The sequence below is a fragment of the Megalopta genalis genome, unplaced genomic scaffold (assembly GCF_051020955.1).
Source record: "Megalopta genalis isolate 19385.01 unplaced genomic scaffold, iyMegGena1_principal scaffold0046, whole genome shotgun sequence".
Lineage (NCBI taxonomy): Eukaryota > Metazoa > Arthropoda > Insecta > Hymenoptera > Halictidae > Megalopta > Megalopta genalis.
This window is the reverse complement of record NW_027476115.1, coordinates 664,905-736,993: the sequence shown is the minus strand read 5'-3', so window position 1 is coordinate 736,993 and position 72,089 is coordinate 664,905. Positions and strand designations below refer to the sequence as shown.

At 38.2% G+C, this 72,089-nt stretch overlaps 4 pseudogenes; 1 reads left to right on the top strand and 3 right to left on the bottom strand.

Moving 5' to 3' along the window:
- Window positions 1-24,324: 24,324 nt before the first annotated feature.
- Window positions 24,325-25,060, bottom strand: LOC143261263 (uridine 5'-monophosphate synthase pseudogene; annotated as a pseudogene).
- Window positions 25,061-39,369: 14,309 nt separating this feature from the next.
- Window positions 39,370-40,646, bottom strand: LOC143261262 (uridine 5'-monophosphate synthase pseudogene; annotated as a pseudogene).
- Window positions 40,647-45,665: 5,019 nt separating this feature from the next.
- Window positions 45,666-62,153, top strand: LOC143261261 (uridine 5'-monophosphate synthase-like; annotated as a pseudogene).
- On the bottom strand, window positions 59,720-60,879 carry LOC143261254 (uridine 5'-monophosphate synthase pseudogene; annotated as a pseudogene).
- Window positions 62,154-72,089: the final 9,936 nt, after the last annotated feature.

The window sequence follows — 72,089 nt, the reverse complement described above, 5'->3', positions numbered from 1 at the left end:
GTTTTAGCGGGTCAAACCTCGCAAACCAGCAGATTTCCTCCACGATAAAAAAAAAAAAGATAAGCTTATGTTATTGGATGAAGTTCTTAGCGAGCTGTGCTCTCATGGAAGTTTAAATAATGCAATAAAGTTTTTTGAAAAGAGAGTAGAAGACATAGATCTACAAAAGCAATAATTTCAAATAAGAATTTTTGAATAATCCATCTCCATCAGCAGCGTCGATCACGCAGTTGATCTACGCATACGAGTCCGCTATAAGAACTGCTGGTCAAAATGGAGCAACTTATTAAGGAGCAAGAGCTCACCATCGGGGGACTTTGCCGGATCATGCCCAATTTCAAGCGCCCGGGAAAGGCAAAATTCACGGAAGCCGCCGCCGAAGAGCCCCTTCGCCGCCTGCGGACCGAGTGGGACGCGTGCCGACGTCTCCACCGCCAGTTGGAGCTGAAGGCCACTGCCGAAGACCGGGAAACCCGCGAGTACTTCAAGCAGGGGTATTTCGAGCGGGCCGAAGCAGAGTTCGAGCAGGCGAGTGATTTTTTCGTTGAACTGATCGCTTCATTTAGGAGTGGGGCGTCTGCGCTGGCTGACGCGAGCCAGACAAGGGAGTTCGAGTCCTGTAGCGCGCCCGTGGCGCAGCTACCGCGACTCTCATTGCCAAGGTTCGCCGGCAGTTTGAGTCGCTGGTCGTGAAGAACCGGACTCGTCACGACGTCCAGCGACTACAGTACCTCAAGGGTGCTTTAGAGGGAAAAGCAGCGTCCGAGATTGCTCACTACTCCGTGACAGCGTCGAACTTTGGCATCGCGTGGGCGGCCTTGGTCAGGAGGTATGACCGGAAGCGACTGGTCGTCAGTGCGCTCCTGCCGAGCTTCCTGACCCTTGCGCCGCTCACCCGCGATCGCGACGGCAGCGGTCTCGCCTTGCTGCGTCGTCGCACTAACGAGGCGATGGCACAGCTGCGAAATTTGGGGCGGCCGGTGGACCACTGGGACGACCTGCTGGTCCACCTAACGGTGGAAAAACTCGACCCGAAGTCGAGAGAGGCGTTGATCCACGAAATCCGCGCCGCCGTTGATCCACCCACGTACGCCAGTCTCGACGAGTTCCTGGAGCATCGGGCCGGGTCCTTCGCGGAGCTTAGGATGGCTCCGGAGCCCACGGCTACCTCCGCGGAGCGTAGGCCGGCCCGACCTCCACCACCGGTACGCTCCCACGCGATGGCGACGACGACGGCGAGCCGTTGCCGGAAGTGCGGCGACAACCACCCGCTGTTCCGGTGCCCTGCGTTCAGGGGCATGGCGCTCAACCTGCGCCAGGATTTCGTTAGGGCGCGCGGTTGCTGCTTCAACTGCCTCCGTTCGGGACACCCCGCGACATCGTGTCCCTCCGCGTCGCGCTGCTCTGATTGTAACGGCTCGCACCACACCCTGATTCACCAGGATTCCGGGGTTGGTGGCGGGCCAGAGTCAACCGCGGTAGAACCCGGGCGGGAGGCAGCGACGAATATCTCCGCATCGTCCGTGGTCCATAACTGCGTCGCACGCTGGAGCGGGAGCTAGGCCGTGCTGCTCGCGACCGCTCTAGTATGGGTAGAGACACGCGACGGGGGGGTAAGGCCGGTGAGAGCCTTGTTGGACCAGGGATCGGAGGCGACCTTCGTCTCCGAATCCATCGTCCAGGCCCTCCGCATTCCTAAGCGGCCCGCGGCTATCCCCGTGACGGGTGCGGGGGACGCGCCGGTGGGTCGCGTGACTTCGCGGGTCTATCTGGTCTTACGGTTGACCGGGCGCGGGAACGCTCCTATGCCGCTTTCCGCGTTCGTCCTCCGGAGACTTACCGGGTACGCGCCCAGGACGACCGTCGACATTCGCGTTTACCCGCATCTGCAGGACCTCGTTTTAGCGGACCCTGATCCGACTTTAGATCTCCCAGTAGATCTCTTAATCGGTGCCGATCGTTACAGTGATGTGATCAGTCCCGTCCTGCGCCGCGGAACACCCGGCCAGCCAATCGCACAGGATACCGTGTTCGGTTGGGTCGTCTCGGGCACCGCGTCACCACCCGCGAACGATCCCGATTTCTCCGTGACGTCCCTGCACTGTCGCACGAAGGAAAGGTTGCAGCAGCAATTGCGTTGTTCTGGGAGCCCGAGGAGGCGAGTCCCAAATCTGTTCTCTCCCCTGACGAGTCGAGGTGCGGCGAACATTCCGTCAACACCGTCTCACGGCGGGCGGACGGGCAGTGCGTGGTTCGGTTACCCCCTGCGTACCGAACCAACCCTCGCTCTCGGCTCGTCAAAGGGCCGTGCCCTAGCCATGCTCCACGGAGTCGAGCGGCGACTCAAGGGCGACAGTAACCTAAGAAAAAATACTGTTGCAGGAGCTATGGTTGAGGGGTGCGGATTGGGACGCTCCGCTCCCGGCCGAGCTCGACCAGACGTGTCGCGAACTCGTCGCCGAGTTACCGCTCTTAAGCGCCGCGCGTGTGCCACGCTGGTTTGGCATCTTTCAATCCCCGCGCAGGGGGGAGCAATACTCGGGAACTCAGGTGACCCTCGTCGCCTCGCGAGCCAACGTCGCTGCGGTCAACATGCCACAGATTTCTCGCGGCCCTTCGTCGAGGGAAGAGTGGTCCCTCGGATTGTAGGATACCGTCGATGCGGCGGGAGAGGATCTTGTGGCTTCATTGGATGCAGGGTGGCGCCTTCGCATCGGAGATACGCGTCGTCCGAAAATCCCAATTCGTCGGGCGATCGTCGCACTTGCGGCGGTTGAGCCCATTTCTTGACGAGGCAGGATTGCTCAGCGTGGGGGGGACGTCTAGACAACTCGTCCCGCGCGTACGACGAGAAACACCCCATCCTCCTCCCGAAGCACCCAGTGGTGGATTTGCTGGTGGAGGCTGTGCACCTCACGGCCCTCCACAGTGGACCCCAGCTCACCTTGAGCGTGCTGAGGAGGGCGTATTGGCTTCGGAGGGTCCGAGACACGGTCAGAAGAGTGACCTGGAGATGCGTAGCTTGCGCAAGGCATCGCGCATCTCCAGCGTCCCAACTCATGGGCACGTTGCCCTTATCACGGGTAAACCCTTCGCGGCCCTTCTTGCACGTGGGCGTCGACTATGCGGGCCCCCTCTGGACCCGCATGGGGAAGGGCCGGGGTTATCGGGCCTAGAAGTCATACATCGGGGTGTTCGTGTGCTTCGCGACCCGCGCGATCCACCTCGAGCTGGTGAGCGACTGCACCACGGCGGGCTTCTTGTCTGCACTGCGGAGGTTCGTCTCCCGTCGGGGTAGGCCCTCTGCTATTTATTCCGATATAAATATTAAAAAATTCTTATTTGAAATTATTGCTTTTGTAGATCTATGTCTTCTACTCTCTTTTCAAAAAACTTTATTGCATTATTTAAACTTCCATGAGAGCACAGCTCGCTAAGAACTTCATCCAATAACATAAGCTTATCTTTTTTTTTTTTTTTATCGTGGGGGAAATCTGCTGGTTTGCGAGGTTTGACCCGCTAAAACCCTCACGGCGGCCTAGGGCACTGGCGATTACTGGGGGAGCCACGGGATCTCTTAACGAACACAACCGCGGCTCCCCCTCGCCTGGCCGGCCACCAGGATGGAATGGCGGTGGCCGGCCGCGTCCCGGGGGAGATTTATCCTCCCCCATGAATAATCTTGGTTCGGCGGTGCGGGGGACCGCTCCCCGCACCGCTTCGTCACGACGGCCGCTTTTCAACGAGGGTGCCCAGGGCCCCCCCACTCCCGGTATAGGGAGGACATCTTCGGTTGGCGGGCGGCGGGCAATTAAACCAGCATAATCTGGTACACCCGCCGCCCGCCTATTCTCAGCTGCTCGGGGGGGGGGCTCTAGGCGTGGACGCACACGCCGCACCCCCCGCTCACGGCGACCCCGCTCGGCAGCCACCTTCTGCAACATTACCTGTTCGCAGAAGACGATGGCTGCCGCCCATTTTCTCGGGCTCTCCAGCATGGCCCCAACTAAGCTGGAGAGAGCGAGGTCGCGACCAACTTCCCTTCTTAGGACTCGGCGCAGCACTGAAAAGGCGGGGCATACCTCCAGTGTATGCTGCGCCGAGTCCTCCTCCGCGCCACAGTGGTGGCACACCGTCGTTGCTTCCCGACCGATGCGACACAGGTAGACACCGAAGCAGCCATGCCCGGTGAATACCTGCGTCGCACGGTAGGAGAGCCTGCCAAACCGCCTCTCCCGCCACGAGGTGAAGTGCGGCAGGAGAGCCCCAGGGACGCGCTCGCCGGCATGGGAACAAAGCTCCGCATGCCATCTGGCGAGCGCAAGTCTCCGGGCCTGGAGCTCGAAGCACTGGACCGCCTCCTGCTCCGGCGGGTCCCCCCGAGCCCGGCCAGCAATGCATATGCGCCTATAAACATAGGCGCGCATCGCCGCCTGCAGCTCGAAGGGAATTTCTCCCGCCAGAGCAAGCGCCGCCACGGTAGACGCGGTGCGGTAACCTCTTATGAGGCGAAGGGCCATTTGCCTCTGAAGCCGGCGCAACAACAAAGTGATGCGCCGGCTTGCCCTCGCGGACGGCGCCCAGATCGGGGCGCCGTATGAGGCCATGGACCGCACCACGCCCAGGTATAGGCGACGCACCACATTATCCGGTCCCCCGAGATTGGGCAACAGGCGGCCGAGCGAGGCCGCCGCCCTCTCAACTCGGGGGACGAGGCGGCCGAAATGCGCTCCGAACCTCCAGTGGCTGTCGAGGATCAGTCCGAGATACTTGATCTCAGACTTCACCTCGACGCAGGCTTCTCCAACCAGGATCCACGATCCGGCCGGTGACCGAGACCGAGGCCGTCCAAACCAGACGGCCTCGGCCTTCTCCGGGGCCATCTTCAGCCCCAGATCGTGGACCCTCGCGACGACGGCTGCCACCGCAACCTCCGCTCGTCGGATGGTCCTCTCGAAGGTGTCCCCGACGGTGACCACCAACGTGTCGTCTGCATAGCAGACCAGGGTGGCACCGTCGGGCTGGGAGGCCTTCTCCAGGACCGCGTTATACCCCAGGTCCCACAGGAGTGGTCCTAGCACGGACCCCTGTAGGACCCCGCAGTCCACCTCCCCCCGAATCATCCCGTGCCGGCCCGGGTATTCTACCCACCTGTCCCGCAGGTAGGCCCCGATCACCCGCCTCAGATAGGGAGGCACCTGGTGCTCAACCAGGGCCTCCCTAATGGCGGACCATAACATAAGCTTATCTGCAAATGTCAACATATTTTCTTTTCCTTGAACTTTAAGCCTATCAACATTTTTCACGCAATACTCATTTATAATGTTAAATATTTCACATACATCGACGCAGCCTTTTACGATAAAAGATATCGAAGTAGTACGTAATGTCTAAGATTATACGTACTTTTAAAGAATGAATGTATTTACGTGTGAGAATAATAAAACGTGAATCATGAAGAATATTAATGGAATCTAATGTATTAACTGTAAATACTAAGCTATCAAAGATATTACGAGGAAGATTAAGAATATCGTGATCGATACTTTGTGTTATACAAGTATTGGCAATATGTTCGACATATTCTTCAGTTACATCAAATTTTATGATTGGGGAGATTTCATAGGCATCATCTTTAATGTATTTTTCACATTCATTAAAAATTTTATGAGAAAACATAGAATTATATTTTTCTTCAAATTTTTGAATAATGTAAACATGACTAGCATCAAGCAGTTCACTACCAAGCACGTCGATTAAGGAACAAGCTTTTTCATCTTGTGTTCATTGAAAAATGATCATTTTCTCGTAGAATACTCATTTTTATCCCATCCATCACTTTGAAATATAAAAATAAATTCTTTTTTCAATACTTCACTTTTCAAATTTATAAATTCTTTTGATTTACTCTGAATTTCTTCATCTTTTATATGTTTACTTATTATAAGACATATTTTGATATCAAGTTTAACTATAATGGTAAATTCATCTTTCTTAAAAGCTCGAGCTGGTTCCGTTTTTAGTGATTTTCTTATAAATTGAATATTTGTTGTCACATATTGCCGAATAATTCAAATCATCAACAATATTGCTAATCAGGAATTCCTTTGATTCAATAAAATCACTTTTTATATTCGAATATGCGAAAATAAATCTTTTAACCACCTTTAAAACTTTCCTGTTGACCGTATCATCACCTTTTAAATTAAATATCAATAATTTTTTAGGCCTTCCTAGCTTATCCTCTTTAGTGTCATCTAATCCCAAGAATATCCTTCTTGATTCTTTTCATAACTGAAATATATTATATCTTATACTTCTTATCTTTGAAACTATCTCTTCTGTCAGTATATTTATCCTATAGTCATCGAAAGATAAGGAGATATTTTTTGATCCTGTAGAGTTTAAATCACAATTACAAATTGATTCATTCTTATTATTATATCCGTTTTGTATATTTCTCATATAATTTAAATTGTTTTCCTCTTCATTTTTTTCATTATTCTGATGTTAAAAGTCCTCAAACATACCTAATTTAGAATCCACATCTTCAAAATAACCATGTTATTAATTAATAACATCACACAAATATTTATCAAAGTCTTCTAACTTATTGAGAATTTCTACATATCTAAAATATTTTTTATTTTCGATCACATCATGACAAATATATAAACCAAGAAGTCTAAAAATCTCTTCTGTAACTTTCCTTACAGATTCAGAAAGCTCGTCGTTTAAGAAATATTTAACACCTGTGATAATGTCAAACTCGTTACTTTCTATAGAATCAAAAATGTCGCGTGCAAAACTACACGCTTCAATATACATTTTATTAGTTACATGTTCCAGATATTTTTCATACAATCCCACAATATTTGCTAGAATTCCACATATTTCATTTTCACGTCGTAGATATGCAGTAGATTCATAATTCTCGCTTAATTCTTTATCATTAACAGTTATATTGGTTAGTATATCTAATGTGGTATTTATATTATCAATATTTTCTAAGCACTTCACCGTATAGTTATAACTCTCCATGTGAGATATCACAGAATCACTAAATCCTTTATATCTTATCTCGATTATTTTATCTATAACTTTTTGTACTTTGTGATAAGTATTTCTGTAATTAGATCGCTTGTAATTACTTTTCTTATTCTCTAAAGACTGATTTAATGGATTGATATCGTCAGTTTGTAATGTTTCCCAATCTATTCTAAGCTCTTTAACAAGCAGATTGGCATCATCCATGGGGTTATAAAATCAGCGATTTAAAATTCAGGCTGTTTATGTGGAATGCAGAAAAAAAATATTTAAAATCCAACTAATAATGACAACACTAGAAAAGATTCTAGAAAAAATAAAAATTCAATATGCATTCTTGTGAAAAGGGCAATTAATGAATTATTTTACAAATATCCTTAACTTTTAAAGAGATATAACTATGTTTAAATATGATTAAAGTGTTACTTTATAACCAAAAATATTTAAATAATCTTCATAAATTTAAAATATTCATTTTTATAGATCAAGTAAAATTTATATACTAAAATAAGATGTTTCTTTAAGGAAAATAGGTAAGCAATGATTGGTATCTTTATAACAACTCTTAAAAAACAAAAATACATATAAATTTATAGAAATATGTTTTCCAATCTTATTTTATTAAATCTAACCGCAGATAAAAATATATGATCCAAAAATTTATCATCTTTAGAATGATTATAAATGGGTACGTATAAACAGAAAAAAGATAAATTTTTTATATATTATTTAAAATTTACTCTTTTCTGTATTTCTTCAATAAATAAATAGTGGTTTTTAAAAAAAATAATATTTGTATATGAAAAAATATGGTACAAAACGTTAGCAATATTCTATACTAAAATATATTTTCTATTTTTTATTTTATTATATATATATAGATCAAAGTATTTTATTAATTTTTATTAATAGAAAAGTCATTAATTTCCACATCTGAAATTTCCTCTTCAAAAAAGATTAAATATTCATATTCTGTTTCTGACGTGTTTGTATTTTGATCATTCTCGGTATTAGAATTATTTAACTTATCTACTGAATCACACAGAAGTTATTTCATCTGTCTAGTCACTAAAAAAATGTTTTATTATCAAGGCATTAATATAGTCTTAAAAATATTCACGTGGTTCATTACCTCCTTCACTCGTATCATAAAGATGTTGATCATTTTGAATCCAACTGCTTTCATTTGACTTATTTAATTCGTTGGGTATTGTTTTAGTAAAGATAAATTTCATATAAAATAAAAATACGATCAAGCAAAATTTTCTATACATATTTTTGAAGGGATTTTTCGATAGATTTATGTATATTTTTTGTTGAAATTTTATAAAACGTTTTTTTTCATAATTTAAAGAAGCGCAAACTTTTTTTAAGATTTTAAAATTTAAACATACAAACACAGTGAAAACAGTTTTTTTAATACTTTATATATTATATGTGATTTTGTGTGTGATTGATGTGTATATTTTAGACATTTATTTACTGTACTTTTTATTTATTTTTTTTTATTAACACGTTGAAGACGGCTAATTTTTTATATATAGAATTTTTAATTAGCTGTGGCCACCGATGGTAGACGCCGTCCTTAACGTGTTAAACTATCTCGCTTTTATTTATTTCATAAAATTGTTTTAGCGTTAATTTTGTAAATAATCTATTTTAAATCATTATTTAAATTTTTTTCAAAATCGGTTTAAAATAAGAATTAGTTTAATATGAATCATTTAGATTTTGTTGTATTATTATTTAAAATTTATATAGTTATACAAATGCCTGCTATCCAACTGATACGTACATTACAGGAATATTGATTATTGACCTCGGATATGTGTAGAACCTAAAATACTGAGTTGAACCCTAAAAGTCTCGTTTTATACATTCATAGGAAATCCACCCTTAAAATGTTATATTGACATTACTTTAGGTGACGAAAAGGTTATAACAATGTAACTATATACAGTTGCCATTTGAATGATGATTGACACTGTGGTATCAACCACATTTTGATCTTAAATACAACTTATTCTTGATGATGAAAGACGTAACCAATCATATTTTTGTTTGTTCATTTTATATTTTACTTATGATATTATTCCGATGGTTGCCAAGGTGTGTGTGTGTGCGTGCGTGTGCGTGCGCGCGCGCGCGTGTGTGTGTGTGTGTGTGCGCGCGCGCGCGCGTGTGTGTGTTAAAAATAAATACATAAGCTAAAACTTGGGCAAGAGATATACAAATACAGATATAACAGATAAGGTCAGGCAGGATGAATATAAATAAAGACTTTAATTATAAAAAATAATTGAACAATTGATTATTTATTGACGCTCCAGGAGAAGCGAGTCAAGAGTGTAGATCCGTATTGGAGATCTACTACAAACATGGCAGCCTCCCTGAGGGTTACGCCAGACACTTATCCATATAAATTAATTTAAAAAACATACAAAAATATGTTTTTAGCTTAATCAGAGCAAATTTGTGTGTGTGTGTGTGTGTGTGTGTGTGTGTGTGTGTGTGTGTGTGTGTGGACTGATTTAATATAATATAATATTATTTTATGATCCCTTAACCAATCATGAATGAAACTTGGTGTATAAAAATATTGTCATGTTTTTTATTTTCCTTATAGTTTTATTTATGAGATTATTTGTAAATACGTGGTATAAATGTCGTCAATGGTTTATTGTCGGTTAAATCGTATTTGTATTCTCACAATTATAATTTAAAAGTAGGTAACAGAAAAAACATGTTTAAACTTATCTAAAATTATATTTTATACAAACGAAAAATTGAAATTTTATATAAAGTAATTTAAAATCTATTAAATAGATTAATACTCAAGTTAAAACAAAAAAAAATAGATGAACATTACAAATTAAGAATATTAAATCAATTTTTAGCATCTGAAGTTTCATCGTTATTAGGATCACATAATTTTTAAACCCATTTCCTGAATCAGGGGTTAAATATACTTTATTATAGCCATCAGAATGATCAATCGTTAAATTAGAAACATCATCTACAAAATATGACCCGCTTTTACCATTTTCATCTTCAACAATAAGTACATATTTTTGATTTGAATAGGTTTTAGGAAATTTAGTTTTTCCTTCTGATTTTATCTTAGCACATTGAGATTTCAAATAAAATAAAAATAAGATCAAGGTATAAATTCTTTTCATAATCATAAGGAAGGTATTTTAAAAACTTTATATATTTTTTTACTTAAATTTTATAAAAAAACAATTTCTAATTAAAAAGAAAAAAGAGAAAAATTTTTATAATTTCAAATCTAGAAATGTTTAATTAATGTTAGAATTGGCTGTTTTTATTGTTATTAGTCTCGTGTTTAAAATAGAACTATATAGTATATAGTTTTTATATATTTTTAAAATTGACTGCATTTCTCATGTTTATATTCTGATTATATTTGTTGCGCACGGCACAAATTACCACAATATTCAATATTTTATTCAAACCTTGTTAGCTCATAAATTACTTTTCTCTTTAAAAATTTAAACTTCACAGAAAAATAAAAAATGTAAATAAAAATGTATATATGCTGAAGATCAATTAAATCTATCTATAAAATACAATATGCACAATATAAACAATCTTCTATCTATTTTGATTTTATCAATATTAAACGAAAATCTTAAATGATATGAAACAAAGAGATAGAATCAATTGTGAAACATACACTATAAACCACCTTGACAAAAAATAATACATGCTGCCTCATTTTCATCCTGTTATATTACGCTTCTTAAAACATTAATAGGAAGTGGTGTATTATCATTTCTATTTTTATTTAAGACGTATGGAATAGCAACAGCAACAATCTTAACTATAGTATCAGGAACATTTGCAGTTATTGGATTGGTATTGTATGTATTGTGTGCTCATGAAATTGGACGAAGTGCAACATTATCAGAATTAGCATTAGTAAGAATGCCATATACAAAGATTATGGTGGATTTCTCTGTATTTCTCAAATGTTTTGGTGTAGCTCTTTCATATCTCATAATAGCTCGAAAACTTCTTCCACCTTTTATATAGAAACAGTTTTTGGTCGTGCACATATTGTAAATCCAAACATTCTTCTCGTTCTATTTCTTGCATTCGTGGGTCCGTTCTGTTATTTTCAGAAATTAGACAAGCTTAAATATACATCTTTTTGTGGTATTTTGGCAATATTTTTTGTAATAATAGCCACAATTTATAGGTATTACTATACCAAGTAAATTATATACACCTGTAGTCTACTTTATTACACCAATATCAACTGATTACTTAGGTGGATTTGGAAAATTTGTATTTTCATTTACGTGCCATCAAAACATTTTTGCAGTATACAGTGAAATGGTCAATAATTCTGTGAAGCGAACAAATCGATTGATTCTTGCAGTAGCAACCTCAGCCCTTGTTATGTATATCACATTTGGATTATTCAACTATTTATTATATGGAGTCGCAGCAAATATAAACATAATAAGAAATTACCCCAATGATGTTCTTGCATCAATGGTTCGTGGCCTCTACATTGTTGTGTTATGGGAGTTTCTTATTCACTACAAGTAAATCCTTGTAGAGCGCCTACTTCGTAAAAATGATATCATATGACAAACAGCGAGGAAAGGCTGTCGTTAATATTTGTGTAACAACTCTTATAATTGTATTGACATATTGTATTGCAGTGTCCGGAATGAATCTTGGTATTGTTTACACCATTGTTGGTGCTATAGCATCAACATTTATTTGTTTGATATTTCCTTCTCTTTTTTATTTCAATATGGACATAAATAGATCTGTTATGTTGGACAGTTTCTATCGTATTTTTCCTTTTTATTTGGAGTTTTTGTATTTTTGGTTACTATATTGAATGTTTCTAGAAAGTATCTGTAGAATATTCTTATATCAAGAAACATGACTGTTGAATTACGGTTTTAAGAAGAAATAATATATACAACTGGATTTATTTAAGATATAAGATTGCACAACGGGCTATATTTCATGAAACGTGCATTTATATTTACAGAGATTTTCAATCGAGCAGTCGAAATAACATTTGTATATATATATAGCTTTTTATAAACAAGTTATATATAATTTATCAGGATATGGCGTTTTAATAAAAAGCAAAAATGATGAACAAATGGATAATAAAAAGAAAAGTTTTGTTTTCTACCCGTACTGAATATAAATTGTAAGAAGAAACACTTCGAACGACCCGCGGGCTCCTAGCTCGTCGCCCAATATCCTGGCTCCCAGCGCGCCACCTATATCCCGTTTTCCGCTTCCGCCCTTTGTTCGTTTCAGGTATCGCACCCTTTGCTTCACGACGTGCCTCTCCCTAGTCTACACGTGCTTCTTCTCCATCACGGACAGTACAACCACGCTCGCTGTTACCAAGGATCAGATCTTACATAATCTCTGCCAACAGGTTATGGGCCCAAATTGACCGAATATCGAGTGGAAATAACATTCGGAATTGTATTATGCCGGAAATTAATTGAGAGTAAATTCACGCGGCTCGATCGTTAGAGAACAAAAATGTACGCGTCCAGCATGTCGAGAATTGAAACCCTCAACAAAGAAAATTATGACACGTGGAAGATGCAAATGGAAGCGTTTCTGGTCAGAAACGACGCGTGGTCATACGTGAGTGGTGAATTTATACAACCGACTGCCGAGTCAACCGACGCGGAACGAGTCGCGAAGAGCGCGTGGATAACGAACGATAAAAAAGCCAAATCCGATATTATCTTGTCGATCAGCCCTTCTGAGCTGAAACAGGTAAAAGGGTGCACGACATCTCGAGAAGTCTGGCTGAAATTAGAGGGCATATATCAATCGAAGGGGCCAGCGAGAAAAGCGACGCTCTTAAAACAATTGACCCTCCAGCGCATGGAAGATGGCGGAAACGTGCGCGAACACGTGAATAGGTTCTTCGACGCGGTCGACATACTAAGTGAAATGGAGGTCGATATTAACCCGGACTTGCTCGCGATTATGCTTTTATACAGCTTACCACCGAGTTTCGAGAATTTTAGATGCGCGATCGAATCCCGCGACGAATTGCCGACTCCCGATGTTCTTCGCATAAAAATAATAGAAGAGAGCGACGCTCGAAAAGGTGACGTGCTAAACGGTGCACAAAACGCCATGTGGGCTAGCAGGGGTGTAAAATATCGCTCGAATTTCAAAAAGACAAAGGAATTGCCGAAATCAGAGGAAAAATTCAAATTCCAATGCCACCGATGTGGGAAATTCGGACACAAGGCTGCTGATTGCTGAAGTAAGGACAAGCAAACTCCTCATGACGCGAAGAACGCTGAAGAAAACGTAAGTCTACGAGCATCGGAGGAGTCGGCCATGGGCGACGCGGCCATGTTAGCGAGAAGACGACACAACGAACACGCCGAGCGGAAGTGGTGCTTGGACAGCGGCGCCACCTCGCATTTCTGTAAGCAACTTGACGATTTCTCAAAAATACTAAGCATGGAAAACCGTAAGTTGAATTTAGCTAATCACGATTCCACTGAGATTAAGGCCAGAGGAACCGTTACGTTTTCAACCGACGTCGCCGGCAAACGGAACAAGATTCAATTAAACGACACATTGCATGTACCCGACTTACGTTCGAATTAACTGTCTGTGAGCAAAATTACCGAGAATAATCACGATGTAATTTTTAAGAAAAATGAAGCGCTCATAACGGATTGCAACGGAAACATCAAGATGCGGGCCGAGAAAATCAACGGTCTCTACTTTGTACAACAGCACGAGGATCAAGAGTGTAGAGTCTCAACGGAATCATCGCAGAAGTCGTCGAATACCGTTACGACCTGGCATCGTCGACTCGGACATCTGAATTTCGGGGACCTCGTCAAAGCCAAAAACAGCGGAACCTTCAAAGGACTCGATTTCGAGCAAACCGACGCTAAACTCGAGTGCGACGTCTGTGTACGGGGTAAGATGACTAGAACACCGTTCCCGAAGAACTCGGGTAGGAAAACTGGCCTGCTCGACATCATACATTCTGACGTTTGCGGGCCTATGCGAGTGGAGTCACTCAACAAGGCCAGGTACTTCGTGACATTCATCGACGACTCCACAAGGTGGTGCGAGGTATATTTCTTAAGATCAAAAAACGAGGTTTTCGAAAAGTTCAAAGAATTCCATAGGAAGATCGAGAATCACAAGGATAAAAGGATTAAGTATCTGCAGTCGGACAATGGAAAGGAATACCTCAACAATGAATTCGACACTTATATGAGGAAACATGGAATAACCAGGAGACTCACAATCGCTCACAATCCGGAGCAGAATGGGACTGCAGAGAGAAAAAATCACACTTTACTTGACATGGCTCGGTGCCTTCTTATACAGTCTGGACTTCCCTCCAACTTTTGGGCCGAAGCAATATCAACTGCAAACTACATCCGCAACCGATGTCCTACGAGGAGCCTCAACGGAAAATCGCTATATGAAGCGTGGACTGGAAATGTACCGGATGTGAGCGGCTTCAAAGAGTTCGGCTGCCGGGTTTGCTTCCTGAACTCAAAACCCAAAAAGGGAAAGCTTGATGAATGGAGCAAAAAGGGAATCTTCCTCGGTTATTCGGACCACTCCAAGGCCTATAGAGTGTGGGTACCCGACGAGAAGAAGGTCGTCATCGCTCGAGACGTCGTCTTTAACGATACGCTCGGAGAATCCCGCCGTCGACGACGCCGGAACTCCGCCTGTGGAAGATCGACAAGAAAGCGAGGACGAAGAGGAAGATGAGGGGAACTTACAACCGACCGACTTGATGCGAGCACGAGGAAGGCCCAGGCTGATACGTACTGGATTGAGGGGGAGACCTCGAAAGGAGTATCGGACTGTCGACCCCAACGCCGGATATGCCAGTGAGGAATTCGCCTTCGCTACGGAGATTCCCATAAGCGAGGCCGTAAGCGGACCGGAGTCCGACGAATGGCTCGATGCCATGGCCGCCGAACTGAAGTCGATAATAAAGAATAAAACCTGGGAAATCGTGAATCGGCCCGCTAACGTACCGGTCATCGGAAGCCGCATGGTGTTGCGGAACAAATACAGGTCCGATGGAACGATCGACAAGAGGAAGGCGCGTTTAGTCGCGCAAGGCGCAACGAGACGTTCGCTCCAGTCGCGCGTATAAGCTCCGTTCGGCTCATCGCCGCACTGGCAGCGAAACTGGGGATGAAGATGCACCAACTGGACATTACGACTGCCTATCTGAATGGAGTTCTCCAGGAAGAAATTTTTATGGAACCTCCGAAACTCATAATCGAAGCGCTGGAATCCCTCATCTACAAAGAAGGGCAAGACAGCGAGATATGCAAACAGGCCAAGTCCTTAATTAAAAATCTCAAATCTGGCGATGAAGTGTGCCTACTGAAAAAGGCATTGTACGGACTGCGCCAAGCTGGGAGAACATGGCACGCGACACTCGACAAATCTCTCCGAAGACTGGGTGCCGCGCCCACCAATGCAGATCCGTGTACTTATCGGCTGGGGAAGGGTGAGGACTTGACCTTGTTCGAAGTTTACGTCGATGACATAATAATCGCCTCAAGAGATTCAACAAGAATCGAGGAAATAAGGGCGAGTCTCGGCCAGGAATTCGACGTCAAAGACGTCGGTGAGATCGGCTATTGCCTGGGGATTGAATTCTCTCGATGCGAAAACACCATCCGCTTGACTCAAACGAGCTATATTAGAGAAATTCTGGACCGCTTCGGGATGACGGATTCAAAAGCGGCCAAGACCCCGATGGATCCCAGCATCAAGCTCGTGAAGTCAAGCATTCCTTCGGATCCAGAAGCATCGAAAAGACCATACAGGGAACTCATCGGAGCTCTCATGTATCACGCCGTCTCTATCAGGCCGGACATCGCTTTTGCCGTCAGCTCACTGAGCCAATCTAATGACTGCCACGATAATACTCATTGGACGGCGGCAAAAAAAGTTCTGCGTTACCTCAGGGGGACTATAGGGATGGGAATAACATTCAAACCGTCAGGTAACCCCCTCAGGTGCTTCATCGACTTCGATTGGGCGTCTTGTCTGAGTGATCGTCGATCGTACACGGGATACACGACGATCCTAAGCTCCGGACCAATATCTTGGGAATCCAGGAAGCAGAGAACCGTCGCGCTCTCCTCGACCGAGGCGGAGTACATGGCGCTTACCGAGGGTGTGAAGGAATGCCTCTATTTCCGGGGGTTTCTCGTCGAATTGGGATTCGATGATCTGGCCGATGCGGTGGTGTTCAACGATAATCTTGGTGCGCAGAAGCTTGCCGAGAATCCGGCCTTCCACGCCAGAAGTAAACACAACGACGTGAGGCATCACTTTGTACGGGAGGTCTTGCGGGACGGGAAGGCAAGAGTTCAGCACATCTCTACGGGAGAGATGCCCGCCGATATCCTAACCAAGGGACTACTAAGACTAAAGCACGAAAAGTGCGCCAAGTTCTTCGGAATGAACTGGGGTGTCGACGTTACTCGCCCTCGGCTCGAGGGGGAGTGTAAGAAGAAACACTTCGAACGACCCGCGGGCTCCTAGCTCGTCACCCTATATCCTGGCTCCTAGAGCGCCACCTATATCCCGTTTTCCGCTTCCGCCCTTTGTTCGTTTCAGGTATCGCACCCTTCGCTTCACGACGTGCCTCTCTCCAGTCTACACGTGCATCTTCTCCATCACGGACAGTACATCAACCACGCTAGCTGTTACCAAGGATCAGATCTCACATAATCTCTGTCAACACATATCCGCGCTGCGAATAATAGAAAATGAAAGATAATGCTTGGGTTATTAATTTCTGTATCACTCACGACAACACACTGACTTTATTGTACAAAATATTAATTGTTGAAGGAAGCACTCACCTGTAGCTGCGTACGGCTTGCCGGTCGGTAGAAGACAGGATTGTAGGCACTAGGTGCTACGTTGTTCGGTTTGAAGAAGGCAACAATAACAAATATGGCTAGCCTCACCGTTTCATCAGCCAATCGTACGCAAATCTTTTGGAAATGCGGAAAAATACATTTCTCGGCATAAAATTGCGCGAAAATCACGAAAATGATGGGAAACGTCGCATGAAAACGCTAAAAAAGCACAGTCCCTTTGATTTTACGAGAATATGTTGGAATATGCGCCATATATTAAAACTAATTACATCATCTGTGTACGGTTGAATGTATGCGTAAATTAATAGGTATGTGTGTATAAGAACGCTTTATTATGATCGCCGTTTTGCTCGTCCTTGTTTCGACAGCGATAGATTTCTACAGTTCTAGCAAATATGAAATTGTACATTTCTGCGTATAAAGTCATTGCCTTCTCTATAACCAAAATCGAACAACATACGGTATATACGAATTATGTAATTTATTTTTTAAAAATGAGAAAGAATAAAAAAAATTAATACTTCGTTGTCGCATTTTTAAGTTAAAAAGAAATAATTATTTTGATAAACAACACGAAAATCGAGCCGAGATGCGAAGTAACTTGCAATTACCGCTGAAACGATCTATAAAAATTGTAAAATCTATCTTTGTCTTTGTTTCATAAAGATTTTGAATAAAAGTATCATGAAAAAGTCTAGAAAAATCACAAGAATACAGAAAATATGTTTAAATTTCTATTATTAATGGTTGGTTATTTTCACGACCACCATAGCGTGATTGTACACTTCTGGATCGGTGAAGATCGGTTACAAAAATGGACCACACAATTGTCTTTGATAAAGATGAATAGGTGAATTTCATTTATTGCATCGTACAATACTTGTGTCGCGTAGAACAAAAGGCTAAAAAGTAAATTCATTACATTACAAGATCATGTTACGAACGGCATAAAAATTATATGTCGCGACCACCACGGTACATCCGGCCAAGTAGTGAATCTAGACGGAAAAGTAAGTCCAGAAAAAAGAATAACGTTTTTTCATTAAAGGCTGTGTTCTCGAGCGCACTGAGGTGAAATGTGAGTCAAGTTCGCGAAGTTTGGAATTGGTATGTCGTGGCCGGCACAACTATATGATTTCCATTAAGTAGTATTATTTTTCAACATAGTTTTTCTCGGAAACGAGCCTTGAATGAAAAAATGTTATTCCCTTTGCCCCACTTATTTTCGCATGTAGAATCAATGTCCGGCCTGTTATACCACGATATCGGGGATACACTAATCAATTTTTGTCTTTTTTAATACCGTCTCTTACGCAAAGGATTGACTTGAGACCCATGGATCCTTTCAAACTTTCGGTCCTCTCGATGAGTACTATATTTTGCAATAAAAAACCCTTTGATCTTGATCGTTGTGACATATAATTTTTTACAGCATGTACAATCGGACTGTCGACTTTGACAACGATTTAAGAATTCTCGAGATCAACGAAATTTAGCAGAATTATACTGGACGCGAAACGGACTGGAATTGTAATTTTTTTACAACGCAGTACCGTCGAGGAAAACTTCCGGACAATAAATCCGCGACACGAATATCCGTCAAACGTTCTCTACGTGGGCACGAAACAACATCACGACACAAGAATCATCTTGCGATTGCGAAAATTTTACTCGGAATCTAATTCACTTAAAATTTCAGCTGCTGATTATTATGCAAGAGGTGGACATCTTCATAGTGGAATCTTGACTTGAATCCGATAATGAGATCAACTTCACTCGTTTTGTTACATTTAAAAAGGACAGAACTTATGCCAGGGGCGAAGGAATGATTATTTTCGTCCTTAAGAGACATTTGCTGAATTGTGCAATATTTCATCTGATCAATCGGTTGAAATGTGCGGATAACCAACTTTTGATTTGATTATTTGTTATAGAGTTCCAGGACATGTCCTTTCGGAATTCCAATGGGACGAAATTTTTTACAACTTTAAGATAAATAACTGCTATTTAGTTTTACGGTTTTAAATACACTGAGGTCAGTATTGCTACTCATAAATCGGTAAAGTATCCTGAGTTTCTCAGCTCATTTTCATGAATTTAGTCACAGCGTTTATCTTGTATATTTCATTTCTACTACCAATGTTGAATATTATATGGAGGCAGTAAGAGTATTAATCGTACAGAAATTTAGCATAAAGTACAATTATTTTTATGGACAGTTGAGCTACTATTTCTAATAATTATATAATTAGCGATGTTTTATAAGAATGGTCTCATATATGTTTTCTCTCTCTCTCTCTCTCTCTCTCTCTCTTGCAGATGGTATTTATAACATTAATAAATTTATACACTTTACAATGATAGCATCCTCTTTAGAACTTAACGAATAATATTAATTTTTACGAACGATGTTGAATGGGAGACAATGGAAAATGGGTAACTGATTTAATATTAGGATTATTGAAAGGATGACCCAAGTGACGAATACAAAGCGACGGTGTAAACATGCGCAGGTCACATGTATAACGTCGAGAGGTGGTTTAACCCCGAATAGGCATCGGACTCGTCAATATAAAAACAGCCGACACGCACGCGGCGGAAAGTGAACGTTGAAGACGATACGGCTAATTCAAAATTAGCACAGTTGACATAATTTTGAACAATCTATTTATTTTTAAATAGTTTGTACAATTTGCACACGATATAGAATTTAAACGGAAATTAATACTTTTGGCAAATTTTCTAAAGCAATCCTTTTCCTTTTCTTTTTAAATACTTTGTTGGCTTAGGCGTAGTACTTTTTATATTCTAATATAATATAATATATTATATTAGATATATATATTATAATATACTATATTATTATAATATATTCTAATATAATAAGTCTTTCACGTTTTTGATATGATTTCATTTTTTATACGTTGCACCTCTCAAACGCTTACCCAACAAACATCTCACCATGCAATAAGATTATTTTTATTTCTAAAATAACGAGTTTTTTTCTAGGAGTAATAGAGATTATGGATTCTTGACCAACATTTACGAAGAAGTCATATTTCGCGCTTGAAAAACATGCTCATATTTTAAGCTGAGGAACTCAGGATACTTTACCGATTCATAATTAGGCCAATGTGTACGTTTGATAACAAGTTTGAAAGACTTTTCGATATAATAATTTTTCCGTGTATTAACACAAACACAAACAGGATAATGATCCCCCCCACGTTTCGTCCTGAACTTCAGCATCAACATTATTTTCAAAATTCACGCTACAAAACTTCTTCTAACTAACTTCTTCAATTCTACGGCCATGGCACTCGATTTTTCGCACCTAATTTCTGTCTATTGAAATTAAAACACACATGGTCCCTGAAAGCATGATCCACAGAGCGATATTTAAATTATTAAGGATAACCTGTTGCACATAGCTATTTTTCTTTCGTATTATATTTCATTCAAGTGTACAGTTCATTCTAGGATGAAAATAAATTATGAAATAAGTACAGATTAATATCGTCTGACGTTAAAGATGTAGGATTAGGTTTTCTGGCACTGCGTGATCGGAACGCTAGCTTCTCACCCAGATCCGTGGTGTACCTTACACTGCTTTACCATTAGCTACTTTGATATCTGTCGATTTTAATATCCACATATGATTTGCGCCACTATAAAAATACCACCCGGTTCGTTAACATTGTCTAACACATTCTTTCACCCATCTACTATGCTCTTTCCTGCTATTGCACGCACAGTAACAATATCTGCCCATTGCGCAATTTTGTAAATACTCTTTTGGTATTGCAAAAACACTCTGTTACCGATATCCGCGAACTTCCGGTCCTCCATTAAAAGGAAATCGCGCTTTTTAGCCAAATCTTGTAAACGCTTTATAAAATCACAGCTGAAGTATTCTACTACATCTACGTGCGCTTTTTTAGTACCACAATGTGTGGCCCTACCAAATTGGCTAATTGTAAAATAGAGTCTGCTTTGGTGAAGTCTGCTGCCAAGCACGAAGTAGATAGTCTTTTGATTCCATTAGATTGAATATTCTACATGCAATCTCGTTTGTAGTCTTATTAGCGCGAGAGTAATATGGTATTTCCAGTCTGCATTTTGAAATGTTAGAAGAAGTTATTTAATACTGTATGAAGCAGAAAATAATGCAGTGTAAAACGTTATTTACCTTTATTAACAATAACAGGAGCTTGACATAGCGACAAGTAGTTTAGTACATCTTTTCTAATCGTTGGTGTAATCTTGTTGGCTTCCACAAGTTAAGCAAAGATACTGGTGACCGAGTACAAACTCCACATGTTTATACCATTAGCTTCAATATTCTTTCTGCCACCCTGTTCTCTATCAATCACTACAAGAGCATCTGTTACCTTCAAACCCTCTTTTCTTAAAGTTTGTACAGTCTCTAGTATACTGCTACCGCTAGTGACTACATCTTCAATGATCATACAATTATCTCCTAGTTCAAAATGGCCTTCCATCATTTTCATTGTGCCATATGCCTTTCCCTCTTTTCTTTTGATTAACATGGGGATATTAAAAGCGACAGATATCAAAGTAGCTAATTGTAAAGCAGTGTAAGGTACACCACAGACCTGAGTTACGTTTTCACGGTCCTCTGACAGTCTCCACAGTGTCATCGCCAGTTGAGCCTTCGAAATATCAAAGAATATAAACAATTTAAAAATTATACAAATCACAGAGTATGCTGAATAGAATTTTTAAATTACTCATACCATAACTTTTGGTTGAGAGATTATTACTCTCAAGTCAAAATACACTGGACTTTTCAAACCAATTTTGGTCACAGATTCTCCAAACTTGATCGCGTAGATCGAAAAAAGTGAATCAGCGAACTTCTTCAATTCTACGTCTACGGCACTCGATTTTTCGCACATGATTTCTGTCTATTGAAATTAAAACACACATGATCCCTGAAAGCGTGATCCACAGAGCGATATTTAAATTATTAAGGATAACCTGTTGCACATAGCTATTTTTATTTCGTATTATATCTGATTCAAGTGTACAGTTCATTCTAGGATCAAAATAAATTATGAAATAAGTACAGATTAATATCGTCTGACGTTAAAGATGTAGGATTAGGTTTTCTGGCACTGCGTGATCGGAACGCTAGCTTCTCATCCGTGAAAACATATCCGGGATCTGTGGTGTACCTTACACTGCTTTACCGTTAGCTACTTTGATATCTGTCGATTTTAATATCCCCATGTTAATCAAAAGAAAAGTGGAAAAGGCATATGGCACAAAGAAAATGATAGAAGGCCATTTTCAAATTAGGAGATAATTGTGTGATCATGGAGGATTTAGTCACTATCGGTAGTAGTATCCTAGCGACTGTACAAACTTTAAGAAAAGAGGGTTTGAAGGTAACAGATGCACTTGTAGTGATTGACAGAGAACAGGGTGGCAAAAAGAATATTGAAGCTAATGGTTTAAACATGTGGAATTTGTACTCGGTCATCAGTCTCTTGGCTTACCTCGTGGAAGCCGACAAGATTACACCAACGATAATAAAAGATGTACTAAACTACTTGTCGCTATGTCAAGCTCTTGTTATCGTTAATCAAGGTAAATAACATTTTACGCTGCATCATTTTCTGCTTCATAGAATATTAAATAGCTACTTTTAAAGTTCCAGAATGCAGACTGAAAATACCATTTTACTGTCGCGCTAATAAGGCTACAAACGAGATTGCATCTAAAATATTCAATGTAATGGAAACAAAAGAATCTACTTTGTGCTTGGCAGCAGACTTGAGCAAAGCAGACTCTATTTTACAATTAGAAGATTTAGTAGGACCACACATTGTGGTACTAAAAAAAAACGCACGTAGATATAGTAGAAGACTTCAGCTGTGATTTTATAAAGCGTTTGCAAGATTTGGCTAAGAAGCACGATTTTCTTTTAATGGAGGACCAGAAGTTCGCGGATATCGGCAACTCGGTGTCTTTGCAATACCAAAAGGGTATTTAGAAAATTGCGGAATGGGCAGATATTGTTACTGTGCACGCGATAGCAGGAAAGAGCATAGTGGATTAAAAAATGCGTTAGGAAATGTTAACGAACCGCGTGGTATTTTTATATTGGCGTAAATCATATGGGGATACTAAAATCGACAGGTATCAAAGTAGCTAATGGTACACCACAGATCTGAGTTATGTTTTCACGGCCCTCTGACAGTCTCCACAGTGCCTTCGCCAGTTGAGCCTTCGAAATATCAAAGAATATAAACAATTTAAAAATTATACAAATCACAGAGTATGCTGAATAAAATTTTTAAATTACTCATACCATAACTTTTGGTTGAGAGATTATTACTCTCAAGTCAAAATACACTGGACTTTTCAATCCAATTTTGGTCACAGATTCTCCAAATTTGATCGCGTAGATCGTAAAAAGTGAAATAGCTAACTTCTTCAATTCTACGTCCATGGCACTCGATTTTTCGCACATGATTTCTGTCTATTGAAATTAAAACACACATGGTCCCTGAAAGCATGATGCACAGAGCGATATTAAAATTATTAAGGAAATTTGTTACACATATCTATTTTTCTTTCGTATTATATTTCATTCAAGTGTACAGTTGATTCTAGGATGAAAATAAATTATGAAATAAGTACAGAATAATAACGTTGGACGTTAAAGATGTAGGATTAGCTTAGTACGATCACTCTGTGATCGGAACACTAGCTTCTCACCCATGAAAACATATCCCAGATCTGTGGTGTACCATTAGCTACTTTGACATCTGTCGATTTTAATATCCCCATATGATTTGCGCCAGTATAAAAATACCAGCCGGTTCGTTAACATTTCCTAACGCATTTTTTAATCCATCTACTATGCTCTTTCCTGCTATCGCGTGCACAGTAACAATATCTGCCCATTCCGCAATTTTGTAAATACCCTTTTGGTATTGCAAAGACACCGTGTTGCCGATATCCGCGAACTTCCGGTCCTCCATTAAAAGAAAATCGTGCTTCTTAGCCAAATCTTGCAAACGCTTTATAAAATCACAGCTGAAGTCTTCTACTATATCTACGTGCGTTTTTTTTTAGTACCACAATGTGTGGCCCTAGCAAATTTGCTAATTGTAAAATAGAGTCTGCTTTGCTCAAGTCTGCTGCCAAGCACAAAGTAGATTCTTTTGTTTCCATTACATTGAATATTTTATATGCAATCTCGTTTGTAGCCCTATTAGCGCGACAGTAAAATGGTATTTTCAGTCTGCATTCTGGAACTTTAAAAGAAGCTATTTTATATTCTACGAAACAGAAAATGATGCAGTGTAAAATGTTATTTCCCTTGATTAACGATAACAGGAGCTTGACATAGCGACAAGTAGTTTAGTACATCTTTTCTTATCGTTGGTGTAATCTTGTCGGCTTCCACGAGGTAAGCCAAGAGACTGGTGACCGAGTACAAACTCCACATGTTTATACCATTAGCTTCAATATTCTTTCTGCCACCCTGTTCTCTCTCAATCACTACAAGAGCATCTGCTACCTTCAAACCCCCTTTTCTTAAAGTTTGTACAGTCTCTAGTATACTGCTACCGCTAGTGACTACATCCTCAATGATCACACAATTATCTCCTAGTTCAAAATGGCCTTCCATCATTTTCTTTGTGCCATATGCCTTTCCCTCTTTTCTTTTGATTAACATGGGGATATTAAAAGCGACAGATATCAAAGTAGCTAATGGTAAAGCAGTGTAAGGTACACCACAGATCTGAGACACGTTATATGAATAGGTATGTACTTATGTGGTTGCTCCTTCTTCATGATATGTAATATTATTATCTTCGCCATGTCTTGTATGTGAGGTGGTGTAGTTGTGCAATAATCATTCTTAATCCCTGGATGAGATAACGAGGTTCGTCACTCACTAGTTCGGTTGCTATACAAAAATATAATTTTTGAGGTTCTTTCTTTACTTCGGTTCCATTCCTTTTTTCTTCCTCGTCACATTCTAATAAATATTTTATAACATGTGTCATGGTGCATTGTTCCCCTGTGATCGCACCTATCATGTCTGACCAATCAGATTTCAGATTTATTGGGTTTGACCGAATGGAAAGTTAGTAGGATTAATAAGATTATTCCATGCATTTTGAATATAACCTTCTGTAATTGATATCCAGGAAGACGTTGAGATGTCGGTGCAGTTTTTCAACGTGTAATTGGAATAAAATTCATTTATCCCTCCATTATATTTTAAAACTCGTTTTAATAGTTTGTGACGGAAAATTCTTTTCGTTTTCCCTATAATCCTTCGCTCCATCGGTTGAAGAACAGACGTTTTATTGGTCGGTAAATACACAATTTTAACGTCTTCATCTTCTCGTAGCGGAATTTTATGGGCTTCGGAATTATCCAGCAGAAATGCTTTTCCTGATATTTTTCTTTGCTCCTGATATCTTTTTACAGATGAAATTGTTTAGAAAGCAATCTAAGAATAATGTTTTGTTGATTCGTAGGTTCGGCTCCGATTTAAAAAATGCAGGAAATGAAATGCTGTCTCCCAAAACTCTTGTTTTTTTATGTCCGTAAATTATAAGAGGTTTAATCTTATGTATGCCTGCCGCATTTACACATAAGCTAATTGAAGTCCTTTCCTTTGTCATCGTGTGTCCGCTAAGAGAACTTTCTTCCGTTCCAGCCGATGTCTTCGTTGGAAGTGTATCCCATAGCAGCGCGCTTTCGTCCACATTATAAACATTTTCCAAACTTATATTTTGTTCCTCTAACATGTTTGTAAAATAAACTGCAAACTCATCTGGTACATCCTGATGCCCGTGCATGTTTGCTAAGCATATGCCATGATGCTTTTTAAATTTTAGTAACCAGTCACGACTCGCTCCAAATCGCGAACACGATGACAAATTTTCTTTCAGTTCCTTTGGAACTGAATATATATAATGCATGTATATATCACTAATTATTGTCACCGATAGCGACAATTGACACTAGAAGTGAATAATAGTGGTAAGAAACTACAACGATCTGTTTCGATGAGAGTCAGATCTGCGGAACTTCAAATGTCGTGACCAGTCGCAACGACAGTTGATACCCAAATTCGTAACTTTCCTTTTTGTGCCGTCTTTTATACAGATTTGGTGGCCGAAGCGAGCACCAATCAACGATTAGCATTTGTCGCTATGGTCGTTACTATGTTTTGTCTCTAGGCTATTGTCCCATGTTTTCGTGAAATTTTCCTGAGCAGAACCATCGAGACAAATTAACATTTACTTTAATAATGCTTTCATTGCTTCATGAACATTAACGTTAGTACGCCGTACGTAATAACGATTCGGACAATAGGGACGAGACGATTCTTGTTCTCACAGGAAAACGAGGCTTCGGATCCAACCCTTGTTCTTCGTCGTCACATCTGCAACCCATTTGTTGCGCTATCGACGCTGAATTTCGAGAATCTCGTATCTAAACAGTGTCGTTTTTCCTTGTCGTTCGATTATTCTTACCCCAAGATCTCTTAAAATTCTATAGAGTAAACTGTTTCGTCACACTCTCTTCTCTCTCTCTCTCTCTCTCTCTCTCTCTCTCACGTTCCTCACACGTATGTCGCGCGTGGTTAACGCATGAAAATCCGCGAGCACCGATGGATATTATAATTTCGGAGATCGCGGATGCTCTAGATCGGTCTTGTAACAGTTTATCAACACTGTGAGACCAAATGCCCGTTTTCCGAATATTCTTTCGGAGTTTCCCGCGGTTTTTGGTACGTCCAGAGTACCACCGACGAATTCCGCCGATGTGTTTTATTACATCTTGACCTCTGTTCCACCGATTTCCGAAAGGGCTCGTCGCTTCAATCCAGAGAAGCTCCGCGAAGCGAAAAGCGAGTTTAAAGCGTTATTCGAAACAGATATGTGCCGCCAATCCTCGAGTCCTTGGGCTGGTCTCATACACATAGTCTTAAAGAAGAACGGCACCTGGTGCATCTGCAGTGATCACAGGAGGCTAAATAAACAAACGACTCCTGATAGGTATCCTACTTCGCATCTCCGCGACTTTTCGACAAATCTTCGCGGGAAGATGTATTTTTCGTCGCTAGACTTGCATAAAGCATACAACCAGATTCCTATAACTTTGGAAGACGTTGAAAAGACAGCTGTGATAACGCTATTTGGGCTTTTTGAGTTTTTGTTTATGTCTTGAGAATGCCAGCCAAACGTTTCAGCGCTTCCTAAAGCAAGGCTGAGCACGCGAACCACCTTCGGGTTGTGTTACATCGTTTGCAAGAGCATCACCTTCGGGTGAACCTAAGCAAATCGCATCCTGAAATCGTCTGTAGAAGCCATTTTTCGGTTTCCCAAGCCCAAACGAATCATGAATCTCCGCTGTTTTTGGGCACGGTGAAGTTTTACCGTCGAAGTATTCACCGCGTAGCTCACCTGCTGGCTCCATTGAACGAGTTTCTTTGGGATGCCGGTGAATTCGGGGAATGCATTTGTCACGACAAAGGAAGCCCTTGCTAAGGCGACCTTATTACTGCATCCCTGTCTTGGGACAGAGTTATGAATAGTGACCGATGCGTCGGATTTCGCGATGGGCGTGGTCCTCGAACAGCGGGGTTCTAAATCCCTTTCGGAACCCCTTGCGTTTTTTTCACGTGTTAACACCTCGACGGACGTCGCGAGAAGGAGGGCGAAGCATAATTTCTCCCCGTAACGACGGGCGAGAGCGCCGACACGCGACCGCCTTCCAAGGTATAATCGAACCTTGCCATCCACACAAGCTATACCTCTCAACATCGAATACTTTAATATTTCGTTCTATGCCTGCGTATTCCATTATTTTTAATTTTATATTTAACATTTATTATATTATTTTAAATTATTCTCAATATTATATATTCTCAAAAAATTAAAAGTGTTAACAGGGCCAATAATCAATTGAATTATATTTAGTTATGGGAATAACCTTAATACTTTTCACTATTTGAGCTTTGAATTAGAACTTTTACTTAATTAAAGAAGGTATAAAATACGTTCTCCATTTATGTGATGACTGCGTTAACTGACATGATTCAACTCAATAAAAACAATAAGGAAAATGCCTTCAGGATTAAATCATATCAGGTAGTAATGAAATTAAATTATTAAATTAATTATTTAAAACTAAATAATATCACGTAGTAAATAAAGAACTATTTACTCGAATGATTTTTGTATAGTACCTATTTGTTGAAATTCAACAGTACTGTTGCGCACGGCGCAACGTAATTGTCGGAGGTTGTAGGGAGACAAAATGATTTAGTCCGACGACGTGTCGCTTGCTGATTTATTTTGGACTCCACAGTCCACATTGTTTAAAATGTGTTGCGCACGGCGCAAAAGAATTGTTGATAGTTACAATTGTTGGAGCACGGCTCCGTTCAGCGTATAAAGATGAAGCACGGCTTCGGATGGGCGCAAGGGCGCAGAATTAAACTCGTGATTTTAGCTTCGCGGGAAGCGTTGACAATCCTAATTATATCGGTTATCGAAATGTGCGGCAGCATATATAGACACCTGGCCGATGTTCAAGGGGAAGCATCGTCAGGTGTCGAAGGCCAGGTCATTGACTTCTCAAGGCAAAAACACCGCGTATACATTTCGGCCGAGGCGAGCGTTTGACGGTCGGGCCAACGTACGTCGATCGTGTTATTGTCTTGCCGCCTCGCCGTTTATTCGACAAAAACGGCGAGACGGCGTACACCGAATGTCGAATGTACGTTGAACAGCGGTCCGCGATCCGGCCGGAACAAGTACTAATAAATGTAAATGTTAGAAAAATATTCAGCATGCATAAGATCTACGAAAGATATTTTTTAAAATTTCTTTATAGGTAATAATTGTAACAGTAAAAAATACATCAAGAACGTTTACAAGAATGTTTACAAAACAAAAATGTAGCAGAATCAGAAAATGGGGACAGTGTGTGTATCATTTGTCTGGAACCATTTTAGAAAGCGATAAAATTTTATATTTTTCATTACGTCAGTGTTAATTTCAAATAAAATTGTTTCACTGCGTTAATCAATTTCAAATAAAATCGTTTCATTTGTGTAGTATATAGTATAGTGCACTATATACTCAAAATATAACTGAATCACTATTACTTTATAAAAAACATATTTGAATGATGTATTTTTAATAATAAAAACAATTATTATAAATTAAACCACGGTGTTTTAAATGAGTATTAACCTGCCCCCAAAGCGATTTCAACTTGTCACGCAGTTGGGTACATTGATACATTTTTCAATCAGTTAGAAAACATTTTATGATTTATGTTGAATGTAGTGTCTGAAGTCGTCCTTTACAAAATATAAAAAGGAAGGATTATAAAGTATATTTTAGCATTTTTTGTATTACGTAGTTAGCACAAATAAAGATTGTATAAATCAAAAAGTGAAAAATGTATCGATTTACTCCAGACTCCCCTCCGTTGTAAAACTGAATCTATATTTTCAATTATTCGAAATGTTTGCTTGACATCTAATAATATAATAAATAATGCAAATGACTTCATTTCATTGTAGAAACAATGTTTGCGAGAAGGATTTTTTGCAATTCGAATGTTAAGATCGAAAATTTTGCAAAAAATCTTTTCCAATGAGCAAACGTTATCATTGCCTTTAGAAAATTATAAACAATAAACACTTACATTTTCTGTTACTAAAACTTTTATGAGAACGTTCACAAAAACCGCCAGTAAATAATGCATGAAAAATTTATTTCCAGACCAAACATTTTTTGTACTCTATCCAAAACGAATGCAATAACTCTCACAATCAGTGGTAGTACCAAGTGGCAGGTTTAAAATACATGGATTCCGTTCTCAAGTATGTAACGCACAAACGTAATTCGATTTCAGAAGAATAACTACGATGACACAGATCTGCTTAAACCAATAGCGCTACTATGAACAAAATGAAATTAATTAATTACATTAACTTTACGATATTATAAATGTTCCGAGTTTGGTCGAAATCATGCGACGTACATTCTTTTTCACTAACACTGCAATTTTTCCCCTGTATTCTAGATTTCATGAGGTGAATGTTTCAAATCGATCATTTAAACAGGAATTTCCGTAAATCTAGAATATTTGATTTTATCGTATCAGAATCAGAATCAGTCAGTAAACTTACTCAACAACATACTCATTACAGCAATGTTTCTAGTATGAACATAATCTGAGTGCAGAAATAAGTATCAGTACAACCGATTCTCGAAAGCTGTAGTGTTTGTTATCCAAATATGGTTGCAAATTTTTAATAAATTAGAAGCAGTAGAAAATAATGACTAGCAAATAAAAATCGCAGATATCGATGCCATATCTTCGCATGTCAAAGTTATATAGTATGCTTCTCAGTGACTTTTGGTATCTCCAATGCACAATCTTCATACGTCTCCGTGTAAGCACTCCGAAAAGTAAGTGTTCCAGACTGTTGATCGAATTCAGCAAACTTCACGTCGAAAGATCCAGTGACAAACACACAAACCCTTGCTGGAAAAATTGATCTGCGGACTCCAGATCAATGTAGTCTCAAATTTTGTTGTTAGTTACTTCCACAGTAACGCCGTACAAAGTTTCAAACAGTTGTAATGAAGAGTGTTGTAAATATCCTGCTGTACACTGAAGTGAATGTTCACGTGAAAACTGGATCACTCAATGTGCTTCAATCGACTGAGATCATGGTAAGAGCCGCCGTTGTCATGTCCATCACAATATTTGAAAGTAACTGCGAAGGTACAGTTGCATTAAAACAACACTTCGAATGACTTTTAGTTGACTTGTGTTGCACAGTAATCGAAAATGGAGTGTCTTCATTTTAAATGTTCCATTTGAGAATGCAACTCCACATTTGTAATAAAATTATAATATGTTGGCGATTCCGTTGCCTATTCCGAATGTTAGGAATTTATCAAGCAACAACCCGACCCAACTATGAGATTTGCAACACCTTGTCAATACAATGAGCTTGTCTCTCGACAACACATCTTCAATCGTTTCGTAAATCTCAACTGTGTTAACAGATTCAAAAGATATAGTTGCAACATATTTGAAAATTCTGAGAAGAATTACAAACCAGTTCCTTTGGTAACAAATTCAACTCTTTTCTGCACTTTATGAGTTTTCCTGAATACTACGTATTTGCAAATTTACACATTTCATTATATCATTACATGATATTTCACATAAAATATGATTCTGATTCAGATTCTGATCACACTCTACATCCACGTTTAAACCTGATTTATGATAGTAAAAAATGTCGCCAATTGAGCAGGTTGCTTTCGTTATAGCATGCCTAAAAGTAGTCTCTGGTAATGCATGTAGTATTCATTTCTTAATTACACATGGTTCGTACTTAAACCACTATAGATACTATTCAGAGCTGATAACAAGGCGACTATAAATAATGCATATACGTTTGCCCCGAGTGCCTTCTTGTAAGCTCTAGAACATGGACATTCCAGAATACAGGAGATATGAACTAGTAAATTCAACCTAATGTATTTTTATCCAAATCGTTACGAGCAAACTTATTATTATATAGCGGTGGCTTATGCATACTCTCTAAAAGAAATGTCTTTCTTCTTCTTATAATTGTAATAAGTTCAGCATAATGTGACATTATCCTTAAATTTCTCATATTCTTATTCATCTTTGCCATAAATGCATATAATCCGCGCAGTCTAGTAATTACAATACATACAACACAAGTATTATATATATTACTGTATTCATTCACAGATATGTGATTGTGTTGATGTTCAAAAGTGTTTATCATACAAACACAGAATTTAGGTCTTAATAAGAATGATTTCTTTTTAGGAATTAATTTTTCTAACTCGAGTTCAACCATACAAATATATGATCTCGTTTTCAGGTGACGTTTGTGCGTTAATGTAATTATTAAATTCAAATAATTAAAACAAAAATTATACAATTTGTCTCGCCACTGGTGGTACAGCAGAGATGGAGGTGATTGTACATGAAAAAATAAATCGAAAATAAGGAATAAAATTTTTCATTTAGGGTTTCGTTGGCGAGAGGAAATTGACTTTGAATACTCATCGAGCACGCTGTTACACGTGAGTTTGGTTTGCAATAACGTAGATGGATGAATCTCGATAGAAGTCTTATGTCATTAGAAATTGTAGATAGTCTTAAAAAATTTAGTGTCAAGAGCTTAGCGTGAGAAGAAAATAAATTACGGAGTCTAACCAAGGAATTGCAAATTTATAAGTCCACTGAAAAAAGGACATCCAACAACCACACAAAATGAAAGAAATTTTTCTATGGCGACAGGTTTTATTACAAAAAAAGAGGCAGATTTTCTGATTCTACATTAGACGCATTATACTTTTTAAGAGGTCAATTCAGAACAAAAGCGTAATGTTTAATTTTAGCGGTTATCTTTTTCTTGCTTTTAAACTTATTTATATGTATATTTATATGTATATATATATATATATATTATATGTATATTTATATTGGACAGGAATTCTGGAGAATGCTCCAGAATCCGATAAATTTCGACAAATGTCGATAAATATAGTCTTATTTCTCATTTCTCGAAAAATGATGAATGTTGAGAAATCAGAAACACAGGGCGTATCCATGAATGGGACAGTGTATCAAAATAATGTAATTCATTTGCATTCGTTTCAAGTACATATAGTATTGTAGAGTACTCTTAAATAACATAAATCATCTTTCCATCTTTGCAATAACACATTCTTGTAGTAAATTCCAACTGATTAGAAAAGCAATCTTTTTGATGAGCACTAGGTACTTTTTTGTTATCAATGTTTAATTCATATACAATCGTTTTATCACGATTTTCAACGATTTTCACTAACTGGGCTCTATGCGATTAAGTCATACTAAAAGCTTTAGCTGTTTATTTTATCGAAACTCCAACAGTTATAACCTTACTAACACAGCTTCTTTTATTCATTCTATGTTAACGCGATTTTTTTTCGAAAACATTTTTAATAACTCGTAAATTATATGTAACTCGTAATAACTCGTAAATATACCTCAAAAATCTAAGCGTAACAGAAACTGCACTAACTTTAAATAAAGCTCAAAAATCAAAACTTAGCAGATGCTTTGACGAGATTATCTCATTATACGACACCTATGTACATATGTGACGTTAGTGATTACCCCTTCAATAAACAGTCTCTATGTTCCATTCAAGAACTTGTTAACCATATTAAAACTTTAACTTGTTTACTTACTATAATAATTCTTGAAGAATTACCTGACTAAATGCAATAAATAAAAGCTCTATCAAACGTAACAGTACTTCATACAACGTTACGAGGAAAAAAGGAAAAATATTACTTTCATGCATAAAAAAACATTAAATGTCTGTTATACCCTGTCAGACAAGTCTGGTTCGACCAAATGCATGTAAAACGCTTGCTAGTGTACTCTGCGTGAAAATTTATATCAATTTGGTGCAAAACCACTGCTTTTGGACAAAATCCCTGACCTAATACGGACACAGATGGCTCGGTATTTGGAAGCAGACGCATTGCACTGCCAAATTAATGGCGAACTTGGCGCAATCTTATAGCGAAACATTTTGTTTGAAGAGGACAGGTCGGTAGCACTTATGTGTCAGATGTAGCAGTGCTATAAGGTTTGTCCTCGGTTTATTTGATACAACAGCGTGCGGTAGGATTCTGTACTGTACTAATTCTACGGATAAATTTCCTTATGGAGAACTAATGGGTGGCTTACAGTACTTATTGTCAGCAACTAAAACTTGTCCCGACATTGCATTCGCAATAAATTATTCTAGCTGATCTACAGAAAAACTGGTAAAACAAGATATATCAAATGGAAGGAGACCTTTAAGACACTCGAATAGAACATACATAGAAAATACAATACATACATTTACATATATATTTACGTATATATGCATGTGCTCAGCTTTGCCCAATAATTCTTAATGAACTCCTAGAGAAGTATAATGAAATGGACTTACCAGAGATGAACTCATTGATATATGTAGATGCCACCTACTACTAGCAACTCAGTAATTCAACAACCTGACGTCGTATGCGCATTCACCAATTCCATTATCAATTATAGTTACAGCACGACCTACGAATCGTAATAGAAATTAGTACAAGGTTTACATGGAATCTTCAAAAAATAAAGAGCAAAGGATATAAGATTATTAAAAGAACAAAGAAGCACATTTAGAGTGCAATATAAGTTCAAAATTTGATAACTAGTATCGTGTCTCATTAGGCTTATAAAGTATACACTATATTTGACTTTGAAATGCTCTTAAGTAATAAAAAACTGTGGTTTATATTATTTTGTCCTAAATTTGGCTTCTGCGATACTATTTTGTCTACATACATTTGTGCAATCATAAAATTATGTGTTTAACATCCATACATAAATCTACTGAAAAAATAATGACTCATTATTTACATGTAGATATAGCAAGTACAGGATTTCCCAGAGAAATAACTGCCCCTTTCAAACCTTGCAATCGCGGAGGTGATAATTCTTAACCAATTATGTACGTTTATTTAACCCATACAAGGCAAATATTACTATGATCACACAAAAATATTTTAAAAATGCAGGAAATTATAAAATAATTAAAATGATCAGAGAGAGAGAGAGAGAGAGAAACTGACATAAATTATAGTGAAAGATTACCTTTCTCCATCGAAGTGATAATTAGAAATTATATCTGTCTTGAGATTTGTAAAACTCTGCCAAGTATCTAAAATACATTTAAAAAATTAATATTTTACGAAAATTCATTTTACATGCTGATAGAAAATTCTAATATACAATTATTATGATTGTCATTTCTTAAATTTTAATAATAACAACAAAATTTTCAACCCAAAAGCAATAAAAATCATTAGAAGTAGGAAATAATAGAAAAAGAAATCAACAAGTTCAATAAAAGTATAAAGCGTGGCATTTTTTTTTCTTTTTTTTTTTTTTAAAGTTGACTAGGACATTTGAAACTTACACAGATTATTTGAAAATTCTATTACATTACCTAGTTCACAGGATTTTTCGGGTATGCAAATTAACCATTCCAAAATGGCCGTTCCACTGGTGAAGCCGATATGGCGGTTTTCTAAAAAATTACGTGCTCCCTCCGCTGCTACGCCACTGAAATGTCCATAAAGTTCATTTTTCTTTTTTTAAACTCAATATTGATCAACCTCATGATTCATAATCAAAAGTTACAACGGTAATTGCAAGACATAAAATATTTTAGCAGTTTTATTACCGAAATACCGCGCGAATGAGTGCAGATATAATGTAACGTCGCTAAATTTACGAAAAGTTATGACCAAGAAATTATGTAATTGGTATATAAAATTTTAGATAATATTTTAAATTCTTTTTAAAAAAACAAAGAGTGTTGAGGTGAAAATGCGAGAAAAATATCGAATTTGAACCACTTCACCACCGAGTAAGTAACGCGTAGCAAAAATCGAGAAATTTCGAAAAATGCAATTTACATATCCGCGCTGCGAATAATAGAAAATGAAAGATAATGCTTCGGTTATTAATTTCTGTATCACTCACGACAACACACTGACTTTATTGTACAAAATATTAATTGTTGAAGGAAGCACTCACCTGTAGCTGCGTACGGCTTGCCGGTCGGTAGAAGACAGCAACTCTCTGTAGGATTGTAGGCACTAGGTGCTACGTTGTTCGGTTTGAAGAAGGCAACAATAACAAATATGGCTAGCCTCACCGTTTCGTCAGCCAATCGTACGCAAATCTTTTGGAAATGCGGAAAAATACATTTCTCGGCATAAAATTGCGCGAAAATCACGAAAATGATGGGAAACGTCGCATGAAAACGCTAAAAAAGCACAGTCCCTTTGATTTTACGAGAATATGTTGGAATATGCGCCATATATTAAAACTAATTACATCATCTGTGTACGGTTGAATGTATGCGTAAATTAATAGGTATGTGTGTATAAGAACGCTTTATTATGATCGCCGTTTTGCTCGTCCTTGTTTCGACAGCGATAGATTTCTACAGTTCTAGCAAATATGAAATTGTACATTTCTGCGTATAAAGTCATTGCCTTCTCTATAACCAAAATCGAACAACATACGGTATATACGAATTATGTAATTTATTTTTTAAAAATGAGAAAGAATAAAAAAAATTAATACTTCGTTGTCGCATTTTTAAGTTAAAAAGAAATAATTATTTTGATAAACAACACGAAAATCGAGCCGAGATGCGAAGTAACTTGCAATTACCGCTGAAACGATCTATAAAAATTGTAAAATCTATCTTTGTCTTTGTTTCATAAAGATTTTGAATAAAAGTATCATGAAAAAGTCTAGAAAAATCACAAGAATACAGAAAATATGTTTAAATTTCTATTATTAATGGTTGGTTATTTTCACGACCACCATAGCGTGATTGTACACTTCTGGATCGGTGAAGATCGGTTACAAAAATGGACCACACAATTGTCTTTGATAAAGATGAATAGGTGAATTTCATTTATTGCATCGTACAATACTTGTGTCGCGTAGAACAAAAGGCTAAAAAGTAAATTCATTACATTACAAGATCATGTTACGAACGGCATAAAAATTATATGTCGCGACCACCACGGTACATCCGGCCAAGTAGTGAATCTAGACGGAAAAGTAAGTCCAGAAAAAAGAATAACGTTTTTTCATTAAAGGCTGTGTTCTCGAGCGCACTGAGGTGAAATGTGAGTCAAGTTCGCGAAGTTTGGAATTGGTATGTCGTGGCCGGCACAACTATATGATTTCCATTAAGTAGTATTATTTTTCAACATAGTTTTTCTCGGAAACGAGCCTTGAATGAAAAAATGTTATTCCCTTTGCCCCACTTATTTTCGCATGTAGAATCAATGTCCGGCCTGTTATACCACGATATCGGGGATACACTAATCAATTTTTGTCTTTTTTAATACCGTCTCTTACGCAAAGGATTGACTTGAGACCCATGGATCCTTTCAAACTTTCGGTCCTCTCGATGAGTACTATATTTTGCAATAAAAAACCCTTTGATCTTGATCGTTGTGACATATAATTTTTTACAGCATGTACAATCGGACTGTCGACTTTGACAACGATTTAAGAATTCTCGAGATCAACGAAATTTAGCAGAATTATACTGGACGCGAAACGGACTGGAATTGTAATTTTTTTACAACGCAGTACCGTCGAGGAAAACTTCCGGACAATAAATCCGCGACACGAATATCCGTCAAACGTTCTCTACGTGGGCACGAAACAACATCACGACACAAGAATCATCTTGCGATTGCGAAAATTTTACTCGGAATCTAATTCACTTAAAATTTCAGCTGCTGATTATTATGCAAGAGGTGGACATCTTCATAGTGGAATCTTGACTTGAATCCGATAATGAGATCAACTTCACTCGTTTTGTTACATTTAAAAAGGACAGAACTTATGCCAGGGGCGAAGGAATGATTATTTTCGTCCTTAAGAGACATTTGCTGAATTGTGCAATATTTCATCTGATCAATCGGTTGAAATGTGCGGATAACCAACTTTTGATTTGATTATTTGTTATAGAGTTCCAGGACATGTCCTTTCGGAATTCCAATGGGACGAAATTTTTTACAACTTTAAGATAAATAACTGCTATTTAGTTTTACGGTTTTAAATACACTGAGGTCAGTATTGCTACTCATAAATCGGTAAAGTATCCTGAGTTTCTCAGCTCATTTTCATGAATTTAGTCACAGCGTTTATCTTGTATATTTCATTTCTACTACCAATGTTGAATATTATATGGAGGCAGTAAGAGTATTAATCGTACAGAAATTTAGCATAAAGTACAATTATTTTTATGGACAGTTGAGCTACTATTTCTAATAATTATATAATTAGCGATGTTTTATAAGAATGGTCTCATATATGTTTTCTCTCTCTCTCTCTCTCTCTCTCTCTCTTGCAGATGGTATTTATAACATTAATAAATTTATACACTTTACAATGATAGCATCCTCTTTAGAACTTAACGAATAATATTAATTTTTACGAACGATGTTGAATGGGAGACAATGGAAAATGGGTAACTGATTTAATATTAGGATTATTGAAAGGATGACCCAAGTGACGAATACAAAGCGACGGTGTAAACATGCGCAGGTCACATGTATAACGTCGAGAGGTGGTTTAACCCCGAATAGGCATCGGACTCGTCAATATAAAAACAGCCGACACGCACGCGGCGGAAAGTGAACGTTGAAGACGATACGGCTAATTCAAAATTAGCACAGTTGACATAATTTTGAACAATCTATTTATTTTTAAATAGTTTGTACAATTTGCACACGATATAGAATTTAAACGGAAATTAATACTTTTGGCAAATTTTCTAAAGCAATCCTTTTCCTTTTCTTTTTAAATACTTTGTTGGCTTAGGCGTAGTACTTTTTATATTCTAATATAATATAATATATTATATTAGATATATATATTATAATATACTATATTATTATAATATATTCTAATATAATAAGTCTTTCACGTTTTTGATATGATTTCATTTTTTATACGTTGCACCTCTCAAACGCTTACCCAACAAACATCTCACCATGCAATAAGATTATTTTTATTTCTAAAATAACGAGTTTTTTTCTAGGAGTAATAGAGATTATGGATTCTTGACCAACATTTACGAAGAAGTCATATTTCGCGCTTGAAAAACATGCTCATATTTTAAGCTGAGGAACTCAGGATACTTTACCGATTCATAATTAGGCCAATGTGTACGTTTGATAACAAGTTTGAAAGACTTTTCGATATAATAATTTTTCCGTGTATTAACACAAACACAAACAGGATAATGATCCCCCCCACGTTTCGTCCTGAACTTCAGCATCAACATTATTTTCAAAATTCACGCTACAAAACTTCTTCTAACTAACTTCTTCAATTCTACGGCCATGGCACTCGATTTTTCGCACCTAATTTCTGTCTATTGAAATTAAAACACACATGGTCCCTGAAAGCATGATCCACAGAGCGATATTTAAATTATTAAGGATAACCTGTTGCACATAGCTATTTTTCTTTCGTATTATATTTCATTCAAGTGTACAGTTCATTCTAGGATGAAAATAAATTATGAAATAAGTACAGATTAATATCGTCTGACGTTAAAGATGTAGGATTAGGTTTTCTGGCACTGCGTGATCGGAACGCTAGCTTCTCACCCAGATCCGTGGTGTACCTTACACTGCTTTACCATTAGCTACTTTGATATCTGTCGATTTTAATATCCACATATGATTTGCGCCACTATAAAAATACCACCCGGTTCGTTAACATTGTCTAACACATTCTTTCACCCATCTACTATGCTCTTTCCTGCTATTGCACGCACAGTAACAATATCTGCCCATTGCGCAATTTTGTAAATACTCTTTTGGTATTGCAAAAACACTCTGTTACCGATATCCGCGAACTTCCGGTCCTCCATTAAAAGGAAATCGCGCTTTTTAGCCAAATCTTGTAAACGCTTTATAAAATCACAGCTGAAGTATTCTACTACATCTACGTGCGCTTTTTTAGTACCACAACGTGTGGCCCTACCAAATTGGCTAATTGTAAAATAGAGTCTGCTTTGGTGAAGTCTGCTGCCAAGCACGAAGTAGATAGTCTTTTGATTCCATTAGATTGAATATTCTACATGCAATCTCGTTTGTAGTCTTATTAGCGCGAGAGTAATATGGTATTTCCAGTCTGCATTTTGAAATGTTAGAAGAAGTTATTTAATACTGTATGAAGCAGAAAATAATGCAGTGTAAAACGTTATTTACCTTTATTAACAATAACAGGAGCTTGACATAGCGACAAGTAGTTTAGTACATCTTTTCTAATCGTTGGTGTAATCTTGTTGGCTTCCACAAGTTAAGCAAAGATACTGGTGACCGAGTACAAACTCCACATGTTTATACCATTAGCTTCAATATTCTTTCTGCCACCCTGTTCTCTATCAATCACTACAAGAGCATCTGTTACCTTCAAACCCTCTTTTCTTAAAGTTTGTACAGTCTCTAGTATACTGCTACCGCTAGTGACTACATCTTCAATGATCATACAATTATCTCCTAGTTCAAAATGGCCTTCCATCATTTTCATTGTGCCATATGCCTTTCCCTCTTTTCTTTTGATTAACATGGGGATATTAAAAGCGACAGATATCAAAGTAGCTAATTGTAAAGCAGTGTAAGGTACACCACAGACCTGAGTTACGTTTTCACGGTCCTCTGACAGTCTCCACAGTGTCATCGCCAGTTGAGCCTTCGAAATATCAAAGAATATAAATAATTTAAAAATTATACAAATCACAGAGTATGCTGAATAGAATTTTTAAATTACTCATACCATAACTTTTGGTTGAGAGATTATTACTCTCAAGTCAAAATACACTGGACTTTTCAAACCAATTTTGGTCACAGATTCTCCAAACTTGATCGCGTAGATCGAAAAAAGTGAATCAGCGAACTTCTTCAATTCTACGTCTACGGCACTCGATTTTTCGCACATGATTTCTGTCTATTGAAATTAAAACACACATGATCCCTGAAAGCGTGATCCACAGAGCGATATTTAAATTAAGGATAACCTGTTGCACATAGCTATTTTTATTTCGTATTATATCTGATTCAAGTGTACAGTTCATTCTAGGATCAAAATAAATTATGAAATAAGTACAGATTAATATCGTCTGACGTTAAAGATGTAGGATTAGGTTTTCTGGCACTGCGTGATCGGAACGCTAGCTTCTCATCCGTGAAAACATATCCGGGATCTGTGGTGTACCTTACACTGCTTTACCGTTAGCTACTTTGATATCTGTCGATTTTAATATCCCCATGTTAATCAAAAGAAAAGTGGAAAAGGCATATGGCACAAAGAAAATGATAGAAGGCCATTTTCAAATTAGGAGATAATTGTGTGATCATGGAGGATTTAGTCACTATCGGTAGTAGTATCCTAGCGACTGTACAAACTTTAAGAAAAGAGGGTTTGAAGGTAACAGATGCACTTGTAGTGATTGACAGAGAACAGGGTGGCAAAAAGAATATTGAAGCTAATGGTTTAAACATGTGGAATTTGTACTCGGTCATCAGTCTCTTGGCTTACCTCGTGGAAGCCGACAAGATTACACCAACGATAATAAAAGATGTACTAAACTACTTGTCGCTATGTCAAGCTCTTGTTATCGTTAATCAAGGTAAATAACATTTTACGCTGCATCATTTTCTGCTTCATAGAATATTAAATAGCTACTTTTAAAGTTCCAGAATGCAGACTGAAAATACCATTTTACTGTCGCGCTAATAAGGCTACAAACGAGATTGCATCTAAAATATTCAATGTAATGGAAACAAAAGAATCTACTTTGTGCTTGGCAGCAGACTTGAGCAAAGCAGACTCTATTTTACAATTAGAAGATTTAGTAGGACCACACATTGTGGTACTAAAAAAAAACGCACGTAGATATAGTAGAAGACTTCAGCTGTGATTTTATAAAGCGTTTGCAAGATTTGGCTAAGAAGCACGATTTTCTTTTAATGGAGGACCAGAAGTTCGCGGATATCGGCAACTCGGTGTCTTTGCAATACCAAAAGGGTATTTAGAAAATTGCGGAATGGGCAGATATTGTTACTGTGCACGCGATAGCAGGAAAGAGCATAGTGGATTAAAAAATGCGTTAGGAAATGTTAACGAACCGCGTGGTATTTTTATATTGGCGTAAATCATATGGGGATACTAAAATCGACAGGTATCAAAGTAGCTAATGGTACACCACAGATCTGAGTTATGTTTTCACGGCCCTCTGACAGTCTCCACAGTGCCTTCGCCAGTTGAGCCTTCGAAATATCAAAGAATATAAACAATTTAAAAATTATACAAATCACAGAGTATGCTGAATAAAATTTTTAAATTACTCATACCATAACTTTTGGTTGAGAGATTATTACTCTCAAGTCAAAATACACTGGACTTTTCAATCCAATTTTGGTCACAGATTCTCCAAATTTGATCGCGTAGATCGTAAAAAGTGAAATAGCTAACTTCTTCAATTCTACGTCCATGGCACTCGATTTTTCGCACATGATTTCTGTCTATTGAAATTAAAACACACATGGTCCCTGAAAGCATGATGCACAGAGCGATATTAAAATTATTAAGGAAATTTGTTACACATATCTATTTTTCTTTCGTATTATATTTCATTCAAGTGTACAGTTGATTCTAGGATGAAAATAAATTATGAAATAAGTACAGAATAATAACGTTGGACGTTAAAGATGTAGGATTAGCTTAGTACGATCACTCTGTGATCGGAACACTAGCTTCTCACCCATGAAAACATATCCCAGATCTGTGGTGTACCATTAGCTACTTTGACATCTGTCGATTTTAATATCCCCATATGATTTGCGCCAGTATAAAAATACCAGCCGGTTCGTTAACATTTCCTAACGCATTTTTTAATCCATCTACTATGCTCTTTCCTGCTATCGCGTGCACAGTAACAATATCTGCCCATTCCGCAATTTTGTAAATACCCTTTTGGTATTGCAAAGACACCGTGTTGCCGATATCCGCGAACTTCCGGTCCTCCATTAAAAGAAAATCGTGCTTCTTAGCCAAATCTTGCAAACGCTTTATAAAATCACAGCTGAAGTCTTCTACTATATCTACGTGCGTTTTTTTTTAGTACCACAATGTGTGGCCCTAGCAAATTTGCTAATTGTAAAATAGAGTCTGCTTTGCTCAAGTCTGCTGCCAAGCACAAAGTAGATTCTTTTGTTTCCATTACATTGAATATTTTATATGCAATCTCGTTTGTAGCCCTATTAGCGCGACAGTAAAATGGTATTTTCAGTCTGCATTCTGGAACTTTAAAAGAAGCTATTTTATATTCTACGAAACAGAAAATGATGCAGTGTAAAATGTTATTTCCCTTGATTAACGATAACAGGAGCTTGACATAGCGACAAGTAGTTTAGTACATCTTTTCTTATCGTTGGTGTAATCTTGTCGGCTTCCACGAGGTAAGCCAAGAGACTGGTGACCGAGTACAAACTCCACATGTTTATACCATTAGCTTCAATATTCTTTCTGCCACCCTGTTCTCTCTCAATCACTACAAGAGCATCTGCTACCTTCAAACCCCCTTTTCTTAAAGTTTGTACAGTCTCTAGTATACTGCTACCGCTAGTGACTACATCCTCAATGATCACACAATTATCTCCTAGTTCAAAATGGCCTTCCATCATTTTCTTTGTGCCATATGCCTTTCCCTCTTTTCTTTTGATTAACATGGGGATATTAAAAGCGACAGATATCAAAGTAGCTAATGGTAAAGCAGTGTAAGGTACACCACAGATCTGAGACACGTTATATGAATAGGTATGTACTTATGTGGTTGCTCCTTCTTCATGATATGTAATATTATTATCTTCGCCATGTCTTGTATGTGAGGTGGTGTAGTTGTGCAATAATCATTCTTAATCCCTGGATGAGATAACGAGGTTCGTCACTCACTAGTTCGGTTGCTATACAAAAATATAATTTTTGAGGTTCTTTCTTTACTTCGGTTCCATTCCTTTTTTCTTCCTCGTCACATTCTAATAAATATTTTATAACATGTGTCATGGTGCATTGTTCCCCTGTGATCGCACCTATCATGTCTGACCAATCAGATTTCAGATTTATTGGGTTTGACCGAATGGAAAGTTAGTAGGATTAATAAGATTATTCCATGCATTTTGAATATAACCTTCTGTAATTGATATCCAGGAAGACGTTGAGATGTCGGTGCAGTTTTTCAACGTGTAATTGGAATAAAATTCATTTATCCCTCCATTATATTTTAAAACTCGTTTTAATAGTTTGTGACGGAAAATTCTTTTCGTTTTCCCTATAATCCTTCGCTCCATCGGTTGAAGAACAGACGTTTTATTGGTCGGTAAATACACAATTTTAACGTCTTCATCTTCTCGTAGCGGAATTTTATGGGCTTCGGAATTATCCAGCAGAAATGCTTTTCCTGATATTTTTCTTTGCTCCTGATATCTTTTTACAGATGAAATTGTTTAGAAAGCAATCTAAGAATAATGTTTTGTTGATTCGTAGGTTCGGCTCCGATTTAAAAAATGCAGGAAATGAAATGCTGTCTCCCAAAACTCTTGTTTTTTTATGTCCGTAAATTATAAGAGGTTTAATCTTATGTATGCCTGCCGCATTTACACATAAGCTAATTGAAGTCCTTTCCTTTGTCATCGTGTGTCCGCTAAGAGAACTTTCTTCCGTTCCAGCCGATGTCTTCGTTGGAAGTGTATCCCATAGCAGCGCGCTTTCGTCCACATTATAAACATTTTCCAAACTTATATTTTGTTCCTCTAACATGTTTGTAAAATAAACTGCAAACTCATCTGGTACATCCTGATGCCCGTGCATGTTTGCTAAGCATATGCCATGATGCTTTTTAAATTTTAGTAACCAGTCACGACTCGCTCCAAATCGCGAACACGATGACAAATTTTCTTTCAGTTCCTTTGGAACTGAATATATATAATGCATGTATATATCACTAATTATTGTCACCGATAGCGACAATTGACACTAGAAGTGAATAATAGTGGTAAGAAACTACAACGATCTGTTTCGATGAGAGTCAGATCTGCGGAACTTCAAATGTCGTGACCAGTCGCAACGACAGTTGATACCCAAATTCGTAACTTTCCTTTTTGTGCCGTCTTTTATACAGATTTGGTGGCCGAAGCGCGCACCAATCAACGATTAGCATTTGTCGCTATGGTCGTTACTATGTTTTGTCTCTAGGCTATTGTCCCATGTTTTCGTGAAATTTTCCTGAGCAGAACCATCGAGACAAATTAACATTTACTTTAATAATGCTTTCATTGCTTCATGAACATTAACGTTAGTACGCCGTACGTAATAACGATTCGGACAATAGGGACGAGACGATTCTTGTTCTCACAGGAAAACGAGGCTTCGGATCCAACCCTTGTTCTTCGTCGTCACATCTGCAACCCATTTGTTGCGCTATCGACGCTGAATTTCGAGAATCTCGTATCTAAACAGTGTCGTTTTTCCTTGTCGTTCGATTATTCTTACCCCAAGATCTCTTAAAATTCTATAGAGTAAACTGTTTCGTCACACTCTCTTCTCTCTCTCTCTCTCTCTCTCTCTCTCTCTCTCACGTTCCTCACACGTATGTCGCGCGTGGTTAACGCATGAAAATCCGCGAGCACCGATGGATATTATAATTTCGGAGATCGCGGATGCTCTAGATCGGTCTTGTAACAGTTTATCAACACTGTGAGACCAAATGCCCGTTTTCCGAATATTCTTTCGGAGTTTCCCGCGGTTTTTGGTACGTCCAGAGTACCACCGACGAATTCCGCCGATGTGTTTTATTACATCTTGACCTCTGTTCCACCGATTTCCGAAAGGGCTCGTCGCTTCAATCCAGAGAAGCTCCGCGAAGCGAAAAGCGAGTTTAAAGCGTTATTCGAAACAGATATGTGCCGCCAATCCTCGAGTCCTTGGGCTGGTCTCATACACATAGTCTTAAAGAAGAACGGCACCTGGTGCATCTGCAGTGATCACAGGAGGCTAAATAAACAAACGACTCCTGATAGGTATCCTACTTCGCATCTCCGCGACTTTTCGACAAATCTTCGCGGGAAGATGTATTTTTCGTCGCTAGACTTGCATAAAGCATACAACCAGATTCCTATAACTTTGGAAGACGTTGAAAAGACAGCTGTGATAACGCTATTTGGGCTTTTTGAGTTTTTGTTTATGTCTTGAGAATGCCAGCCAAACGTTTCAGCGCTTCCTAAAGCAAGGCTGAGCACGCGAACCACCTTCGGGTTGTGTTACATCGTTTGCAAGAGCATCACCTTCGGGTGAACCTAAGCAAATCGCATCCTGAAATCGTCTGTAGAAGCCATTTTTCGGTTTCCCAAGCCCAAACGAATCATGAATCTCCGCTGTTTTTGGGCACGGTGAAGTTTTACCGTCGAAGTATTCACCGCGTAGCTCACCTGCTGGCTCCATTGAACGAGTTTCTTTGGGATGCCGGTGAATTCGGGGAATGCATTTGTCACGACAAAGGAAGCCCTTGCTAAGGCGACCTTATTACTGCATCCCTGTCTTGGGACAGAGTTATGAATAGTGACCGATGCGTCGGATTTCGCGATGGGCGTGGTCCTCGAACAGCGGGGTTCTAAATCCCTTTCGGAACCCCTTGCGTTTTTTTCACGTGTTAACACCTCGACGGACGTCGCGAGAAGGAGGGCGAAGCATAATTTCTCCCCGTAACGACGGGCGAGAGCGCCGACACGCGACCGCCTTCCAAGGTATAATCGAACCTTGCCATCCACACAAGCTATACCTCTCAACATCGAATACTTTAATATTTCGTTCTATGCCTGCGTATTCCATTATTTTTAATTTTATATTTAACATTTATTATATTATTTTAAATTATTCTCAATATTATATATTCTCAAAAAATTAAAAGTGTTAACAGGGCCAATAATCAATTGAATTATATTTAGTTATGGGAATAACCTTAATACTTTTCACTATTTGAGCTTTGAATTAGAACTTTTACTTAATTAAAGAAGGTATAAAATACGTTCTCCATTTATGTGATGACTGCGTTAACTGACATGATTCAACTCAATAAAAACAATAAGGAAAATGCCTTCAGGATTAAATCATATCAGGTAGTAATGAAATTAAATTATTAAATTAATTATTTAAAACTAAATAATATCACGTAGTAAATAAAGAACTATTTACTCGAATGATTTTTGTATAGTACCTATTTGTTGAAATTCAACAGTACTGTTGCGCACGGCGCAACGTAATTGTCGGAGGTTGTAGGGAGACAAAATGATTTAGTCCGACGACGTGTCGCTTGCTGATTTATTTTGGACTCCACAGTCCACATTGTTTAAAATGTGTTGCGCACGGCGCAAAAGAATTGTTGATAGTTACAATTGTTGGAGCACGGCTCCGTTCAGCGTATAAAGATGAAGCACGGCTTCGGATGGGCGCAAGGGCGCAGAATTAAACTCGTGATTTTAGCTTCGCGGGAAGCGTTGACAATCCTAATTATATCGGTTATCGAAATGTGCGGCAGCATATATAGACACCTGGCCGATGTTCAAGGGGAAGCATCGTCAGGTGTCGAAGGCCAGGTCATTGACTTCTCAAGGCAAAAACACCGCGTATACATTTCGGCCGAGGCGAGCGTTTGACGGTCGGGCCAACGTACGTCGATCGTGTTATTGTCTTGCCGCCTCGCCGTTTATTCGACAAAAACGGCGAGACGGCGTACACCGAATGTCGAATGTACGTTGAACAGCGGTCCGCGATCCGGCCGGAACAAGTACTAATAAATGTAATTGTTAGAAAAATATTCAGCATGCATAAGATCTACGAAAGATATTTTTTAAAATTTCTTTATAGGTAATAATTGTAACAGTAAAAAATACATCAAGAACGTTTACAAGAATGTTTACAAAACAAAAATGTAGCAGAATCAGAAAATGGGGACAGTGTGTGTATCATTTGTCTGGAACCATTTTAGAAAGCGATAAAATTTTATATTTTTCATTACGTCAGTGTTAATTTCAAATAAAATTGTTTCACTGCGTTAATCAATTTCAAATAAAATCGTTTCATTTGTGTAGTATATAGTATAGTGCACTATATACTCAAAATATAACTGAATCACTATTACTTTATAAAAAACATATTTGAATGATGTATTTTTAATAATAAAAACAATTATTATAAATTAAACCACGGTGTTTTAAATGAGTATTAACCTGCCCCCAAAGCGATTTCAACTTGTCACGCAGTTGGGTACATTGATACATTTTTCAATCAGTTAGAAAACATTTTATGATTTATGTTGAATGTAGTGTCTGAAGTCGTCCTTTACAAAATATAAAAAGGAAGGATTATAAAGTATATTTTAGCATTTTTTGTATTACGTAGTTAGCACAAATAAAGATTGTATAAATCAAAAAGTGAAAAATGTATCGATTTACTCCAGACTCCCCTCCGTTGTAAAACTGAATCTATATTTTCAATTATTCGAAATGTTTGCTTGACATCTAATAATATAATAAATAATGCAAATGACTTCATTTCATTGTAGAAACAATGTTTGCGAGAAGGATTTTTTGCAATTCGAATGTTAAGATCGAAAATTTTGCAAAAAATCTTTTCCAATGAGCAAACGTTATCATTGCCTTTAGAAAATTATAAACAATAAACACTTACATTTTCTGTTACTAAAACTTTTATGAGAACGTTCACAAAAACCGCCAGTAAATAATGCATGAAAAATTTATTTCCAGACCAAACATTTTTTGTACTCTATCCAAAACGAATGCAATAACTCTCACAATCAGTGGTAGTACCAAGTGGCAGGTTTAAAATACATGGATTCCGTTCTCAAGTATGTAACGCACAAACGTAATTCGATTTCAGAAGAATAACTACGATGACACAGATCTGCTTAAACCAATAGCGCTACTATGAACAAAATGAAATTAATTAATTACATTAACTTTACGATATTATAAATGTTCCGAGTTTGGTCGAAATCATGCGACGTACATTCTTTTTCACTAACACTGCAATTTTTCCCCTGTATTCTAGATTTCATGAGGTGAATGTTTCAAATCGATCATTTAAACAGGAATTTCCGTAAATCTAGAATATTTGATTTTATCGTATCAGAATCAGAATCAGTCAGTAAACTTACTCAACAACATACTCATTACAGCAATGTTTCTAGTATGAACATAATCTGAGTGCAGAAATAAGTATCAGTACAACCGATTCTCGAAAGCTGTAGTGTTTGTTATCCAAATATGGTTGCAAATTTTTAATAAATTAGAAGCAGTAGAAAATAATGACTAGCAAATAAAAATCGCAGATATCGATGCCATATCTTCGCATGTCAAAGTTATATAGTATGCTTCTCAGTGACTTTTGGTATCTCCAATGCACAATCTTCATACGTCTCCGTGTAAGCACTCCGAAAAGTAAGTGTTCCAGACTGTTGATCGAATTCAGCAAACTTCACGTCGAAAGATCCAGTGACAAACACACAAACCCTTGCTGGAAAAATTGATCTGCGGACTCCAGATCAATGTAGTCTCAAATTTTGTTGTTAGTTACTTCCACAGTAACGCCGTACAAAGTTTCAAACAGTTGTAATGAAGAGTGTTGTAAATATCCTGCTGTACACTGAAGTGAATGTTCACGTGAAAACTGGATCACTCAATGTGCTTCAATCGACTGAGATCATGGTAAGAGCCGCCGTTGTCATGTCCATCACAATATTTGAAAGTAACTGCGAAGGTACAGTTGCATTAAAACAACACTTCGAATGACTTTTAGTTGACTTGTGTTGCACAGTAATCGAAAATGGAGTGTCTTCATTTTAAATGTTCCATTTGAGAATGCAACTCCACATTTGTAATAAAATTATAATATGTTGGCGATTCCGTTGCCTATTCCGAATGTTAGGAATTTATCAAGCAACAACCCGACCCAACTATGAGATTTGCAACACCTTGTCAATACAATGAGCTTGTCTCTCGACAACACATCTTCAATCGTTTCGTAAATCTCAACTGTGTTAACAGATTCAAAAGATATAGTTGCAACATATTTGAAAATTCTGAGAAGAATTACAAACCAGTTCCTTTGGTAACAAATTCAACTCTTTTCTGCACTTTATGAGTTTTCCTGAATACTACGTATTTGCAAATTTACACATTTCATTATATCATTACATGATATTTCACATAAAATATGATTCTGATTCAGATTCTGATCACACTCTACATCCACGTTTAAACCTGATTTATGATAGTAAAAAATGTCGCCAATTGAGCAGGTTGCTTTCGTTATAGCATGCCTAAAAGTAGTCTCTGGTAATGCATGTAGTATTCATTTCTTAATTACACATGGTTCGTACTTAAACCACTATAGATACTATTCAGAGCTGATAACAAGGCGACTATAAATAATGCATATACGTTTGCCCCGAGTGCCTTCTTGTAAGCTCTAGAACATGGACATTCCAGAATACAGGAGATATGAACTAGTAAATTCAACCTAATGTATTTTTATCCAAATCGTTACGAGCAAACTTATTATTATATAGCGGTGGCTTATGCATACTCTCTAAAAGAAATGTCTTTCTTCTTCTTATAATTGTAATAAGTTCAGCATAATGTGACATTATCCTTAAATTTCTCATATTCTTATTCATCTTTGCCATAAATGCATATAATCCGCGCAGTCTAGTAATTACAATACATACAACACAAGTATTATATATATTACTGTATTCATTCACAGATATGTGATTGTGTTGATGTTCAAAAGTGTTTATCATACAAACACAGAATTTAGGTCTTAATAAGAATGATTTCTTTTTAGGAATTAATTTTTCTAACTCGAGTTCAACCATACAAATATATGATCTCGTTTTCAGGTGACGTTTGTGCGTTAATGTAATTATTAAATTCAAATAATTAAAACAAAAATTATACAATTTGTCTCGCCACTGGTGGTACAGCAGAGATGGAGGTGATTGTACATGAAAAAATAAATCGAAAATAAGGAATAAAATTTTTCATTTAGGGTTTCGTTGGCGAGAGGAAATTGACTTTGAATACTCATCGAGCACGCTGTTACACGTGAGTTTGGTTTGCAATAACGTAGATGGATGAATCTCGATAGAAGTCTTATGTCATTAGAAATTGTAGATAGTCTTAAAAAATTTAGTGTCAAGAGCTTAGCGTGAGAAGAAAATAAATTACGGAGTCTAACCAAGGAATTGCAAATTTATAAGTCCACTGAAAAAAGGACATCCAACAACCACACAAAATGAAAGAAATTTTTCTATGGCGACAGGTTTTATTACAAAAAAAGAGGCAGATTTTCTGATTCTACATTAGACGCATTATACTTTTTAAGAGGTCAATTCAGAACAAAAGCGTAATGTTTAATTTTAGCGGTTATCTTTTTCTTGCTTTTAAACTTATTTATATGTATATTTATATGTATATATATATATATATATATATATATATATATATATATTATATGTATATTTATATTGGACAGGAATTCTGGAGAATGCTCCAGAATCCGATAAATTTCGACAAATGTCGATAAATATAGTCTTATTTCTCATTTCTCGAAAAATGATGAATGTTGAGAAATCAGAAACACAGGGCGTATCCATGAATGGGACAGTGTATCAAAATAATGTAATTCATTTGCATTCGTTTCAAGTACATATAGTATTGTAGAGTACTCTTAAATAACATAAATCATCTTTCCATCTTTGCAATAACACATTCTTGTAGTAAATTCCAACTGATTAGAAAAGCAATCTTTTTGATGAGCACTAGGTACTTTTTTGTTATCAATGTTTAATTCATATACAATCGTTTTATCACGATTTTCAACGATTTTCACTAACTGGGCTCTATGCGATTAAGTCATACTAAAAGCTTTAGCTGTTTATTTTATCGAAACTCCAACAGTTATAACCTTACTAACACAGCTTCTTTTATTCATTCTATGTTAACGCGATTTTTTTTCGAAAACATTTTTAATAACTCGTAAATTATATGTAACTCGTAATAACTCGTAAATATACCTCAAAAATCTAAGCGTAACAGAAACTGCACTAACTTTAAATAAAGCTCAAAAATCAAAACTTAGCAGATGCTTTGACGAGATTATCTCATTATACGACACCTATGTACATATGTGACGTTAGTGATTACCCCTTCAATAAACAGTCTCTATGTTCCATTCAAGAACTTGTTAACCACATTAAAACTTTAACTTGTTTACTTACTATAATAATTCTTGAAGAATTACCTGACTAAATGCAATAAATAAAAGCTCTATCAAACGTAACAGTACTTCATACAACGTTACGAGGAAAAAAGGAAAAATATTACTTTCATGCATAAAAAAACATTAAATGTCTGTTATACCCTGTCAGACAAGTCTGGTTCGACCAAATGCATGTAAAACGCTTGCTAGTGTACTCTGCGTGAAAATTTATATCAATTTGGTGCAAAACCACTGCTTTTGGACAAAATCCCTGACCTAATACGGACACAGATGGCTCGGTATTTGGAAGCAGACGCATTGCACTGCCAAATTAATGGCGAACTTGGCGCAATCTTATAGCGAAACATTTTGTTTGAAGAGGACAGGTCGGTAGCACTTATGTGTCAGATGTAGCAGTGCTATAAGGTTTGTCCTCGGTTTATTTGATACAACAGCGTGCGGTAGGATTCTGTACTGTACTAATTCTACGGATAAATTTCCTTATGGAGAACTAATGGGTGGCTTACAGTACTTATTGTCAGCAACTAAAACTTGTCCCGACATTGCATTCGCAATAAATTATTCTAGCTGATCTACAGAAAAACTGGTAAAACAAGATATATCAAATGGAAGGAGACCTTTAAGACACTCGAATAGAACATACATAGAAAATACAATACATACATTTACATATATATTTACGTATATATGCATGTGCTCAGCTTTGCCCAATAATTCTTAATGAACTCCTAGAGAAGTATAATGAAATGGACTTACCAGAGATGAACTCATTGATATATGTAGATGCCACCTACTACTAGCAACTCAGTAATTCAACAACCTGACGTCGTATGCGCATTCACCAATTCCATTATCAATTATAGTTACAGCACGACCTACGAATCGTAATAGAAATTAGTACAAGGTTTACATGGAATCTTCAAAAAATAAAGAGCAAAGGATATAAGATTATTAAAAGAACAAAGAAGCACATTTAGAGTGCAATATAAGTTCAAAATTTGATAACTAGTATCGTGTCTCATTAGGCTTATAAAGTATACACTATATTTGACTTTGAAATGCTCTTAAGTAATAAAAAACTGTGGTTTATATTATTTTGTCCTAAATTTGGCTTCTGCGATACTATTTTGTCTACATACATTTGTGCAATCATAAAATTATGTGTTTAACATCCATACATAAATCTACTGAAAAAATAATGACTCATTATTTACATGTAGATATAGCAAGTACAGGATTTCCCAGAGAAATAACTGCCCCTTTCAAACCTTGCAATCGCGGAGGTGATAATTCTTAACCAATTATGTACGTTTATTTAACCCATACAAGGCAAATATTACTATGATCACACAAAAATATTTTAAAAATGCAGGAAATTATAAAATAATTAAAATGATCAGAGAGAGAGAGAGAGAGAGAGAAACTGACATAAATTATAGTGAAAGATTACCTTTCTCCATCGAAGTGATAATTAGAAATTATATCTGTCTTGAGATTTGTAAAACTCTGCCAAGTATCTAAAATACATTTAAAAAATTAATATTTTACGAAAATTCATTTTACATGCTGATAGAAAATTCTAATATACAATTATTATGATTGTCATTTCTTAAATTTTAATAATAACAACAAAATTTTCAACCCAAAAGCAATAAAAATCATTAGAAGTAGGAAATAATAGAAAAAGAAATCAACAAGTTCAATAAAAGTATAAAGCGTGGCATTTTTTTTTCTTTTTTTTTTTTTTAAAGTTGACTAGGACATTTGAAACTTACACAGATTATTTGAAAATTCTATTACATTACCTAGTTCACAGGATTTTTCGGGTATGCAAATTAACCATTCCAAAATGGCCGTTCCACTGGTGAAGCCGATATGGCGGTTTTCTAAAAAATTACGTGCTCCCTCCGCTGCTACGCCACTGAAATGTCCATAAAGTTCATTTTTCTTTTTTTAAACTCAATATTGATCAACCTCATGATTCATAATCAAAAGTTACAACGGTAATTGCAAGACATAAAATATTTTAGCAGTTTTATTACCGAAATACCGCGCGAATGAGTGCAGATATAATGTAACGTCGCTAAATTTACGAAAAGTTATGACCAAGAAATTATGTAATTGGTATATAAAATTTTAGATAATATTTTAAATTCTTTTTAAAAAAACAAAGAGTGTTGAGGTGAAAATGCGAGAAAAATATCGAATTTGAACCACTTCACCACCGAGTAAGTAACGCGTAGCAAAAATCGAGAAATTTCGAAAAATGCAATTTACATATCCGCGCTGCGAATAATAGAAAATGAAAGATAATGCTTCGGTTATTAATTTCTGTATCACTCACGACAACACACTGACTTTATTGTACAAAATATTAATTGTTGAAGGAAGCACTCACCTGTAGCTGCGTACGGCTTGCCGGTCGGTAGAAGACAGCAACTCTCTGTAGGATTGTAGGCACTAGGTGCTACGTTGTTCGGTTTGAAGAAGGCAACAATAACAAATATGGCTAGCCTCACCGTTTCGTCAGCCAATCGTACGCAAATCTTTTGGAAATGCGGAAAAATACATTTCTCGGCATAAAATTGCGCGAAAATCACGAAAATGATGGGAAACGTCGCATGAAAACGCTAAAAAAGCACAGTCCCTTTGATTTTACGAGAATATGTTGGAATATGCGCCATATATTAAAACTAATTACATCATCTGTGTACGGTTGAATGTATGCGTAAATTAATAGGTATGTGTGTATAAGAACGCTTTATTATGATCGCCGTTTTGCTCGTCCTTGTTTCGACAGCGATAGATTTCTACAGTTCTAGCAAATATGAAATTGTACATTTCTGCGTATAAAGTCATTGCCTTCTCTATAACCAAAATCGAACAACATACGGTATATACGAATTATGTAATTTATTTTTTAAAAATGAGAAAGAATAAAAAAAATTAATACTTCGTTGTCGCATTTTTAAGTTAAAAAGAAATAATTATTTTGATAAACAACACGAAAATCGAGCCGAGATGCGAAGTAACTTGCAATTACCGCTGAAACGATCTATAAAAATTGTAAAATCTATCTTTGTCTTTGTTTCATAAAGATTTTGAATAAAAGTATCATGAAAAAGTCTAGAAAAATCACAAGAATACAGAAAATATGTTTAAATTTCTATTATTAATGGTTGGTTATTTTCACGACCACCATAGCGTGATTGTACACTTCTGGATCGGTGAAGATCGGTTACAAAAATGGACCACACAATTGTCTTTGATAAAGATGAATAGGTGAATTTCATTTATTGCATCGTACAATACTTGTGTCGCGTAGAACAAAAGGCTAAAAAGTAAATTCATTACATTACAAGATCATGTTACGAACGGCATAAAAATTATATGTCGCGACCACCACGGTACATCCGGCCAAGTAGTGAATCTAGACGGAAAAGTAAGTCCAGAAAAAAGAATAACGTTTTTTCATTAAAGGCTGTGTTCTCGAGCGCACTGAGGTGAAATGTGAGTCAAGTTCGCGAAGTTTGGAATTGGTATGTCGTGGCCGGCACAACTATATGATTTCCATTAAGTAGTATTATTTTTCAACATAGTTTTTCTCGGAAACGAGCCTTGAATGAAAAAATGTTATTCCCTTTGCCCCACTTATTTTCGCATGTAGAATCAATGTCCGGCCTGTTATACCACGATATCGGGGATACACTAATCAATTTTTGTCTTTTTTAATACCGTCTCTTACGCAAAGGATTGACTTGAGACCCATGGATCCTTTCAAACTTTCGGTCCTCTCGATGAGTACTATATTTTGCAATAAAAAACCCTTTGATCTTGATCGTTGTGACATATAATTTTTTACAGCATGTACAATCGGACTGTCGACTTTGACAACGATTTAAGAATTCTCGAGATCAACGAAATTTAGCAGAATTATACTGGACGCGAAACGGACTGGAATTGTAATTTTTTTACAACGCAGTACCGTCGAGGAAAACTTCCGGACAATAAATCCGCGACACGAATATCCGTCAAACGTTCTCTACGTGGGCACGAAACAACATCACGACACAAGAATCATCTTGCGATTGCGAAAATTTTACTCGGAATCTAATTCACTTAAAATTTCAGCTGCTGATTATTATGCAAGAGGTGGACATCTTCATAGTGGAATCTTGACTTGAATCCGATAATGAGATCAACTTCACTCGTTTTGTTACATTTAAAAAGGACAGAACTTATGCCAGGGGCGAAGGAATGATTATTTTCGTCCTTAAGAGACATTTGCTGAATTGTGCAATATTTCATCTGATCAATCGGTTGAAATGTGCGGATAACCAACTTTTGATTTGATTATTTGTTATAGAGTTCCAGGACATGTCCTTTCGGAATTCCAATGGGACGAAATTTTTTACAACTTTAAGATAAATAACTGCTATTTAGTTTTACGGTTTTAAATACACTGAGGTCAGTATTGCTACTCATAAATCGGTAAAGTATCCTGAGTTTCTCAGCTCATTTTCATGAATTTAGTCACAGCGTTTATCTTGTATATTTCATTTCTACTACCAATGTTGAATATTATATGGAGGCAGTAAGAGTATTAATCGTACAGAAATTTAGCATAAAGTACAATTATTTTTATGGACAGTTGAGCTACTATTTCTAATAATTATATAATTAGCGATGTTTTATAAGAATGGTCTCATATATGTTTTCTCTCTCTCTCTCTCTCTCTCTCTCTCTTGCAGATGGTATTTATAACATTAATAAATTTATACACTTTACAATGATAGCATCCTCTTTAGAACTTAACGAATAATATTAATTTTTACGAACGATGTTGAATGGGAGACAATGGAAAATGGGTAACTGATTTAATATTAGGATTATTGAAAGGATGACCCAAGTGACGAATACAAAGCGACGGTGTAAACATGCGCAGGTCACATGTATAACGTCGAGAGGTGGTTTAACCCCGAATAGGCATCGGACTCGTCAATATAAAAACAGCCGACACGCACGCGGCGGAAAGTGAACGTTGAAGACGATACGGCTAATTCAAAATTAGCACAGTTGACATAATTTTGAACAATCTATTTATTTTTAAATAGTTTGTACAATTTGCACACGATATAGAATTTAAACGGAAATTAATACTTTTGGCAAATTTTCTAAAGCAATCCTTTTCCTTTTCTTTTTAAATACTTTGTTGGCTTAGGCGTAGTACTTTTTATATTCTAATATAATATAATATATTATATTAGATATATATATTATAATATACTATATTATTATAATATATTCTAATATAATAAGTCTTTCACGTTTTTGATATGATTTCATTTTTTATACGTTGCACCTCTCAAACGCTTACCCAACAAACATCTCACCATGCAATAAGATTATTTTTATTTCTAAAATAACGAGTTTTTTTCTAGGAGTAATAGAGATTATGGATTCTTGACCAACATTTACGAAGAAGTCATATTTCGCGCTTGAAAAACATGCTCATATTTTAAGCTGAGGAACTCAGGATACTTTACCGATTCATAATTAGGCCAATGTGTACGTTTGATAACAAGTTTGAAAGACTTTTCGATATAATAATTTTTCCGTGTATTAACACAAACACAAACAGGATAATGATCCCCCCCACGTTTCGTCCTGAACTTCAGCATCAACATTATTTTCAAAATTCACGCTACAAAACTTCTTCTAACTAACATCTTCAATTCTACGGCCATGGCACTCGATTTTTCGCACCTAATTTCTGTCTATTGAAATTAAAACACACATGGTCCCTGAAAGCATGATCCACAGAGCGATATTTAAATTATTAAGGATAACCTGTTGCACATAGCTATTTTTCTTTCGTATTATATTTCATTCAAGTGTACAGTTCATTCTAGGATGAAAATAAATTATGAAATAAGTACAGATTAATATGGTCTGACGTTAAAGATGTAGGATTAGGTTTTCTGGCACTGCGTGATCGGAACGCTAGCTTCTCATCCGTGAAAACGTATCCGGGATCTGTGGTGTACCTTACACTGCTTTACCGTTAGCTACTTTGATATCTGTCAATTTTAATATCCCCATGTTAATCAAAAGAAAAGAGGAAAAGGCATATGGCACAAAGAAAATGATAGAAGGCCATTCTCAAATTAGGAGATAATTGTGTGATCATGGAGGATTTAGTCACTATCGGTAGCAGTATCCTAGTGACTGTTCAAACTTTAAGAAAAGAGGGTTTGAAGGTAACAGATGCACTTGTAGTGATTGACAGAGAACAGGGTGGCAAAAAGAATATTGAAGCTAATGGTGTAAACATGTGGAGTTTGTACTCGGTCACCAGTCTCTTGGCTTACCTCGTGGAAGCCGACAAGATTACACCAACGATAATAAAAGACGTACTAAACTACTTGTCGCTATGTCAAGCTCTTGTTATCGTTAATCAAGGTAAATAACATTTTACGCTGCATCATTTTCTGCTTCATAGAATATTAAATAGATACTTTTAAGGTTCCAGAATGCAGACTGAAAATACCATTTTACTGTCGCGCTAATAAGGCTAGAAACGAGATTGCATCTAAAATATTCAATGTAATGGAAACAAAAGAATCTACTTTGTGCTTGGCAGCAGACTTGAGCAAAGCAGACTCTATTTTACAATTAGCAGATTTGGTAGGACCACACATTGTGGTACTAAAAAAACGCACGTAGATATAGTAGAAGACTTCAGCTGTGATTTTATAAAGCGTTTGCAAGATTTGGCGGAGTAGCACGATTTTCTTTTAATGGAGGACCAGAAGTTCGCGGATATCAGCAACTCGGTGTCTTTGCAATACCAAAAGGGTATTTAGAAAATTGCGGAATGGGCAGATATTGTTACTGTGCATGCGATAGCAGGAAAGAGCATAGTAGATGGATTAAAAAATGCGTTAGGAAATGTTAACGAACCGCGTGGTATTTTTATATTGGCGTTAATCATATGGGGATATTAAAATCGTCAGGTATCAAAGTAGCTAATGGTACACCACAGACCTGAGTTACGTTTTCACGGTCCTCTGACAGTCTCCACAGTGTCATCGCCAGTTGAGCCTTCGAAATATCAAAGAATATAAACAATTTAAAAATTATACAAATCACAGAGTATGCTGAATAGAATTTTTAAATTACTCATACCATAACTTTTGGTTGAGAGATTATTACTCTCAAGTCAAAATACACAGGACTTTTCAAACCAATTTTGGTCACAGATTCTCCAAACTTGATCGCGTAGATCGAAAAAAGTGAATCAGCGAACTTCTTCAATTCTACGTCTACGGCACTCGATTTTTCGCACATGATTTCTGTCTATTGAAATTAAAACACACATGATCCCTGAAAGCGTGATCCACAGAGCGATATTTAAATTATTAAGGATAACCTGTTGCACATAGCTATTTTTATTTCGTATTATATCTGATTCAAGTGTACAGTTCATTCTAGGATCAAAATAAATTATGAAATAAGTACAGAATAATAACGTTGGACGTTAAAGATGTAGGATTAGCTTAGTACGATCACTGCGTGATCGGAACACTAGCTTCTCATAGAAAACATATCCCAGATCTGTGGTGTACCATTAGCTACTTTGACATCTGTCGATTTTAATATCCCCATATGATTTGCGCCAGTATAAAAATACCAGCCGGTTCGTTAACATTTCCTACCGCATTTTTTAATCCATCTACTATGCTCTTTCCTGCTATCGCGTGCGCAGTAACAATATCTGCCCATTCCGCAATTTTGTAAATACCCTTTTGGTATTGCAAAGACACCGTGTTGCCGATATCCGCGAACTTCCGGTCCTCCATTAAAAGAAAATCGTGCTTCTTAGCCAAATCTTGCAAACGCTTTATAAAATCACAGCTGAAGTCTTCTACTATATCTACGTGCGTTTTTTTTTAGTACCACAATGTGTGGCCCTAGCAAATTTGCTAATTGTAAAATAGAGTTTGCTTTGCTCAAGTCTGCTGCCAAGCACAAAGTAGATTCTTTTGTTTCCATTACATTGAATATTTTATATGCAATCTCGTTTGTAGCCCTATTAGCGCGACAGTAAAATGGTATTTTCAGTCTGCATTCTGGAACTTTAAAAGAAGCTATTTTATATTCTACGAAACAGAAAATGATGCAGTGTAAAATGTTATTTCCCTTGATTAACGATAACAGGAGCTTGACATAGCGACAAGTAGTTTAGTACATCTTTTCTTATCGTTGGTGTAATCTTGTCGGCTTCCACGAGGTAAGCCAAGAGACTGGTGACCGAGTACAAACTCCACATGTTTATACCATTAGCTTCAATATTCTTTCTGCCACCCTGTTCTCTATCAATCACTACAAGAGCATCTGCTACCTCCAAACCCCCTTTTCTTAAAGTTTGTACAGTCTCTAGTATACTGCTACCGCTAGTGACTACATCCTCAATGATCACACAATTATCTCCTAGTTCAAAATGGCCTTCCATCATTTTCTTTGTGCCATATGCCTTTCCCTCTTTTCTTTCGATTAACATGGGGATATTAAAAGCGACAGATACCAAAGTAGCTAATGGTAAAGCAGTGTAAGGTACACCACAGATCTCTAAATTATTAAGGATAACCTGTTGCACATAGCTATTTTTATTTCGTATTATATCTCATTCAAGTGTACAGTTCATTCTAGGATCAAAATAAATTATGAAATAAGTACAGATTAATATGGTCTGACGTTAAAGATGTAGGATTAGGTTTTCTGGCACTGCGTGATCGGAACGCTAGCTTCTCATCCGTGAAAACATATCCGGGATCTGTGGTGTACCTTACACTGCTTTACCGTTAGCTACTTTGATATCTGTCGATTTTAATATCCCCATGTTAATCAAAAGAAAAGAGGAAAAGGCATATGGCACAAAGAAAATGATAGAAGGCCATTCTCAAATTAGGAGATAATTGTGTGATCATGGAGGATTTAGTCACTATCGGTAGCAGTATCCTAGCGACTGTTCAAACTTTAAGAAAACAGGGTTTCAAAGTAACAGATGCACTTGTAGTGATTGACAGAGAACAGGGTGGCAAAAAGAATATTGAAGCTAATGGTGTAAACATGTGGAGTTTGTACTCGGTCACCAGTCTCTTGGCTTACCTCGTGGAAGCCGACAAGATTACACCAACGATAATAAAAGATGTACTAAACTAATTGTCGCTATGTCAAGCTCTTGTTATCGTTAATCAAGGTAAATAACAGTTTACGCTGCATCATTTTCTGCTTCATAGAATATTAAATAGCTACTTTTAAAGTTCCAGAATGCAGACTGAAAATACCATTTTACTGTCGCGCTAATAAGGCTACAAACGAGATTGCATCTAAAATATTCAATGTAATGGAAACAAAAGAATCTACTTTGTGCTTGGCAGCAGACTTGAGCAAAGCAGACTCTATTTTACAATTAGCAAATTTGGTAGGACCACACATTGTGGTACTAAAAACGCACGTAGATATAGTAGAAGACTCCAGCTGTGATTTTATAAAGCGTTTGCAAGATTTGGCTAAGAAGCACGATTTTCTTTTAATGGAGGACCAGAAGTTCGCGGATATCGGCAACACGGTGTCTTTGCAATACCAAAAGGGTATTTAGAAAATTGTGGAAGGGGCAGATATTGTTACTGTGTATGCGATAGCAGGAAAGAGCATAGTAGATGGATTAAAAAATGCGTTAGGAAATGTTAACGAACCGCGTGGTATTTTTATATTGGCGCAGATGTCCTCTAAAGGCGCGTTAACAAATGACGAGTACGTTCGGCACGCAGTGTCGATCGCACAAAATTCGAACATAGTCGCTGGCATCGTTTGTCAGGTCTCGTTCAGCTGACCCCTGGAGTGAAGCTCGGCCAAAGTTCCGACAATTTCGGTCTACAGTACAGTACTCCAGAATCTGTTGTAAAATCTGGAGCAGATTTAGCTGTTGTTGGTAGAGGTATCACCGAGGCAAAAGTCAAGTTATCTGCTGCGTTGGAATATAAGAAGGTACTTTGGACTGCTTACAAAAAACGATTGAAATAAAAATTATTTTCCAATTATAGACTATAGCATCATCCATGCAGCCTATCCCTTGCAAACCGTTATTCTTCGACTTGGCCTTCAACATGGTCGAGTTTCCGGATTTGAGAGAGAAATTGGGAGATCAAGCCAAGAAGGGCGGCCAGGCTGGACTCGCAGGATTCGTTAAAGGTTTACGGGGCTGGGGAAATAAATAAAACAAGCCTATTTTAAGCGAGAAAGATAACTGGATTTTTGATGTTATCGCACGTGGTGCGGTAATGCGCGTTTTTAGAAAGGTTCTCAAATATCTCGATGAGCATCGAGTTTTCAGTTATACAAACAGCAATATTGATTAAAGGAAATAAAGAAATATATTATTGATATACTCGATATATTTACTTAACACACCCTACGGATTTTTATATTTGTTCAAACCTATTGAAATTTACAAGCGAAGATGTTACCTTAGAATTTTTCCATTTCCATCTTTTATAATGCAAGTGTGTCCTACAATAAAACTGAATTTTGAGGGAGAAATTTTCAATCTTTGAGGATGAATTTGGAGGGCAAGAATTTTAACAGAATCTAATTATTTACAAAGTTTCCATTGTTCGATCATTTTAGAGTTTGAGAGCTTCACTTGTTTGCCACAGGTGGAGTATTTATACTTTGATATCTGTTGAAATAAGCAGACTAATAAGAGACAAAAAAAGTGGGATATAAAAAATTGCTGCACGACGGCGTGGGAAATATCAAATTTAACATCACAGAGGCAAGATACTGGAGTTAGTAGTACGTATAGATATTTAAGAATTTTATCTCGGCATCTGGCATCTTGGCAGATTATCGTGTGAGTGATTACATAGGTGAGAAGCTACGTTCCGGTCACCAGATTACGAGAGAAAACCAAATCTTTTACTACCCTAACACGAGGGTCACACGAAGCCACTCATGTTTTCGATAATGCCATATATGTGAATGCCATATAAAAACCTCTCTCTACCTTGAAAAATGATTCAAATATATATTTACTTTATACGATAGTTTTGTATTATGAAAACATTAGTTTTGTTATTAAGTGTATTTAGAATACTTAAAAAACGCTTTTTGATGTTTTTTTATAAATTGAATTAAGTTCTCCTATGTCTTGTTTAAATTGTCTTCAAACGAATTAAATAGTTACAGTGTTTATAGAAAATTTTATTTACAAATTATATCACATTTTGCTGCATACATGTTTATTAGTTCATTATAGTTCATAACCATTCTTAATAATATTTTTTATTTTGTGCAAATGTAGGAATTTTGTTTTTTTTAATTCCAATATACAAATTATCTAATATAACATTTATACCTTCTGGTTTATTGACTAAGATGATATCACTACAGGGGAAAATGAATCTACTTGTTTTATTTGACTGTTTACCTAACATTTTTTTAGTATATTCAATAAACTAGTTTTTTCTGTCGAACCTTCAAATTTATAAAATATTTTGGAAAATTAACTTTTAAGCTTAATTGTCGAACACGTTGTATTTTTATATTTTGTTTATTTAAACCGCTCATTAATAACATTTATAGATATTAACCGGTTCAATATTCGATATTAAAAATTTAATTTAGTTAATAATCTTTTAGTTTTAAACTCAACATAATATAAAATTACGACTCACTACAACCAAAACAATAATTTTAATGTTTTGATATGTATTTAAAGTAAAATGTTTTTCTTTATGTATTTAAAGCAGCCTTATCGATTAATCGTAAGCGGTTTGTAAGTTTTTTTTTTTAATAAATAATTTTAAACAAATATATATGTAATAATCCTGTTTATACTTTTATTTTCTTGTTATCATTAAAAAATAATTCATGAAAAAAAATAGTCATTAAAACTCAAATATTTTAAGAACATTATAAAAAATAGTAAAAGTAGAACATAAAACTTGTTTTTATATATTAACATTAAAATTTCAATGATAATCTCGTTCTAATATAGAAAAGGGTTAAGTTTTTGTTTTTTTATCAAACTGTTATTTATAAATTTTACAGCTAAAATAAAAAAAAAATATTTTGGAAAAGTGACTGTTAAAATAATTATAATACGGTATCTATGAAGAGTTTTTTTAAATCTATATTGTATATATAATTAAAGGCCTTAAATATCTCTTTAAGGTTTAAATTATTTTTTGTTTTACTTCACAGTTTTTAACCCTTTCTTTGTATCATTATATAAATTACAAAATCGAAAAATTTGCATAGTATTTTATACATGAACATTAAGAATAACAAGAAGGCCAATATTTACACATAAATACAATTTTCAAGAGAGATTTCTCATTTAGTATAACATAAATTGCTTGCTGGTTTACTTTATTATTTATTCCTTTTTATTTAGTAGAATACTATAAGTTTTACTTGATATGTTACTATTTTCAGCAAAATAATAAAATTGTTTTAAGTTTTTAATTCTATTAATTTTAACAAACCATTAAATTTTGTAAATTTTTTATAGCGTTTTGTACTGATATTTAAAATTATGACGTGTTTTAAATATTTTTAATCCGCTGTTGTTTTTTATAGTAACATGATACTCTTTTTGACAGTAAAAATACTATTTTTTTTTTTAAAACATCTCTGTTTGACAGTAAAAACATTATTTTTTAAAAAAACATTTTCTATCATAAAGTTTTATAGTATAATGGTAAACGTCTTTTTTCTGAAAATTAAACACTTAAATTTCTTTATTAGGTAGAACATTTTTTAAATGTTATGCATAAGAACTTTGCTATTATTCTAAAATTCAAAATTAATAAGTAAAAAAGGCTTACAGTTTATTATTCTTCAAAGATTAAGAAATGAATATAAATGTTTTATTTAGAAGAACAAATAGTAATGTATTTTAGAAAGATTATATTTTATTTTACATAAATAAAAAATAGAATCTTGTTTTTTATTTGTTGCTGTTCTCCTTTATTTTTAAAAAAACTCAAATCATCTCAAAGGGTATGCCAGGAAAATAATGCAGTATGCAATCAAAATTACTGTTGGTACACACTACCATTCTGGATTCTTCTTCAGTAGTTCAAATTCTTTTTTAACACTTAATTTTTTGTAATATCAGTTACACAATGCTTTGACAGGTTTAGAATATTCTCACCAATTTCATCTCTTGGTCCTTGGATAATGGTTATTATTGCATGTTTGTTTAAAGAATCTTATAATGATTACAGAAGATATATTAGAGATTGTTTTATAAACAATCAATTCTATATAAAATATACTGAAAATGAGGGATTTAAACGTGTTCATAGGTCAGATATTAAAGTTGGGGACATAATATCTTTAGAGAAAGATGAGAGAATTCCTGCTGATATGGTTCTTCTTAAGACATCTGGACATAACGGGGCAAATATTTCTTAGAACCGATCAACTTGATGGAGAAACCGACTGGAAGCTTTGTACTGCTGTTCCAAGTACACAAACAGTACCTTTCGAACAATTAAAAGATATAATTGTTTTGGCGGAAGAGATACATAAAGATATTTACTCGTTTAAGGGGATGCTTATTATTGGAGAGCTCAATGAAAATGATTTAGCGGATGTTAAGCTGAAGAAACCCAATGTTTTTTGATGATTTATTGAAGTTACTGACAAATGATTCCAATAAAAAATCTGAGAATGCAGAACTCGTAAACGCTTCTATAAGAAGTGAGGTATATGATTGGGTTTATACAAACTCTACATCTAAAGATTCTAAAAAGAACTTACCAGAAGAAAATAACAACGATCCAATTATAAACTCAGCAAACTTATCCAATAATGAAGTTTAATAGTCAACCAATAGAAGAAGATGGTGAATGTTGCGTACGACACAAAATAATTGCCGGAGGTCGTAAGGAGACGAAAACGATTTAGTCCGACGTCGTGTCGCTTGCTGATTTATTTTTGGACTCCACAGTCCACGTAAACTTGTATAAAATCTACAAATGTTTCGGATTATCAGTGATTAATTAAGTGATCAGTGTTTGGTGACAGTGCAGTGAAAGATCAGCTGTACGTTGTACAAGGTCAGTGCCCTTCGACATCGTGAATTTCAGCCAGCAAATGCATCCTCAACTAAATGGGTGAGTTTCTTACTGATAATATTTTTCATATCTCTCTAATAAACAAATCCTTTATGTCCCTTATTTATTATTAAATCAGCTTAGGAAATCATTCGTTAATCTTCACTGTACACCTTGCATAAAAATTTCATATAGTACACACGAGGTGTCATGCACACCAGAAAATTAAAACGGCTGTCACGGTTAAACTTCATATTATTTCGGGTCCGAAAAATTAGTAAATATTCTTCAGACGTTCTAAAGTAAAGGTGAACAGCGTTTTTCTTAAAAATATCACTGTTATGTAGTAAAAAAAATCCGGAAAGTTCTCACCTTGTGACTTGTTCAATACTTCGAACGCGGCTCGAGTCCGTCCCGACCTTCTGTCAAAGCCTCGTGCTGCAGACTCTCTCGCGGACCCTCTCTCTCGCACCGTCACCTCTCATTGGCCAGTGTTTTTCGTTAATAACTCGTAAACAAAGCCCTAGATTGCATTTTCGCAAAGGAAAAAGTTACTTCAAATGACCTCAGCTACCCCTCATTTTCGGCTGTTAAAATAATTGTGGAACACCCTGTATAATAGAAAAGTTATAAGCACACTCGCTCTCACGGTTCTACTTGATGCGAAGCTCACACGGAAGTGAAGGACAGTCGCAACACAAAACACGCTCGATCACACAACCTGCAGGCATTGCTCACATGTATATTAGGGCGTATTTTCAACAGTTTTTTTATTTTTATAATGCTAAATTAAACATTTTGACGTTAAAATAAAAAAATTAAATAGTTGGTATGCTTAAATTTAAATATTTACAAATATTATACATATTCTTAATAAAGGCAGTGATGAGTGCGTCTTGCAATTTTGAAATATATACATCCGGTCAATAGTTGTTCTTTTATTATTTGGTTTGTAATTTGTATATTTTTTCAAAACTACATGTGGAAAAAAAGAAGTTAGAGTAGAATGATCAAATAAAAAAAGCAAAAAAAATTTTATAAATTGTATACTTTAAAAAAAGAATAATTTAGGTTTTATAATTGTCTATGAATGTTTAAATGATGGCATGTAAAGGTAATTATTACAAAATACAAATATCGTGGTTAACAGAAGAAATGAATTAAACAAATTTTTAGTTATAAATTTAAAAATCATATAAAAATACTTCATAAATATTTACAGGATGGCGTTGAAAATATAAAATGATAAAAAATGTCTAATATGATAAGAAACTGCCATAAATTCAAAAAATACATTTAATAAACTAAAAAAGTATCAAAATTAAACCCGTGATTTTCTAAACAAGAACTACATAGTTAAAGGAGTTATATAAAAAAACATAGTCCTCATTGATTCCAAATAAACAAGAGGCATGGATCGGTAACATTCTAATATAGTTGACTTTTCGAACATATGATTTAATTGGTCTTGCCTCTCTTAAATCGTTGTTTAAATCTATGAAGGAGAGTTATAGACTTTTTAATGTTTTCTTTGTATTCTTCAAGTAATGAATTATATTTCGCAATTTCCTCCGAATATTTGTCTTCAAATTCTTTTTTATCCATGGAATAATTTTTATTTTATTTGAAAAAAAGTTGTTTCGTAAGAATGTCAAAATTAGTTTGTGATTATAATTAAGATAGTTTGTTATATCTAAGTCTAAAATATACGTCAACATAGAGTTTAAAGTTTAATGAGTTAAATCGATATCATAAAAGGTTGATAAGATAATATTATAAATTAACCCATGCGATATGATGTATTGAGACTGTAAAACCAAAAAATATTTATATAACTATCCCTATAAATATAGTTTATGTAATCAATTTCGAATTCTAAAAATTTTACTAAAAAAAAAATGTTCCATTTTTAAATATATTAAACACTCATAGGTCAATTAAAAATTGTATTATAAGGAGTGTTGCGACGGCAACACCGAAGGTCGAACGTCCCTGGCCATCCCTTGAGCAATTAAGCAATATACCTGCGACAGTAAAAAATGCATCCGAACGAAAATACCCTTCGACCCGACGAACGGACAACACGTGCGACAGACTCATAAATTCCATATTTCACAAAACGGAAAAATTACAACCCGAACTTTCGAACAGTTTCCCACTCCTCATTTCAAGTTCCTTCCGACACACCCATCTCCAATCAAAAACGCTTCATTTCCTCCACCAAAACCCACCATCCACCAATCAACAAAAAACCGAGGTGACAAGCGGAAAGGCACCTAGAACGTTAGCCAGAACTGTTAGAACTCCAGAACTCGTAGAACTCTAAGAACGCAGATAGAACGCAAATAACGCATCGCTAACACCATAGCTGTACTGTAATATTATTAAAGTGTACATAAAGGCAACCAGCGACTTCGTTCAACTTAATTCCATTTGGAAACAACGCGCATATACAAGGAGGAATGTTGATTAAAATATAGCACTAAACGTGTCTTTATCACGAAGATGGACTCTGCATATAATACTCAATACACATCTGCTGGCCAGACACCCACGCCCCGCCCGGGGGGGGGGGGGGGCGGGACGAGGGTAGTGCGAGGTTTGACCCGCTAAAACCCCCACGGCGGCCTAGGGCGCTGGCGATTACTGGGGGAGCCACGGGAACTCTTAACGAACACAACCGCGGCTGCCCCTCGCCTGGCCGGCCACCAGGATGGAATGGCGGTGGCCGGCCGCGTCCCGGGGGGAGATTTATCCTCCCCCATGAATAATCTTGGTTCGGCGGTGCGGGGGACCGCTCCCCGCACCGCCTCGTCACGACGGCCGTCGGGGGCGACGATGTTCGTCGCCCCACTCCCGGTATAGGGAGGACATCTTCGGTTGGCGGGCGGCGGGCAATTAAACCAGCATAATCTGGTACACCCGCCGCCCGCCTATTCTCAGCTGCTCGGGGGAGAGGGGGCTCTAGGCGTGGGCGCACACGCCGCACCCCCCGCTCACGGCGACCCCGCTCGGCAGCCTCCTTCTGCAACATTACCTGTTCGCAGAAGGCGATGGCTGCCGCCCATTTTCTCGGGCTCTCCAGCATGGCCCCAACTAAGCTGGAGAGAGCGAAGTCGCGACCAACTTCCCTTCTTAGGACTCGGCGCAGCACTGAAAAGGCGGGGCATACCTCTAGTGTATGCTGCGCCGAGTCCTCCTCCGCGCCACAGTGGTGGCACACCGTCGTCGCTTCCCGACCGATGCGACACAGGTAGACACCGAAGCAGCCATGCCCGGTGAATACCTGCGTCGCACGGTAGGAGAGCCTGCCAAACCGCCTCTCCCGCCACGAGGTGAAGTGCGGCAGGAGAGCCCCAGGGACGCGCTCGCCGGCATGGGAACAAAGCTCCGCATGCCATCTGGCGAGCGCAAGTCCCCGGGCTTGGAGCTCGAAGCACTGGACCGCCTCCTGCTCCGGCGGGTCCCCCCGAGCCCGGCCAGCTCGAAGGGAATTTCTCCCGCCAGAGCAAGCGCCGCCACGGTAGACGTGGTGCGGTAGCCTCTTATGAGGCGAAGGGCCATCTGCCTCTGAAGCCGGTGCAACAACAGTGTGTTGCGCCGGTTTGCCCTCACGGACGGCGCCCAAATCGGGGCGCCGTACAAGGTCATGGACCGCACCACGCCCAGGTATAGGCGGCGCACCATATCGCCCGGCCCCCCGAGATTGGGCAACAGGCGGCCTAGCGCAGCCTCCGCCCTCTCAACTCGGGGGACGAGGCGGCCGAAATGTGCTCCGAACCTCCAGTGGCTGTCGAGGATCAGTCCGAGATACTTGATCTCAGACTTCACCTCGACGCAGGCTTCTCCAACCCGGATCCACGAACCGGCCGGTGGCCGCGACCGAGGCCGTCCAAACCAGACGGCCTCGGCCTTCTCCGGGGCCATCTTCAGCTCCAGATCGTGGATCCTCGCGATGACGGCTGCCACCGCAACCTCCGCTCGTCGGATGGTCCTCTCGAATGTGTCACCGACGGTGACCACCAACGTGTCGTCTGCATAGCAGACAAGAGTGGCACCGTTGGGCAGGAAGGCCTTCTCCAGGACCGCGTTATACCCCAGGTCCCACAGGAGTGGTCCTAGCACGGACCCCTGTGGGACCACGCAGTCCACCTCCTTCCGAATCATCCCGTACCGGCCCGGGTATTCTACCCACCTGTCCCGCAGGTAGGCCCCAATCACCCGCCTCAGATAGTAGAATGTCTACGTATTGAGCTAATGGGGCGTTAGCCGGCTCTGCCATACCGAAGCCGCAAAGTGCGGCTTATACTGGCGGTGTTAAAGTAGCGAAACCAGTACGAGGGGAACCTGCTGTGAAAAACCCTTCCATCACCTTTGGTGGGGATCATCAGGAAGGAGGACTGTCCTTTTCAGGAGACAACCCACTTAGCCACTGCTCCACTGTGCAAGCCTCGCTTGGAGGTGAGTGGAGCAGTGTTTACAGCGGGGGCCACGTGGAGGACCCGCCTCCGATAGGGAGGCACCTGATGCTCAACCAGGGCCTCCCTAATGGCGGACCAGGGCAGGGTGTTGAAGGCATTGACGACGTCAATGGACACCGCCAAGCACACCCCGCCCCGTGCCACGGCATTGTCCGAGAGGGACTTAAGACGATCTATTGCGTCGATCGTCGACCGTCCCTCTCGGAAGCCGAACTGGCAGTCCGCCAGATCGGGGCCATCGCGGGACAGGTGCCTGGCGAGGCGGGCGGCAATGATCTTCTCAAAGATCTTGCCCACCTCGTCCAGGAGACAAATGGGCCGGTACGCGGAGGGAGAATCCGCAGGCCTCCCATCCTTCCTTAAGAGGACCATCCGACTTCTCCTCCAGAGGTCCGGGAACACCCCGGACCTCAGGAGCCCGGAGTAGAGGCTTCTCAGCCTCTCGCCCAGGACGCTCATGGCAAGCAACCAGACCCGGCCGGGGATACCGTCCGGCCCCGGGGCAGTATTCTCGCCCCCATGGGTCTCGGTTTAAGGTACCGAGAAGGTCGCGCCAGGCCTGGCTCTTCGCCTGCCTGATGCTGCAGGGCGACCACCTTCTCCCTGTATCGCCCATACAGCTGGCCAGCTCCACGTCGGAACGTCGTCGTCGACGGGCGCGGGCGTACTGGCGTCGCGCGCGGACGCACTCTGTGCGCAAATCCGCTATCGCGCGCGACCACCAGTACACCGCCTTCCTCGGGAAGACCTTGGCCCGCGGCATCGCAAATCGACGTCATTGCGCCCCGGAACCAATGGGCCTCCCTTGTCCCGTCGACTGGCCCGGCCGGTTTTGCCGGCCAGGCCACGACGTGGGCTGCCGCCATCAGAGCGTCCTGGTCGAGGCACTTCAGCGCCCACCGCGGCTGAGGCGATCCCTCATCAGCGGGGCGACGTCGGGGCGACGATGGGGCGGCGGAGAGGCCGAGAACAATGTACCTGTGGTCGGACAGCGTCTCGACCTCCTCCGCCACCCTCCACCCCGTAATACAGCGCGCGGCTGGGGGCGTTGCCCATGAAAGGTCAACGATGGACCCCCCATTGTGCCGCACGCACGTATGGACCGAGCCCGAGTTTAAAAGACGGAGCTCGAGTTCCGCCGCCCAATCAAGCACCTCCCGGCCCCTCGGGTCTGTCCTGGGGGAACCCCAAGCTGTAGACTTGGCGTTGAAATCCCCCAGGACCAGCACCGGACGTGGCTGGCAGCGGGGATCTCCCCACCACGTCCAGATACTGCTCGAATTCCTCGAGGTGCGTAGATCGCCACAACCGCGGTGCCGCCCCAGTCAACGGCCAGGTATCCCCGGCCGCGCTCGATAACGGAGCACGCCGGGGACCCCGGCCGGCCTCCCCATATTATAACGGCGGAGCCG